At 40.5% G+C, this 72,089-nt stretch overlaps 1 protein-coding gene and 1 long non-coding RNA gene across 2 annotated transcripts in view; both read right to left on the bottom strand.

The window, feature by feature from the left end:
• Window positions 1-6,635: 6,635 nt before the first annotated feature.
• Window positions 6,636-30,341, bottom strand: LOC308074622. Its single transcript, XR_013932130.1, has 3 exons — window positions 30,256-30,341; window positions 30,044-30,087; window positions 6,636-6,712 (listed from the first exon to the last, which is right to left on the bottom strand). It is a non-coding gene; the product is annotated as an uncharacterized lncRNA (long non-coding RNA).
• Window positions 30,342-65,034: 34,693 nt separating this feature from the next.
• Window positions 65,035-72,089, bottom strand: part of LOC308074820 (uncharacterized protein) — a gene marked incomplete at its 3' end in the record, with an annotated part of 383,670 nt that continues 376,615 nt past the window's right edge. Inside the window, exon 5 of the mRNA XM_080414319.1 lies at window positions 65,035-65,097. Within this exon, the coding sequence (XP_080270445.1) occupies window positions 65,035-65,097 (63 nt within the window). The remainder of the gene's footprint in view (window positions 65,098-72,089) is intronic.

Raw genomic sequence — 72,089 nt, forward strand, 5'->3', positions numbered from 1 at the left:
TTTAGCTGAGAGAGAGATGAAGCAGGGACCCCTTTAGCTGAGAGAGAAATGAAGCAGGGACCCCTTAGCTGAGAGAGAGATGAAGCAGGGACCCCTTTAGCTGAGAGAGATGAAGCAGGGACCCCTTTAGCTGAGAGAGAGATGAAGCAGGGACCCCTTTAGCTGAGAGAGAGATGAAGCAGGGACCCCTTTAGCTGAGAGAGAGATGAAGCAGGGACCCCTTTAGCTGAGAGAGAGATGAAGCAGGGACCCCTTAGCTGAGAGAGAGATGAAGCAGGGACCCCTTAGCTGAGAGAGATGAAGCAGGGACCCCTTTAGCTGAGAGAGAGATGAAGCAGGGACCCCCACTACATATTGTATAAAATTGTGTTGCAGATTCAACTTTTTCATAGATTTCCTATAGTTTAGGCTGTCATCAGTGTTGCGTAAATTAATGTTTTTTATTTATTTCAGACATTTAACCACTTAAACCTTCAATAGGCTACTTAGTACTTGATTTGCTCCTTTTCCCCCCCAACCGCTTTGCCGAAAATAGCCGATCTACAAGCTCACAACGCCTTGCAGCGTGAGGCGTTGTAGATCGGCTATTTTCGGCTAATGTTCCCCTGATAATAGGGATGCTATAGGGTTCAAGTGGTTAATGTAAAAAAAAACATCCTATCACACAAAGATTTGCCGGACCCCCTATAGTAGCTCTGAGGATCCCCTAGGGGTCCCGGACCCCCTGTTGAAGACCACTGGTCTAAAGTAAAGTCTATATGATTAGAACATGCATAAACATTCGACAATTAAGGTTGCTACAAAACCTGTAGGCTATATCCAGTCATTTTGGGACATAAACTAGAAGTTGAAGGATAAATTAAGTCTGATAATGATGTACCGTGCATGTTCACATCATGTATACTTTACTTTAATTTTCAAATATAATTTTTTTAAACATTTTGGACAAAATAGCCAATTTTACATCGAGGTGCCCAGATGTCCCTGACCTATCTGTATCCTGTAGTATAGCTGAGTATTGTATTGAATATTGTACTGTATTTTAACATCAGTCATAATGGTGGCAGCCTACTTGGAGAAGCAAATATTTTCTGAGGTGGTACTCAGTGTAAAAAGGTTGAGAACCACTTATTGATTTCAAGAGTTGGGTCGACTACTTGCATGATTCCTCACATCACAGTTTGGAAACTTATCCTGGGCTTTTAAGACGTGTGTTTAGTGGGGATCTTTTAAGTTTAATAGCCGTGGGGTACAATTGGCTTTGCACAGAAACATCCGGTAAAAATACTTTTACTTTTACTCATAAAGTACATTTTAGAGTCTGTACTTTTTTACTTTTACTCAAGTAATTATTTGAATGAGTACTTCTACTTTTACCAAAGTAGTTTTTTACACAAGTAATTGTACTTCTACTAGAAAGAGAAAGTCAGTACTTTTCCCATCTCTGGTGGTTTGTGACAACCACACAAACAGAGACAGATGAAAACAGGCATAGGTCACTCACCAGAAAGCAAACAATAAATGTAGATATTTCTCATGATGACAATGAGCTGCAGATGACTTGTCAAGTTCTGGCCAGAGAGGATGTGTGACTTCCTCATGCTTTGACTAGAGGTTTTGTTGTTTTTTATGATAATCACCCACACAATTACTCCACCCTCTTCCTCTGATCTCTACCCCACACACACACTAAGCTTCACTTATATTTTGTATCATAACGCTAAGATTCACAGACTCTTTACACTCTAAAACACATTTTGAAGCCTTACAAAGTTTCACTTAGATTGGAATAGGACGAGGCCTACTTTTAAAAAGTGACAATGATGTTCTTCCTCACAGACTGATACTTGTGCATCGTTAGTTACATATATTAATTACTGGATATCTTTCAATGTGTTATGTTTCAATGTGTTATCTTTAGAACAGGTTGAATGATGAACTTCAGATAACTTCAAAGTGCTACTTAATAGGCTGTATGTAAACTGTCTGAGTTAGTGCTACAAAATGGAACTTGCACCAACTGTCTATTTGTCACTTCAAAACCACAATGACCGGTTATGGTTGTGTGTGGCTCTGACGGAAATGACATTTCATCAGACTGTTAAGATGCAACAACTGTATCAAACATATCGTTGGTGTATAAGAGAATTGTTCCCAAAACGTTGCTACATACTGATATTGACAACCATATGACTCTTGAAGGTATACCACTGCGCTCGTACCCTGGTGCATTATCCTAGATGTGTATACATTTTGGTAAAGAAAGAAAATGTCATAGTCAGAAAAACATCTGTTTGCTTTGTTTAATTATTCATGCCACAAAACATTTTCAGCCATCCGGCCTTCATCAGTATGAACAAGTGGTTGGTGTTCCCTATGTCATTAAGGCCTGTTACACCTATACGTTGTTATACCTTTCAGGCCGGGAACACATCTGTGTCATTTTAGCTGTTGCTACTATATATATATGGCAACATACATTTTTATTTTCAGAAAACTTAGCTTAGGATTTAGGAGGCGTGTTCAGAATCTGCCTCTAAATTGGCTATTTAATAGACACTATGCAACTATGCAATACTTTTTGAGTCATTATTTAGACTATATCAGACATACCTATAGTGATATTTATCCTTTATTCAAAATCCAAAGTTGTTATGCCCTTACAGTATGTCTTTGTTGTCTGTTGTTTCCTCTTGTAGGCTGATACATAGTGAGACATACATTTGAACACAGTGCTACAGTAACTATGACAACCTCACTCACAGGAACAGGAAACTGCTTGGTTAGTGCTGCTGAGTCACTTCTCTTTTTTTGCTTTTTATGTGAAACTGTTATTTACAATGACCCACCATCATGTGAACAGAATAGTGACGCCATAGAGGAAATATATCATACAGGTTCTGTACTGTACACAATAAGATACCAAAATGATTAAAACATTTAAAATACAATACGAAGATAGAATAATAATACAAAAGTAACAAAGCAGTTAATAGTAGGCCTACTTTATTGCCAAACGCTGCATTACATTTAGGGATATAAATGAGTGAAGTACTTAACAATATTAACAATTATATTAATTTTCTAATTTAATAATGTATATACAGCTGTATATACTTATTTATAATCGAATGCATTAGGTGTACTGTGTGTGTGTGTGTGTGTGTGTGTGTGTGTGTGTGTGTGTGTGTGTGTGTGCGTGTGCGTGTGCGTGTGTGCGCAATTAGGTGGATTGCAAAAGATAAATGCAAAAAAGTTTGCTAAATACTGTTCTGTCTCAGCTATAATGGGCAGTCTGTCTATCTGGAGAAGGCGATGTTTCATTTACCATTGAGTGGAATTTCTGTATATAGTATGTCATCAATTCGTTATCTTTTTTTCCTCTGTGTGTTAAAGGAGCATTTCACCCCTGGAAGAACTTACAGTCACTCAATGTTAATAATATGTGTAGTAGATAACAGTAGCAAAAGTTAAAATTTGCACCCTATGGCCAGAAGAATTATGAAGTCTGTGTGTTTGACTAGGGTTTGACTGGACTGCTGCATTACTACAATGACCATAATGCTTTGGTGCACTGCCCCTCCTTGAGGGGAGGAGAGTCTGCTTGGGGGTGTGATCTATAACAACAACAACAGTGTTCCAGTGTTCTACAGTGTTGCCATGTCTGCTTATTATAAGCGGCTGGTTTCTAAAATGTAGTTGATATTTGGACTTGTTTCCAAATGTTTTGATTGTTGTTTAAACCAGTGGTTCTCAAACATGTTCATGTACTTTTCCACAGACCCTCATCTGTGCACTGCGCGCCAACATATTTGCCAGGGAGACCCTACCAAAAATGTGTTGTTAAACTGTTTAAAACATATTCCACATTTTGCACTTTTTTCCCCTCAAGATATTTTTGAAAATAGCAGATCTACAAGCTCACAATGCGTCACATCGTTACGCGTTGTGAGCTTGTAGATCGGCAATTTTCAAATAGCCCATGTCTAGGTTTAAAGTGCTCTTGGCCTATGTATTTTCTTTTGGGCTTGTTTTCATAGACCTGGTTGCTTATTTCTCTCACAAGATCTGGCAACACTGAATGTTGAATACTTAATGAATGTTATGTTCCGACTTTTTTGTCTACCTTTGGATCACAAAACATGACATCGAATACATGTTCTTTCTTGGACCACGTGAAATCTGCCTCTTGTTGAACCAGTACAGATCTACCAGGATGTAAACAGTCCCATCATCACCGTGTCTCTGTTGCGCCAGCAAGGTGAAACTATCAGTCTTTGCTGCTGTTGTATTGTTCTGTATTGATTTGATTGTATCTTTTAGCAAACTAAATATATCATGTATAAATTAGCATAGTAACACTAAACGTGTGTGTCTATGTGCGCGCGCATCATATTTTTTCAACATTCCATCCCACCATGTAGAAAGTCCGGTGCTGGTGACGTGACGTCCATCTTCTACTTGGGAGTCGGGTCGACATCCATGGAGATGCGGCATAGTCAACAATATAATAATAAAACAAAACGTCTCATACTCATGTCATGTGTGTGTGACTCCTTATTTCTGAGAGCATAATGTTTCACTGTAATTTCCAGTTATATTCTTTGGACTAAACTTAGAGAAAACATGAAAACATGGAAAACATGACGTGCATTACTTTAGAATAGATGACATTCTAATGTTCAAATACTCTTGTCATATAGCCTAAGTCATGTAATTATGTACCATTCTGCCAAATGAAAGACCATCTCCTATCATGAAACAGTTCAAAAGAACCCTTATAGAATTGGGGTTCACATTTTGTCATTATGAATGCTTATACAATGTAGAATGTACCGTGATCAATGAGTAGAGCAAGCAGGGTGTAAATGTAATCGTTTTATTTAGAAAAAGAATGTGGTTGTATCTCATAAGGCGAGTCCCAGGGGTCTTCATCAGCCGAACGTTACTCCATTTCCGCAGGCAGGCGAAACAACATTCTGTCCTGTTGAAAAGAACACATTAGATTACACTTGTAGATTAAATAGATATCATCCGACGTGAAGCCTAATTTATACTAATATTGCATGCAAGCCGCAAATAGCAGACCTACAAGCTCACAAAGTGTCGAGTCTGACGCGTTGTGAGCTTGTAGATCTGCTATTTTCGGGACCCGGCGACGTAGCCCTGAAACATGACTGTCATGGGGGAACTTCAACCTGGTGTTTGCACTTTCTACATGTACAATCCGTACATCTACATAAACGTTCGGATTTCAAATATAAAGTGCTTATCCCATGACCACGGATGTTACAATTTGAATCGGGTGGGTCTAAGTACCAGTATCTTCCGTATTGTTTAATAAAAAAGCATTTTAATCCGATCAGTGGCCATTTATTATGCAACCCTTATGCGATCGGTTGGGAGGTTTATGAGAAAATGGCCACCGATCCGATTAAAATGCTTTTATTTAAACAATACGGAAGATACGGGTACTTGCACCCACCCGATTCAAATTGTAACATCCGTGGCCATGGCATAAGCACTTTATATTTGAAATCTGACAAGAGACAAAGCATAAATTTGGCTTGTCACACAAGTGGTTTAGCTTTGCATTTGGCTAGCTATGGAACGACAATGTAAACAACAATGCTCTGCGTGCATGCGTCTATCAGAAGTCAACTACACATCGTATACTAGTACTACCCGAACTTTATTAATCTCTAACATTAAAGCAATCAAGTACAATTACACGTTGGATTATTATGTCAAGTTGGCATAACGTTTACAGCAATCATTACTTACTCTATAAAGTAATTAATCCAAGCTGTGTCCAGCATGATTTCAGCATACAGCCTGTGGAATTCCTCTGCGGTGGAGCTGCTCTTCTGTGTTTTATGGTTCAAATAAATATCTGTTGTGTTAGTATTCCTCCCACGGAGTGTTTACCGATGCCATTGTACAACTGAGCAGGGAGAAAGAAGGCTGATCCCACTCTTTGGGAGACACCCCTTGGGGTGTGTGTGGGGTTGGTCTCACTGAGACACCATGTAGTGCGGACATAAGGTGAGAACCTGCGGAAAACGTCATTTGACGCTATGGGGAGCGGTTTTCTCAAAATCGGCGAAGTGTCCCTTTAAGCATGTGCAGCAGTTGTATATGGTTTGCCCGTATAATGTAACCTTCTTCTGATCAATGTTTGGATCTATCATGTATTGCGCTTTTTGTGCAGATCCAAATAAAATAATTCAAATGTGTGTTCATTGATATTTAAAAAATAGTTTGTTGCTATATTGTCTGTATTATTTGTTTGAGTGATGAATGTTTAATATACCATAGTGGAAAGGGGAAACACGCCTTTGGCTTTTTTGTGTCTCATCCATTTGGCGTGTTTAACCTGTTGTGCTGCTGTACATCTGAAAATGTCAATAAAATATTTAATCAATCAATCAATGACCTTGACCGCATAGCTTAGGGATGTGATGTAAATAAGGGGATTAAATATATTTTTTCTATATAGTCTACTGTTAATTGAAAATCTATGAGACATTTTAGTATATCTTGGTTTAGAAGGGATGCTAATATACATTGAAGGTAACTCTTTCTTCAGAGGGGTCTACTGTACAGTAGCATAGATGTCAGAGGTTGGGTTGATGGTCTCGTAGACAGACATGGTGAGACAGGGGGTCCCTGTTGATTGGTCTTCACCTCGTGTTGCTTCATTTGTATGACTCTAGATTAGAAAATAGAAGGAAGATGGAGTATGTCATATAGACAAATACAACTCTCACAACAGTTTTGTGAACATCTGCTGAGATTTTATGTATCTTTTCACCGTTTTGTTGTTGCTCATTATTTGATTACATGCATTATGGTAGTTGGTAATGAAACTTGCACTGTGAATGACACACTATTCTCAGGAAGAGCGAGATCCCAAACCGACCCCGACGCACTCACCACTAGAGCTCTACAGTAGAGTATGATCTTCAACAGAATGGAGAATTCCCTCCCCTACATATTCGGACGGACGGACATATTTGGGGATTTAACCAGAATTATACAACAGGTAGTTCCGACCAAGCAATCTGATTGGTTGAAATAGCTCTCTAGCCGTGCTTCAAACCAGCATCATAGCTTCAAACCAGCATCATAGCACGGGCCTAATCACATTAATAAATCACTCCGCACTGCAGTCCGCACCTGATTAGACCATATATGGCACAGCTGTGCTGTGACGTCACACTGTCCCACGGTAGGAAAACAAACAGCACGGCGAAAATAGCCGATCTACAAGTTCACAACGCGTCGCCAGGTATCGCACGGCGAAAATAGACGATCTACAAGTTCACAACGTGTCGCCATCGCGACGCGTTGTCAGCTTGTAGATCAGTTATTTTGGCCACGTGACACGGTCGTACGACGGAGCATATAGCCTACTGGAATTCATTCCACTGCGCAAGCATTGATAGCTCAGCTGTGTTGATGAGACGGCGCCTCAGGCTCATAGCGCTGCTACAGGGACTATTTAATGTCTCAGTGAAAAACTCTTCTCTTCACAGGGAAACGGATAATAGCGAATTTTTTTTATTATGAATTGCTCCACAATATGAATACATTTGGATGTGTTTTGTTGGTAACTGTTGTATAATCGCAATATTACACTCGAGGGTGTGCTTTACCTTACATTATTGGCACTTCTGTGATGCTCGCGGAACTCGGCTTCGCCTCGTTCCTGACCGCATCACAGGCGTGCCAATAATGACGGTAAAGCACACCCTCTCGTGTAATATTGCTTAATTAACCACTTAGGCCCTATTTTATACAGAGGCTATTTGAAAATAGCGATGCGACACGTTGTGAGCTTGTAGATCTGCTATTTTTAGTACTTTACTTTTTTAAAGTAGTACTTTTTTTATTTTAGTAGGCCTACTTTTACTTTTGGTTCTTTAAGTACCAGCAAATTTTGAATTCCCGTCTTGTAACAGAGTATTTCTACAATGCAGTATTGATACTTTTACTTAAGTAAGAAATGTGACTACTTTCCATCACTGCATAGTACTCACCTCTCTATCATCTTCAGTGGGGTTCCTGGCACTGAGGACGGCCACTGGAAAATATGGAAAACATTTGTTCATCTAACTGATAATGTAATTTTGAAGACGATTTTAGGCCTCTGGGCTACTGTGTGTGTGTGTGTGTGTGTGTGTGTGTGTGTGTGTGTGTGTGTGTGTGTGTGTGTGTGTGTGTGTGTGTGTGTGTGTGTGTCACCTTGTGGTTTTCTGGTTCTCTTTATGCAGAATATCAGCAGGCCCACCACCATCACTGCGAACAAGACAGCTAAACCCACAAGCAAACCTAGAAGTGCGTATAAGCGAGATACATTAGCATTTTCTGGTGGACAAAATAGCAAACATACATGACATAAAAAAGCATGACATACTAAATAATAAAACAGACAAATCAACATACATCCCTCTTCTGTAAGCTTTGAATCACTTTATGACTCAAGTAATAACAGTGGTGGAAAAAGTAAAAAAAAAAATTACCCAAGTAAAAGTATCAACACTGCAATATAGAAATACTCTGTTAGAAGTAAAAGTCCGGAATTCAAAATGTACTTGAGTAAAAGTACAAAAGTATTGGCATCAAAATGTACTTAAAGTACCAAAAGTAAAAGTAGTCATTATGCACAATGTCCCATTTCAAGTTTTCAAATGTATACAAATATTTTTGAAAATAGCGATGCGACACATTGTGAGCCCTGTTGTGTGCGCCCATTGTGTGCCCTGCTGCACATCTGTACTTATTCACCCATATATCTACCTCCTACTTTATTTATGTATAGCAGCTCTGACAGCAAAGCAACAAGGTTTTTCGCAAACATGAAATGAATCAAACAGAAAAAGACCATAATAAAGAAACTTTCTTTTACTATATCTATATATTTCTATTGAAGGACACACTGCACTCATAGGATTTAAGTAAACAGACATACCAGTTCCTGAAGATGAGGAGGAAGAGGATTCATGAAGCATGGTTGTTGTGGTAATGGTCATCTTAGTAGTTGTAATGGGAGCTGGAAGCATGTTTAAGAACAACAGAGGAATATATTTGATCAGGTTATGTGCTTATGTTTATGCATTTCTAATTTTAGTGTCAGCCAATAAAGTAGAAAAGTACATTTTATTTTCAATAATGTAGTCCTTTCAACGTATAACAATAAAATACAGAGCACAGGCAGTTAACTTACAATGTGTACAGTTCATCATTGAAGCACATTAGTTACAGACTCACCATCTTTAACATTAAGGTGCACTTGTATGAATTTATCCGTAAAAAATCTTATTTTCAGTCCACATATGTATGTTCCAGAATCTGACTTCTTGAGTTTAGTGATGGATACAAATGCATTTTTTCCAGAGTTTCTCAAAGTTATTCTTCTGCTTGTTTTAGTTTCTCCAGATTTAGCCTTTACAATGATGTCTTCATCTGTCTTGCATTGATAGTAACAGAGGTACTTTGCATTATTCTCATTGGGGGGATGGATGACCTTCCAGTTTGAGCAGTTGAAAGACACTGTACCCCCAACATGGCCAGTTATGCTGAGAGGTGTTGTCTCCACAATACTCAACACTACAGTACAAGAGATAAACAAGAAAACAGCTCATCAGTATGACTCACAAATTGTTAATTCAGAACATGATGTTAGGACTATATTTTTCCATAAGTTTTGTACAGAGGACACAACAGTCATACAACAGACACAGGATGAGCCAGAGGCATTGAGAGCATCATATAGACTCAGAGACAGAGACAACCACACACAGAGACAGATGAAAACAGGCAGAGGTCACTCACCAGAAAGCAAACAATAAATGTAGATATTTCTCATGATGACAATGAGCTGCAGATGACTGGTCAAGTTCTGGCCGGAGAGGATGTGTGACTTCCTCATGCTTTGAACAGAGGTTTTGTTGTTTTTTATGTTAATCAACCAGACATTTACTCCAACCTCTTCCTCTGATCTCTACCCACACACACACACACACACACACACACACACACACACACACACACACACACACACACACACACACACACACACACACACACACACACACACACACACACTAACCCTAACCAATATAAAAGGTGAAATGACTGTATATTCATATTTCTAAGGAACAATAGTAGCCTACCATCCAAAATGATCTAATACGGCTTACATACTGTATGAGTCGACTTGAATGTGACTTGAATATAGGTTATAAACCTTTATTTTATGTTTAATTAAGTGTGCCTGCCATGTAATGGCAGTGGCACACTTGTTGCATTCCGCCATATTTATTAATCCAAGTTTATTTCACGCATGAGGTTTTCGTCCGTCCGTACAGGCCGCACGGTTTGCACTAGCGCAACAATATATACATCAAAACGTGCGGCCAGTTCGGGAATGATGTGCTCGGAAGTGAATTTCCGATACGCGTTACCATTGCGACGTTATTAGCGAAAAACTGCTAAACCCCGCCCCTTTTGGCCGCACGTACCGCGCAAAACGCTACTCCTCCCACACGGTTTACTCGTTAGTGTCAATGTATACATCAAAACGTGCGGGACGACCGGGCCACTTACCGCATTACTTTTTTCACCGTTTCGCGTTACCACGGCGACGTTATAGGCGAAACAACGTAGCCACGCCCCCTTTTCAGTCCAAAATTCAGACTTTTTCTACAAACCTACCCTTCATCATCATCATCCTCATCTAGGATGATGATGTAATGAACCTTTTACATTGAAATGGACCAGGATCTCTTCTCCTCTCATCGGCCACATGGCCAACTGCTTATCAATGAGTTTGGGTGTTGGGGGTCCGGGGACCCCAAACCACGTAGCCACGCCCCCAACCACGTAGCCACGCCCCCTTACAGTCCCCCATTCAAACCCATGTTAACCGTTACACATCCGGTTAACCCCTTACAGTCCCCCATTCAAACCCATGTTAACCGTTACACATCCGGTTAAGAGTGCAGGTTGATGGGTGGACATATTTTTGGGTGGACCATATTTTTTTTTTTTCAACATTTTTTTTTCCGAACTTTTTTTTTCCGAACTTTTTTTTTTCCGATTTTTTTTTTTTCACTTTTTTTTTCCCAAACTTTTTTTTTTCAATTTTTTTTTTTTAACACCAAAACACTCTCTGAGGGGTATGCAGCTCAATGGTCCAACCGGGACTTGGACCTCTTCACTTCCAGTTTGAAAAGTGCCCAAAATGCTCCGAAACTTCGCCTACCCCCCCTAAATGGGGGTCTGCGAACACATGCGTCACAACAGGAAGTGGATTTATCACTTCCGGTTTTGAAAAGTGCCCGAAATGCTCCAAAACTTCGCCTACCCCCCCTAAATAGGCGTCTGCAAACAAATGTATAATGGTTATTTTTGGCGTCAGACCTTCAGAAGTGGGTGAAACAAGCACTTGAAACCATTTGAGTAATTGTTTATATATTAAAATAAATTATTAGATTTTTTTCAAACATTGTTTTAGATGCCCATTTTTACCTTAAATTTTTCGTTTTTTTAATTTTCCTTTATTGAGTTTCGGTTTATTTTTTATTGATTTTATAATCATTATTTTGCTGGTTTTTTCTTGACTTTTTTGGCCGCCCGGGGGGATCAAAATGCTACTCCTCCCACACGGTTGACACGCCCCTGCCAATGTATACATCAAAACGTGCGCAACGACCGGGCCAACCGGGCTATTACTTTTTTCACCGTTTCGTGGTACCACGGCAAAGTTATAGGCCAAACCCTCAGCCAACGCAGGCACACTTAAATTTTCGTAGGAAATTTGTTTCTAGTGTTTAAATGTCTTCTGTCAATCATTGGTTCAAACTGATTTCTGAATGGTGAAGAGCCTGAGTTAGCTTCACTCATCTTTTGTAGCATAACTTTAAGATTCACTCAGACTAGGAAAAACACATTTTGAAGCCGTTCAAAGTTTCACTTTGGTTTGAATAGAGTGAGGCCTACTTTTACAAAGTAACAATGATGGTCTTCCTCACTGACTGATAGTAGCATGTGCAATCGTTACTTCTATTAATTCATGGATAAGTTTCAATGTGTGTAGAACACATTGAATGATGAAATTCAGATAACTTCAAAGTGCTACACAATAGGATGTAACCTGTCTGAGTTTATGTTGCAAAATGGAGGCTTGTACCAACTGTGTATTTGTCACTTCAAAACCACAACCACTGGTTATGGTTGTGTGTGTGTGGCTCTGAAGGAAATGACAATTCATCAGACTGTTTAGATGCAACAAATGTATAGTGAGTATAGAACGGAGGCCCATGGGTTCCAAAGTCTAACCCCAGCCATCACTAACACAAATGAATAAGTCAGAAAAATGCCATAATATGCTATTTTTTTTGGGCCAATCAACCGAATAAACAGTACACCAAACGTGACACTGATATGTAGTATAACTTGGCTCCTTCCATGTATGGTTCACGTTTTTAATAGCATGATTACAATTTTAACATTGGCTGTGATAATTCTATGTTGAACATTGTGTGCTAATATTTCACAGACGTAAATCTATTTCCATTGGTGCCAAAACGTGCTTGCTGGGGCTTATGTGTAGTTCTTGAAAGAAACATATGGACCCATATTTTTGTTCTAGTTTTGGGCACTTGTTTTTGTTTAGGGCAAACACTTTGGCTGTGGTGTAAAGTAACTAAGTACAATCACCCAAGTACTGTACTTAAAATGTTGAGGTACTTTTACTGGAGTATTTCCAATTGTCAATACTTTACTTCTACTCCACTATCTCATTGGTAAATATTGTACTTTTACTCCACATTATGTATGTTTTATTACATTATAAAACATACATTAACCACTTTAGCCTTATTTTATACCTAAGCTATTATCAAACATTTTAGTACTTTTACTTTTGGTACTTTAAGTACATTTTGATACCAATTGTGAAAAGGCTCGAACGGCCAAGGCTCCAAAGACAGTCAGAGATGCATTTGGGGGGGGGGTTAATTTTGCCCAACTCCTCCATCGAACTCCAGTGCAAGAATATATACATTTAGCAACAATAATACTGGCCTAAAAGTCAAAAATAGAGCAATGAGAACAATAAATAAGCACTTAAGGCAAACACGTATAAACAAGACCCAACTGGATAAAAGCTCTCTTCAGGCTAAACCTTGATCACACAAGGCCCTGTAGCTCTCCCTCAGGGATGTTACCTGTGTTTCTGCCCATATCTAACTAACTACCTGTCTAACAGTCCCTGCAGCCTCCCTTAAATAGGGAGTGGATCCTACCACAGGACACAGAACCAATTAGCAACAATTCCAAATACTTCCATAGATAATGCCACAGTATAAAAGTAACCTAAACATTCCTAATGATGCGTTACAATCAGACAAATATAACTTGGGATAAAGACTCAATGATAGTTTAAATAAACACAATACTCCTAAAGCATATGAAACACCCCTCCTCCACAGCACTTGGCACCTTCCCAATCAAGGGGATTGCCACCAGCAGTGTAGGAGAGACAACCAGCAAACAATCAGTGAACATTTCATTATCAATACACAAGTTTAAAACCAATAGTCCTTGCATAACTTTCAATGCAGTCAGATGTGTGTATGTGTATAGGAGAGAACGGGGTAAGATGAACCACTTTTTACTTATGTTGACCTCTAGGCAAGGAAAAATGAGATGGAAGTAAAATCTAAACATCTACTAAAACTTGAAGATGTCTTCTATCAATTGAAATAATGAGTGTGCATCTATGACAAATGGTTGTAAAAATATGGGTTCTAAAAAAAGTGGTCATGTGGTGCAACTTGCCCCAGGTAAGGGGTAAGTTGATCTAGTCAAGGGGTAAATTTACCCATATGATATTTTGCATTTTCAAGTTTAAACTTGAACAAATAATGTATTTACGTATCAACAATAATTTAATAACACATTTCCCTTTTGCAAATAGTCTTATTTATTTTCTTAATGGTATTTAAACAATATAAAACCGATTAAATAAAGTTTGTTATTCAGAACCTTTTAATATTAGCAAATGTTAATACAATATTGAAAACTTCTCTTAAATGAGTGTATTCATCCAAATGAAAGGTTATACAGCATAATTTGAGAAGCAAAGACATAATAAAAAATATGAATAGTGATTAATATTAGGATAATTGGCTCAATTTACCCCAAGGCATTTGGTTCATCTTGCCCCATGGCCACCATTTTGACCTAACCTGGCTAGCTTAATGCTTCAGGCTAATCTTTAGCTAAATGATTCACATGGTTTCATACATTGGAATATCACCAACATGCATGATATATAAGTTTAGACCTGGGTACATTTGCTTTAAAATAAAAATCATTATACCAGAAAAGTAAAAAATTAACTTTGACCAGCAAAAAACACTTTTTTGTGTATAAATATGCTTATCACTTTGCCCATGTGTCTCTCAACTTCACAGCCAGGTAGAAATCATGGGTGTGTCCTGATTTTAAGGTCACATGACAACTCATGTGTATAGTTTTAAAGATACAGGGGGTGGTTCAACTTACCCAGAGGTTCATCTTACCCCGTTCTCCCCGGGAGAACGGGGTAAGATGAACCACTTTTTACTTATGTTGACCTCTAGGCAAGGAAAAATTAGATGGAAGTAAAATCTAAACATCTACTAAAACTTGAAGATGTCTTCTATCAATTGAAATAATGAGTGTGCATCTATGACAAGTGGTTGTAAAAATATGGGTTCTAAAAAAAAAGTGGTCATGTGGTGCAACTTGCCCCAGGTAAGGGGTAAGTTGATCTAGTCAAGGGGTAAATTTACCCATATGATATTTTGCATTTTCAAGTTTAAACTTGAACAAATAATGTATTTACGTATCAACAATAATTTAATAACACATTTCCCTTTTGCAAATAGTCTTATTTATTTTCTTAATGGTATTTAAACAATATAAAACCGATTAAATAAAGTTTGTTATTCAGAACCTTTTAATATTAGCAAATGTTAATACAATATTGAAAACTTCTCTTAAATGAGTGTATTCATCCAAATGAAAGGTCATACAGCATAATTTGAGAAGCAAAGACATAATAAAAAATATGAATAGTGATTAATATTAGGATAATTGGCTCAATTTACCCCAAGGCATTTGGTTCATCTTGCCCCATGGCCACCATTTTGACCTAACCTGGCTAGCTTAATGCTTCAGGCTAATCTTTAGCTAAATGATTCACATGGTTTCATACATTGGAATATCACCAACATGCATGATATATAAGTTTAGACCTGGGTACATTTGCTTTAAAATAAAAATCATTATACCAGAAAAGTAAAAAATTAACGTTGACCAGCAAAAAACACTTTTTTGTGTATAAATATGCTTATCACTTTGCCCATGTGTCTCTCAACTTCACAGCCAGGTAGAAATCATGGGTGTGTCCTGATTTTAAGGTCACATGACAACTCATGTGTATAGTTTTAAAGATACAGGGGGTGGTTCAACTTACCCAGAGGTTCATCTTACCCCGTTCTCCCCGGGAGAACGGGGTAAGATGAACCACTTTTTACTTATGTTGACCTCTAGGCAAGGAAAAATGAGATGGAAGTAAAATCTAAACATCTACTAAAACTTGAAGATGTCTTCTATCAATTGAAATAATGAGTGTGCATCTATGACAAATGGTTGTAAAAATATGGGTTCTAAAACAAAAGTGGTCATGTGGTGCAACTTGCCCCAGGTAAGGGGTAAGTTGATCTAGTCAAGGGGTAAATTTACCCATATGATATTTTGCATTTTCAAGTTTAAACTTGAACAAATAATGTATTTACGTATCAACAATAATTTAATAACACATTTCCCTTTTGCAAATAGTCTTATTTATTTTCTTAATGTTATTTAAACAATATAAAACCGATTAAATAAAGTTTGTTATTCAGAACCTTTTAATATTAGCAAATGTTAATACAATATTGAAAACTTCTCTTAAATGAGTGTATTCATCCAAATGAAAGGTCATACAGCATAATTTGAGAAGCAAAGACATAATAAAAAATATGAATAGTGATTAATATTAGGATAATTGGCTCAATTTACCCCAAGGCATTTGGTTCATCTTGCCCCATGGCCACCATTTTGACCTAACCTGGCTAGCTTAATGCTTCAGGCTAATCTTTAGCTAAATGATTCACATGGTTTCATACATTGGAATATCACCAACATGCATGATATAAGTTTAGACCTGGGTACATTTGCTTTAAAATAAAAATCATTATACCAGAAAAGTAAAAAAAATACTTTGACCAGCAAAAAACACTTTTTTGTGTATAAATATGCTTATCACTTTGCCCATGTGTCTCTCAACTTCACAGCCAGGTAGAAATCATGGGTGTGTCCTGATTTTAAGGTCACATGACAACTCATGTGTATAGTTTTAAAGATACAGGGGGTGGTTCAACTTACCCAGAGGTTCATCTTACTCCGTTCTCCCCTACTGTAAGGGCAAAACTAATTTGGATTTTGAATAAAGGATAATATCACTGTATGTCTGATAGTCTATATAATGACTCAAAAAGTATTGTATAGTTGTATTGAGGTATGATTTTCATAATATGTTATTAATTCACAAAAGGGATATGCTAATTGTCACCAACAAATAAACATGCACAGAGTAGTAGTAGTAATAATAAAAATAATAATATGAAAAGTGTGTTTGTGTGTGCGAGAAAGTGAGTGTGTTCTCTTTAACTTACTTAGCATTGTACTGTACTTTTAGGGTGGTTAAATTATTAGATAGCCAATGTAGACCTGAGGCCAATTCTAAAAACGCCTCCTAAATCCTAACCTAAGTTTTCTGAAAATAAAAATGTATGTTGCTATATACAATATATACAGTAGCAACAGCTAAAATGACAGAGGGTTCCCGGAATGAAAGGTATAACAACATATAGGTGTAACAGGCCTAAATATAGGGAACACCAACCACTCGTAGACACTGATGAAGGCCGGATGGCTGAAATGTTTTGTGGCATGAATAATTAAGCAAATAAACTGTTTTTTTCTGACCATGACATTTTCTTTCTTTACCAGAATGTATACACATCTAGGATAATGCACCAGGTTACGAGCAGGCAGGTTACCTAGCAACGTTTTGGGAACAATTCTCTTATACACCAGTGATATGTTTGTTAGAGTTGTTGCATCTTAACAGTCTGATGAAATGTCATTTCCGTCAGAACCACACACACAACCATAACCGGTCATTGTGGTTTTGAAGTGTCAAATAGACAGTTGGTACAAGTTCCATTTTGCAGCACAAACTCAGACAGGTTACAGCCTATTAACACATTGATTGCCAAGATATTAAACATAGTTTTCTATCCCCGTGCCGGCGTATAATTACCTCAATCCGATGATATTTGAAACGCCGTGGAACCGACATTGTGTAAAAAAAACACACGGAAAAGGTTTCCTGTGAGTAGACGGAAGGATCTGTGTATCCATGGGAACGACAAGTTTCCAACCGCAATCCGCCATTTTGGAGCTTTGGTCCGCTGAAAACGGGTGGTTTTCAATGGAAAAAAAAGAAACTGAGTTACAGCCGTTTTTCTGAAAATCCCATCATTGGGGCGGATGGAAGTGACGTTTTTTGGAATGATGTCACATCCACATTTTTCTTCTCTGAGAGACGATCGATCATTCCAAAGCTGTGTTAGGTCGCCCCTTGTGGAATTTTCCCCCAAAAATGTAAAAACGAGTTATGTCAAGGACCCCCAAATTGACACCTTTTAGCCCGCAGACCCCCATTTGAAAAGATATGCCAGGGACCCCCATAAGAGAAGACTTTTACGGCTCTAGCAGTGATTCTCAACCATTTTAATTTCAAGGACCCCCAGTTTGACATGCATTAGAGGCTACGGAACCCCATGTAATGGCATTTCTATCTCTGGGACCCCAATTTATATTGTAAAATCAAGGATAATGTAACTCTGAGAATGTACAAATTGTATTACATTGTATTACATTTGTACACTCTCAAGTGTTACAGACACATAAGGGTCCATTTGGTTCCTGTTAAGTTAAAATGACTGAACCTTACATAAAACTAAAGTCTAGTAAAATCATGAATAAGCCAGATGCATCGTTCAGTGGTTCTGTGAAGTGAGGAGTTAATACCCTTTGAATAAAAGTCGCTACACAGGTTATTTACAATTGTTTGAATCCAAATATTGTATTACCCTTTAATCTAAGTTTGACAATTATTTTGAACCTATAGAACAATCAGAATGAATTATCATAAACAAGAATGATACTATACCAGATATAGTACATCAGAGCTCTGAGATACACACTTCTCTACCTATGCACATGTAATGTACAGCCACAGGTCGAAAAGTCTGTAATGCCGTATCATTTCCCTCACAAAGCTTTTATATCTCACATATAGATTATAATAAAACATTAATAAACATTATCAACAGGAGTCGCTGTTGGTCCATCCATCGAAGCAAGGCAATTGTTTCCTCCCCCTTTGTTGATTATCTCACGGGCTGCCACGGGCTGCGAGGTGACCTTGGCTCCTCAGGGCACCTGTGGAATGTACCCTCCCTAAAACTCCTATCTTCAGTGCATAATAGATAACACTGTCTACTGTAGGGAGCCTTTTTTCTGAAACTTGGAAATGTTACAATAAGTTTTGCTCCAGCAGACATTTGATGGCAATAGACATCATCCTAAAACCCTCGCTATTTATCAGTTGGTACTATAATAAAAGTATACAATCGTTTAGACCAAAAAAAGACTAACTTTATGAAATCATTGAAGGCACTATATTAACATTACAGCAAGGTTTGCCTGCAGTTCAGTGAAATACTCCGCTCGAGGGGAGTGAGAGAGAGAGAGAGAGAAAAAGGGCCTCTTAAACTATGATCTCATCTCATGCTTGATAAACACAGTTTTGGAATATAAGGTCTAATGACACATTTATACTAAACTCATAACACTTCTAGATCTACAAATGATTCAAATATACGCACAGTATAACAATCTAAGTATTAGTTTACTACTCAAATAATCAGAATAGCTGACTTTAATTCTAAAAGCGCTCTAATTTCCTTCCATTCCGAACTATCCATCATTTAGCTGGGGACCCCCTGGAACTCCCTCAAGGACCCCTGGGGGTCCCCGGACCCCACTTTGATAACCAATGCCCTAAGAATTGTACTTTCACTTGAGCAGAACCAATATAACAAATTGTTTTGTATCCTACAATTTGTTTTGTATGCTACTCAATAGACAATGCATGGTAGCCTACTCTTTCTTGACTGTTTCAGTGACTTTATTGATATTCTAGGGCTACAGCTGTATACATTTTCTTAATTAAACTTAAATGGGACATTTTGCTTGTTTTCTTTCCCCTTCAAGATTCAATACTTAATTAAAATGATTACTTGGCTCTTTGAACACAGCAAAGGGAATGGTGTTTTTATAACAAAAGGGCAGCAAAACAATGTCACAATCACTATTCATCATGACACTGGGAAACATTCATATCAATGCCATTGCAATCAGCACAAGGAGCTGCAGCAAGGTTACACATCGCTATTTCGACGCACCGGTACTTCGATCATTGACTTCCATTGTTCGGAGTGGGGGGGTTAATCTTTTTATTTAAAAACCCTGCCACTCCGACAGCCAGACACCACTATTTAGAAACACCTCTATTTCGATTATAAAGAAGACCCACCATTTCGAATATTCATAATATATTATAATAATAATAATAATAATAATTATTATTATTATTATTACCCTTATTATTATTATTATTATTATTATTATTATTATTATATATTACTATTATGATGATGATGATGATTATTTTGTATTATCATTTATCATTATTATTATTTTTATGATATATTATTATTATTTGGTCCCTGAGTCCCGATGAGACAGACAAATCCACAGGCCTATATTTATTTTATTATAATGTCAATAAAAATATGTATTCTCTAAATATTAATATACTAATATTTCATGAATGAATGAACTTGGTAAAGTGTCTCGTAGGGTCGGGATGACATGTTGCTATAGTCATTAATTACCCCAACCAACATCGAAGCACCTGTGTGCATTAATCCTTCATTAATCCTCCTTTTATTAAAATAGTGTCCGTCGAGCCATTAGCCCCCCGCCTCCTCGTCCATTCACGCGGGCAGGCAGCCAATCATTACCGTAGTCAGTAGAGCGACCCTCGTCTATGATGCAAATGTATGCCTTTGTTTTCATGGGGTGCCAGGAATGCCATGTGTGGGGGGTCTGGGCCATCACCTGTACTCACCTGGCATAAAAGGGGCTCTGAGAGCAGCTTTAGCCATTCATTACCAAATATAATAATTTGTGCAGGTCATCATGTTCGCCTTTTCTGTAATGCTGCCCTTTTTTTAGAATAAAAATACATACATTGAATATACTTGCATATTGTTTTTATTAACGTTTTTCCGTTTTCCCCCGGGGGGGGGGGGGAATCTCGCCTGCCTTAAATGTAATTCCTGGGAACGCCACTGGTCCCGAAGCAATCCGCGACCCCCCCCCCTTCCCCCCTCCACCCCGCCCCATAAAAGTAATACAATGTTTGAAAATAGCGCATCTAAGCTCCCATTGTGAGCTTGTAGATCTGCTATTTTTCTTATATCCTATGTATAAAATATGGCTGAAGTGGTTATAATATAATAATCTGCAAAGTGTAGGATTATTATTATATTATTATTCGTTGCATAGTCCAATACAAACCAATGCTTGAGTGCGCTCCAGCAGTGCGCCCACAGCCTGCCTGCCTGCCTGCCTGCCTGCCTGTCTGTCTGTCTGTCTGTCTGTCTGTCTGTCTGTCTGTCTGTCATGCCTGCCTGCCTATCAAAAGTCTGCGGCTGTAACACACACGCACGCACGCACGCACGCAGTTAACCCAGGCTTTATTGCCACAGGCCCCCCCCCCCCCCCCCCAGGTGAATAAATAATAATTCAAGAAATAATACATTTTCTTAAAACACCTATATCTATATGGTATATAATGAACGTCAATTAATGTATCCCTATCCCCTAGCTGCCAGATTCATATTTACGCACATGCCAAATGCACTGCCTAATAATCAGATACTATATATGGCTGTCAGCTATATAGCTGACATCATATCTCCAAAGCATCATGGCTATACAGACAGAGCAGTCAGCGGTCTTTAGATGATAGATGCCAGATGAATAGAAAGATATTTAGATAAATGTAGATAGATTTATAGATTTATAGATTTATAGATAGATTTATAGATTTATAGATTTATAGATAGATAGATAGATAGATAGATAGATAGATTTATTGAGGGGTTGTAATATCATTTTTTATTTCTTAAATTATTATTTATTCACCTTGGGGGGAACATAGTCTCGGGGTTAACTGTGCTTGCGTGTGTGTGTGTGTGTGTGTGTGTGTGTGTGTGTGTGTGTGTGTGTGTGTGTGTGTGTGTGTGTGTGTGTGTGTGTGTGTGTGTGTGTGTGTGTGTGTGTGTGTGTGTGTGTGTGTGTGTGTGTGTGTGTTACGGCCGCTGCGCGGACTTTTGACAGACAGACAGACAGACATTAATGAAGGATTAATGCACGCAGGTGCTTCGATGTTGGTTGGGGTAATTAATAGCAACTATAGCAACATGTCACCCCGACCCTATACAAGACACTTCACCAAGTTCATTCATTCAGGAAATGTTAGTATATTAATATTTATAGAATACATATTTTTATTGACATTATAATAAAATAAATATAGGCGTGTGGATTCGTCTATATTCTCATCAGGACTCAGGGACCAAATAATAATAAATAATACATACATAATACATAATAAATAATACATAATAAATATTACATATTGAATAATAATAATAATAATAATAATAATAATAATAATAATAATAATAATAATATATTAATATTCGATGAGCTTGTAGATCTGCTGTAATAATAATAATAATAATAATAATAATAATAATAAAATATTAATATTCGATGAGCTTGTAGATCTGCTGTAATAATAATAATAATAATAATAATAATAATAATAATAATAATAATATATTAATATTCGATGAGCTTGTAGATCTGCTGTAATAATAATAATAATAATAATAATAAAATATTAATATTCGATGAGCTTGTAGATCTGCTGTAGAGCAGCTGTAGAGCTTGTCAATCTGAGCATCACAGCTGCATATTACGCACGATTTTACGCATGAGTTTATATGCAGAGACTTGAAAAATCACTTTCGGAGTGGGGGGGTGAAATATCCATTTCGGGTCGGACTAGCGATGTGTCGGACCCCCGGTGGGTCGGACCCCAGGTGCGTCGAAGTGGGGGTGCGTCGATGTGGGGGTGCGTCGATGTGGAGGTGTTTCGAAATGGAAGGGTGTTCCCCTGCAGCAACACCTGCGTGAGAATGCTGTTGATGACCTACTACAGTTTGTTATTCCACACCATTGCAGCTTCCAAGCTCGTCATCAAGCTCAGGGGCCAAGAGTAAGTGGTGATCCAGATATAAGGATGGTGCCAGTGTCGGCCCAAAGTGCAGTTGTGGAAAAAGTACTCAAATATTGTACTTAAGTAAAAGTATCAATACTGCAATGTAGAAGTGCTCTGTTAGAAATACAAGTCCGGAATTAAACATGTACTTGAGTAAAAGTACACAAGTATTGGTGTCACGGGGCAACTCGTGCCCTATAGGCCTATGTCTTTGTTGTCTGTTGTTTCCTCCTGTAGGTTAATACATAGTCAGACATACATTTCAACACAGTGCTACAGTAACTATGACAACCTCCCTCACAGGAACAGGAAACTGCTTGGTTAGTGCTGCTTATGCACTTCTCTTTTTTTGCCTCTCATGTGAAGCTGTTATTTACAATGACCCACCAACCTTATCTATAGGCTTATCACATCATCGTGAACAGAATAGTGATACCATAGAGGAAATATATCATACAGGTTCTGTACTGTACACAATAAGATACCAAGAATGATATAAATGGGATATAAATGAGTGAAGTACTTACAGTAACAATATTAACAATTATATTAATTATCTAATCAAGTAATAATGTATGTACAACTGTATGTATGTATGTATGTATTTATGTATAATGAAGTGTGTGTGTGTGTGTGTGTGTGTGTGTGTGTGTGTGTGTGTGTGTGTGTGTGTGTGTGTGTGTGTGTGTGTGTGTGTGTGTGTGTGTGTGTGTGTGTGTGTGTGTGTGTGTGTGTGTGTGTGTGTGTGTGTGTGTGTGTATTAAAGAAAAAACATTGTATTGTTGTTCGTTGCACTATTGTCTATCCAATTTGTTTGAGTGATGAATGTTTAATATACCATAGTGGAAAGGGGCTTTTTTGTGTCTCATCCATTTGGTGTTTTTAACCCGTTGTGCTGCTGTACTAAATTTCAATAGAATATTGAATCAATCAATCAATCAAAGAACTTGACCACATAGCTGAGACCACACTACATCTCTTGGTGCTGTCATCCACTCCCATGGCTTTTCCTACCACTGCTATGCCGATGACACCCAGCTGATCCTCTCATTCCCCCCCTCTGACACACAAGTGGAGGCACGCATTGCTGCTTGTCTGGCTGACATCTCGGAGTGGATGTCGACAAACCACCTGAAGCTCAACCTGGACAAGACCGAGCTGATGTTCCTCCCGGGGAAGGGCTGTCCGCACCGAGACATGGCCATCACCATTGATAATGCTGTGGTGACCTCAACTCGGACTGCGAAGAATCTGGGTGTGACCCTGGACGATCAACTGACGGTCTCTGCAAACATCGCATCAGTGACAAGGTCCTGCAGATTCCTCCTCTACAACATCAGGAGGATTCGCCCCTTCCTCACGGAGAAGGCAGCCCAGGTGCTCATCCAGGCTCTTGTCATCTCCCGCCTGGACTACTGCAACTCCCTCCTTGCTGGTGCTCCGGCATCTGCCATCAGACCTCTGGAGCTTGTTCAGAAAGCTGCGGCTCGTCTGGTGTTCAACCGCCCCAAGTTCTCCCACACAACCATCCTTCTCCGTTCTCTACACTGGCTCCCCGTAGCGGCTCGCATCCAGTTCAAAACCCTGGTGCTAGCCTATAGGGCAGTGAAAGAAACAGCTCCTTCTTACCTCCGGGCTATGGTCGATGCCTACACCCCTGCCCGACCACTCCGGTCTGCCACCTCGGGGCGACTGATTGCCTCGTCACTCAAGGGTCCTTCTGGCCGATCCACACGGTCACGACTCTTTTCTGTTCTGGCCCCACAGTGGTGGAATGAACTTCCCACTGATGTTAGGACAGCAGAGTCACTGCCCATATTTCGCCGCAGGCTGAAAACCCACCTCTTCAGGAAACACTACCCTTCCTCTCTGCCTGACCTACTTGTTGTTAACTAGTTGTACGAACGCTTGTTTTCTATTGTTGTATTGTTTTATTGGATCTTGTTTAGTCGATACACTTATTTGTTTTAGCTCATGCTCATTTGATTTAGCTATTTTGTCTCATCTGTTTAGGAAATAGGTAGCTGATATATTGCACTTTTACCTTAGCGCTAGGTATACTCTTGGTTGCTTGTTTTTGCAGAAAATGAACTAAAGACTTCTGGTGATTAGTAGTTTTCGTTCCCTACCTATGTTGAATACACTTATTGTAAGTCGCTTTGGATAAAAGCGTCTGCTAAATGACTGTAATGTAATAATGTAATGTAATGGATGTGATGTAAATAAGGGGATTAAACCATTACAACAGGGAAAACATCTGTACATCGGCTGTTTTTGAACGTTTTTGAAAAAATCATGAAAGTGTTTTGAAGATTTTGAATAATTCTGCATTTTTAACACACTTCTTCTCTTCTGGGGGGGTCCCTGGCACAAAACATGTTCAGATGGGGGTTCCGCAGCCAAATACATAACACACAAAAACATATAAGAACTACTGATTTAGAAGGCATGTGTATCGAATCAGCGTCAGGTCTTAATGGGTTGAATAATTTGTTTCTATATATTCTACAGTAGCCTATGACATGTTGCGTTCATTCTTTGGCTCAACTATTTTGTGCCATTGATGGTTGAAGGAGTTAACTGAAAATCTATGAGACATTTTAGTATATATCTTGGTTTGGAATGGATGCTAATCAACATTGAGAGTAACACTTTGTTCAGAGGGGACTACTGTAGAGTAGCATAGATGTCAGAGGTTGGGTTGATGGTGTCGTAGACAGGAGACATGGTGAGACAGGGGGTCCCTGTTGATTGGTCTTCACCTCTTTTTGCTTCATTAGTATGAGCCTAGATTAAAAAATAAAAGGAAGGAGTACCAGTATGTCATAGACAAATACAACTCTCACAACAGTTTTGAGAACATCTGCTGAGATATTATGTTTTGTGCAAAGATACATATTAATATATGTATCTTTGCTCTGTGAGTGACACGCTATTCTGTCACCACTAGAGCTCTGCTGCTGTTAACAGTATGGTCTTCAACAGAATGGAGGATTCCCTCCCCTACATATTCTGACAGATGGATGGACAAACAGTTCTTTGTCGTTCTTCCGTGAGACACTCACTATGGGAAACAGCGCCATCTGGCGATGCAACAGAGCTACACAATACGCTCCCGGGGCCCATTTATTGGGCAAGAGGGTATGTCACGTCACCGGCTGTCCCTTCCCCTTTCCGGAAGGACATATAAGGCCCCGTCGTGACGTAGTACTTCCTCTTCAGTTCCTTTGTTCGAAGATGCACTTAGGCTACACGCTTATAAAAACTGAAAACAACTTAAAAACTACTTGAATCTTCGATTTCCAGTCTTCACGAGAGAAACCAGCTCTAACCCTAAAAGCGGAGATTAGGATCAATCACCCACAGGTTTTCTCTCGCCTTGGAAACATCTTTACAGCTTATTTCTACCTCGTGGCGAACTAGCCACCGTTAGCTGCTAACTAGCTACCTTAGCCGCTAACTTAGCTGCTAACTAGCCACTTTAGCTGCTAGACTACAGCCACAGCTGCCGCTAGCACCTCGTTTCTTTAGGCTAACTCCCCGTATAGAGCTGTTAGCCTAGCTTACGACCGCCTCTCACGATGGCCAACGCTAGCAGCGTCTCCTCCTACGATGGCCCCCTACCATCACGGCGATGTGGACTCCCAGACTGCTCAGCTGTGGATCACAGCATTAGCCTCCCACGGAGCCGCAGAAACCAGCACCCGACCACCGCCGCTGTGAGTACTGATATTCACTACTCCCAGCTCCGCCACGGCCAGGCACCATCCGCCGTTATTGTTCCTGATGGTTCTCTTCTGGAACAACACACCAGCGGCCCTTTGGTTCTTTGTTACAAAGAACCAAACCTTGCATTATTCAAACCCTGTCGAATTAAGTCCACAATGCTAGGAAAAGGGGCCGGTGCTCGGCTTTTCTAACACTGCTGGATACAACACTGTGTCAATATATTGTTATATAATGCTGGTCATTGTGCCAATATGGTTGTTACACTTGCCACACCTTGCATTATTCAAGCCCTGTTAAAGTAAGCCCAAAGGCACTTGGAGAAGGGCCGGTACTCGGTTTTCCAAATACTGTTGGAATACAACACATAATGCCTATCACCGTGTCAATATATTGTTATATAATGCTTGTCATTGTGCCAACATGTTTGTTACACCTGCCACACCTTGCATTATTCAAAAGGTCACAACATCGCGACGCCACCCGACCCCCTCGTGGGCGGGGTACGCGACACTGACCACCCTGTTCCTCCCAGTGTCTGACAGACCTAGAAGGAGACACAGCATTGCCGACCGTCCCACCCAGGTCTGCTAGGTCAGAGTGGGTGGGAGCGGATCCCCCCGTTGACGTTGGGGAAAAGACAGGGACCTTCACTGGACTCAGAGGACAGGGTCAGGGACCACTCCTCTGCAACCAAGAAAAAATAGGGTATTTTTGCACATTCTGTGAGGTCGGTACAACATATAATGCCAGTTTTTTGTGCCAATAAATTTGTTACAAAGAACCAAACCTTAAATTTTTCAAACCCTGTCGAAATAAGTCCACATGCTAGGAAAAGGGCCGGTGCTAGGCCTTCCAAACACTGCTGGATACAACTTATGCCATCACTGTGTCAATATATTGTTATATAATGCTTGTCATTGTGCCAATATGTCTGTTACACGTAAATAAGCCCAAAAGTATTTGGAAAAGGGCCGGTTCTCGGCTTTCCATATACTGTTGGTATACAACATATAATGCCTATCACTGTGTCAATATATTGTTATATTGCTTGTCATTGTGCCATTATGTCGTTACTTTTACCACACTTTGCATTTTTCAAACCCTGTCTAAATAAGCCCACAGTGCTTGGGGAAGAGCCGGTTTCTCGGCTTCCCAAACGCTGCTGGGATACCAAATATAATGCCTATCATTGTATCAATATATTGTTATATAATGCTCGCCATTATGCCAATGTGGTTGCTACACTGAATTTAATAACACCAATGCAGGTAATAAAATCAGTATCACCCCTGTCCGCCAGAGGGCGCCTTTGCACCTTGGCACAGGGGTCACGCGGGTTTTGTCTCCCAATTCTCCCATCCGAGAGAGGGCGCCAAAACGACGACCGTGGCGCTCCTGCGCACGGTTTGGCAGGGGGACAGGTGGACCAACATAGACCTGAGGGACGCTTAATGTTGGGGTTTCACTGTCAATTTCCAAAGGAGCGTTTTGGTTCCGTCTCGGCAGACCTCCCTTATAGGGATCTCACTGGACTCGACCACGCTCGCAGCACGTCTGTCCCAGGAGAGGATAGACGGCTTCCTGTCCTGTGTGAGGTCTTTCCGCGTAGGAAAGAAAGTCACTTACAGGCTGTGTATGTATATGTATATAGTGTATGTATGTATGGCTTCGGCCATACACCTGATCCGCCTAAGTAGCCTATTTTGAGACCTTTTCAAAGGTGGATGCGGGCTCTCAGGATCCCGCCTACCATGGAACCTCGACAAGGTCTGGTGTCTCCACTTTGCATGGATTCACTCAGGCTGTGGTCACGCGCACTTTCTCTGTCAGAGGGTGTCAGTATAAGTACTGTGATCTCACGGAGGGTCATCGCGATGGACGCCAGCCTCATAGGCTGGGGCGCCGTCCACGAGGGCCGCGCGGCCAGGGGGGTATGGGGCCTCAGTCTACAGTCGGCCCACACCAACTACCTGGAGCTGATGGCAGTGTTTCTCGCACTCAGACACCTTGAGGCTCGTATGGGTTAGTGACCTACTCCCGGTGAGTTAGTGACCTACTCCCGGTGAGTTCGGAGTGCTGGAGATTTTCTAATAACGACAGGAGGTTTCTTTGAAACCGAACCTGGCGTTCGTTACCAAGACCGGGGTGGTGGCACCGGCTCCGGTTGAGTTGGTGGCTTTCCATCTACCTCTTTTCGCATCGGCGGAGGATAATCGGTTGCGCTGTCTCTGCCCAGTGAGGGTTTTAAAGCTCTATTGTCAGAAGACGACGGCCAGCAGGTCGTCTACGCAGGTCTTTGTCTCCTGTGGCCGCGGTAACCAGAGGAAAGCGATCGCCAGAGCGATGCTCTCCAGGTGGATCGTTGAGGCTGTAAGGCTCGCCTATACTGGTGGTGGAGCCCCAGTACCTAAATGGACTGAAGGCTCACTCTACTGGAGGGGTGGCTGCATCCTGGGCCCTCTCTAGGGGGCTTCGGGTCAGGAGATTTGCACGGCCGCTGATTGGTCGTCACCTTCGACCTTTGCGGCCTTTTTATGGCCTGGACGTGGCGGCGTCCTCGGTGGCGCACGCAGTCCTAGGTGTAGCGGCCTCATCTACTTGAGGTTTTCTCCTCCTGAAATGATCCTTGGGACCAACGATCAGTTTGTCTCAGGAGCAGGGGGCCCTGTTCCCTTGGTTACAGGGTTGGTAGACTGCAGACTTTGTATGTCTATTAGCTGAATAGGACAGACTGCGGTCTGTCAGGGCCTTCTTTTCTTATCCCTTATGCCGCGTCCGGGGCGCCCCAGAGGTCGGGGCCCCGCCGTGTGTGGGCCCCAGGGCCGGAGGGGGCATGTGCGGTTTTGTCAGCGATTGAAAGTTTTTAACGCTTCCGGGGTGTTTATAGATCCCATAGTGAGTGTCTCACGGAAGAACGACAAAGAACTAGAGGGTACGTTTGTAACCCCGGTTCTTTTAGTTCTTGAGTGAGACACTCACCAAACACCCCTTTGTTTCGCCACTGCGAACAGAGGAACTGTGTTAGAGGAAGTACTACGTCACGACCGGGCCTTACATGTCCTTCCGGAAAGGGGAAGGGACAGCCGGTGACGTGACATACCCTCTTGCCCAATAAATGGGCCCCGGGAGCGTATTGTGTAGCTCTGTTGCATCGCCAGATGGCGCTGTTTCCCATAGTGAGTGTCTCACTCCAGAACTAAAAGAACCGGGGTTACATACGTAACCTCTAGATTTATCATATCTATACAACAGACCCATAAGAGACCCAGAGAGGGGCGGACAGACAGACAGACAGACAGACAGACAGACAGACAGACAGACAGAGCATATGCCTGTATGAAATGTGCTAAATAAATTATATTTTATTAGACTATGTGCTCCACCAGAAGGCCAGTTAGAGGGCACAACCTGTGTGATGTCAATATCACACTTAAAACTGTGCAATTCTTAACTCAAGGACATTTAGGACACCCACCAGAAAATGACTGGTTTAGGACAGTCTGAGTTGGATTTAACCTTCATTTAATCTGGAAGTCACCTTGAGATGAACCATGTCAACCATTTTAAAGATACATTTTACCAAGAAAGAGCAGCATCAAGCACACACATGTTTCAGACAACACAGCATAAACAAAATGTAGTGAAAACAACACAATAGCACACAAGTTACAAACTAGAGCAAAGAACAATGAAGAATCATTGGAAAACTGTCATAATATTCACCTCTCCATCATCTTCAGTGGGGTTCCTGGTACTGAGGACGGACACTGGAAAATATGGAAAACATGTGTTCATCTAACTGGTAATTTTGAAGAAGATATTAGGCTTCTTTGTGTGTGTGTGTGTGTGTGTGTGTGTGTGTGTGTGTGTGTGTGTGTGTGTGTGTGTGTGTGTGTGTGAGTGTGAGTGTGAGTGTGTGTGTGTGTGTGTGTCACCTTGTGGTGTTCTGGTTCTCTTTATGCAGAACATCAGCAGGCCCACCACTGTCACTGCTAACATGACAGCTAAACCAACATGCAAACCTAGAAGTACGTATAAGCGAGATTAATTAGCATTCTCTGGTGGACAAAATAGCAAACATACATGACATAAAAAAAAGCATGACATACTAAATTATAAAACAGACAAGCCAACATACATCCTTCTTCCGTAAGCTTTGAATCACTTTATGACTCAAGTAATAACAGTGGTGGAAAAAGTACTAAAATGTTTTACTGAAGTAAAAGTATTCACTACTGCAATATAGAAATACTCTGTTAAAAGTAAAAGTCCGGAATTCAAAATGTAGGCCTACTTGAGTAAAAGTACAAAAGTATTGGCATCAAAATGTACTTAAAGTACCAAAAGTAAACTACTCATTATGCACAATGTCCCATTTCAAGTTTTCAAATGTATATAATTATTTACAAAATAGCAGATCTACAAGCTCACAATGTGTCACATCGCGACGCATTGTGAGCTTGTAGATCGGCTATTGTCAAATAGCCAACATGTATATAGGGCTGAAGTGGTTAATGTATGTTTGTGTAATATTAATCAAAATCTACAAAGTAACTCAAGTTTTCAAATAAATGTAGTGGAGTAAAAGTACAATATTTGGATCCGAGATGTAGTGGAGTAGAAGTAAAAGTATTGGAAATTGGAAATCATCAAGTAAAGAACAAATACCTCAAAATTGTACTTAAGTACAATACTTAAGTAAATGTACTTAGTTACTTTCCACCACTGAGTAATAATAAGAATAAGAACAATCGTTAGGTGATACTACAGTATCAAATGCCGTCTTAAACAGACAGTATCCACAGCCAGGCCATCAGGCTGTTGAACAGGTGCTGAATCCTGCTGCACATCTGTACATATTCACCCATATATCTACCTCCTACTTTATTTATGTATAGCAGCTCTGAAAGCAAAGCAACAAGGTGCTTCGCAAACATAAAATTAATCAAACAGAAAAATACCATAAAACAAACTTTATTTGACTATATCTATAAATTTTATTGCAGGACACACTGCACTCATAGGATTTAAGTAAACAGACTGCATACCACTTCCTAAAGACGAGGAGGAAGGGGATTCATGAAACATGGTTGTTGTGGTAATGGTCTTCTTAGTAGTTGTAATGGAAGCTTGAAGCATGTTTAATTAAGAACAACAGATGAATATATTTGATCATGTGCTTATGTTTATGCATTTCTAATTTTAGTTTCAGACAATAAAGTAGAAAAGTTAAGTACATTTTAGTTTCAATAATGTAGTCCTTTCAAGGTACAGTATAAAAATAAAATACAGAGTACAGGCAGTTGTTTAACTTACAATGTGTACAGTTCATCATTGAAGCACATTAGTTAAAGACTCACCATCTTTAATATTAAGGTGCACTTGTATGAATTTATCCGTAAAAAATATTATTTCCAGTCCACATACGTATGTTCCAGAATCTGACTTCTTGAGTTTACCCAGCAAGCACAATGACGTCATAATGACGTTATGATGACGTCCCCCGGTGACGTTCAGGACTAGGCCAGATCACAGCTCATATGGGGATGATCTTTACGTCATTTCCAGGACGTCATCACCAGGACATCATATGGCCTTTTTTTGTTTGACAGTCATTTTGGGTGATGAGAAAGCCGTTTAGATGACGTTCCGCTCAACACGCCATCATGACGTCTTTCACTGACGACTTTCATCTTTTGCGGCCAGTGTGGGTGATGAAAAAGCCGTTTAGATGTCGTCCCGCTCAACACGTCAAAATCATCCCCATATGGGCTGTGATCTGGCCTAGTCCAGAACGTCACCAAAGGACTTCATCATGACGTCTTTCAGTGACGTTCACGACTAGGTCAGATCACGGCCCATGCAGGGATGATTTGGACGTCATCACCAGGACATCTTATGGACGGCTTTGTTGTGACCTCAAACAGCCGCTTATTAGCCTACGGCTAGTGTGGGTGATGAAAAAGCCGTTTAGATGACGTCCCGCTCAACACGTAATCATGACGTCTTTCAGTGACGTTCACAACTAGGCCAGATCACGGCCCATGTGGGGAGGATTTGGACGTCATCACCAGGACATCTTATGGACGGCTTTGTTGTGACCTCAAACAGCCGCTTATTAGCCTACGGCCAGTGTGGGTGATGAAAAAGCCGTTTAGATGACGTCCCGCTCAACACGTAATCATGACGTCTTTCAGTGACGTTCACAACTAGGCCAGATCACGTCCCATGTAGGGATGATTTGGACGTCATCACCAGGACATCTTATGGACGGCTTTGTTGTGACCTCAAACAGCCGCTATTACGGCCCGTGTGGGTGATGAAAAAGCCACTTAGATGACGTCCTAGAAATTACGTCAAAATCATCCGATATCGGCTGTGATCTGGCCTTGTCCTGAACGTCATGATGACGTTGTTCGGTGACGTTCAGGACAAGGCCAGATCATGACCGATATGGGAATGATTTGAATGTTATCATCAGGACATAGTATGGACAGCTTTTTAGTGACCTAAAACAGACATCCAGTTTGGGTGATTAAAAAGGCTTAAATTACTTCCTGTAAATTACGTCATTTAAGCAACACCATTTCGGTTGTGACTGGCCTATTTCTGAACGTCACCACAACGTTACTTGACTTTGTGTCAAGTCGTCATGTTCATTTATACAAGACACTGGCTGGTATTGATTTGATTGCATGCAGCATAGTGTCGAAGAGCAATGTATTGTTTAGGCCTGAAGTAGGGTTCCCTATAAGAGCCATGTCAACTCTCTATTGGATCAACCAACTTCAACATTCCCATATCAACACATGCTATACATAAATTCGAAAAGGGGAGAGGCACCGACTAAACGAACAGACATTAAAACTCATGGTTTTACTAACAAATTTACATATAAAAACATAAATCACCAAATAACACCACAACAAAACACTAAACACAATGACCCATAACATAACCCAAATACTCATTCCCATATTCAAATAATTACACAAATAAGAACAATACAGTCCTTGGTGCCCCAGTGCATGCTGGGAAATGGACTTCCTCTAGCCACCATTATAGGTCACTGACAAGCCGTCCATATGATGTCCTGGTGATGACTTCAAGATCATCCCCATATCGGCTGTGATCTGGCCTAGTACTGAACGTCACCGGAGTCATCATTGAGTCATCATGGCGTCATCATGACGTCTTGATTTTTACGTCATTTCCAAAGACGTCATCTAAACAACTTTATAATCACCCAAACAGGCCGTATATCAGGCTGTTTTAGGTCACTAAAAAGCCGTCCATACTATGTCCTAGTGATGACGTCAAGATCATCCCCATATCGGCCATGATTTGGCCTAGTTCTGAACATCACTGAAAGACATTGTAAACAACATTTTGATCGCCCAAACTGCCGTAAAAACGCGTCATACATTGATTGTCATGGTGACGACGTCCTGTAAATGATGTAAATGTAGATCAAAGATCATCCCCATATCCATATCTGCTGTGATATCTTAGTCCTGAATGTCCACAAAATCTTCCAATGAAATCAGCTTGTTGCCTACATCTGTGCAAATTATTCTATTGTGTCACACATGTCACACATAATCCGATTTTGAATAAAAACAGGCCAGGATTTTAAAATACGTGATTTGACCATTACAACGATTTAGTTCTCTGTCTAGGAGATTTCAGTGGAAACATATATTTTCTCTATAGGATTTACGTATGTTAGTTGAAATAAGGTGATATTCTGGACCAGATCTAACTAGACATGATAGGACTTGATCAAACCCCATTCATTGGCTCACTGGTCCAGGTTCGTCTATGTTTTGTTGGGAAAGACTCATTCCATTTTGCCCCCTTAACTTTGAAAATTCAATCTATGCAAGGACACATTGTTATGTCTGTCTGTAAACAGCTAATCTCCGGCACCGTTGGACTGATCGGCATGAAACTGTATGCACACTCTCAGTAGGCCAAGGAAGAAACTCTGCACCAGTTCTTTCAAATCTTGAGCTACATGGCATAAAAAGTCAAGAAAAAGGTAACAATGATCAAATTCAAAGAAATGCTAAGAGAAATGCCCTCCCCCAGGACACAACTAATAAGTTTTAAGTTTAAAAACACACAAAGGCATCAATAACTCTTGAACCGTAGGTCATACAATCAAAATCTCTGGATGCCTTGGATCATGATGCAACTCCAAATATATATTTGTGCCAGGCTAGATTTTCCCCATTTCATGTTGTCTTCCAAATACACTTTTTGCTAGTCCTCCTTTCAAATATTGTTCAAAAGTCACACAAATTGGTACATAGTATCTATGGATCGCAGTCATGTGAGGAAAATGTATCACTCAGTTAGCAGATTTCATTCCAACTGGCTATGACTGTCATCCAAATTTTGAGAACCCTAGGCTAGGCAACCCGGCCTGGCGGGGATCTGCGCTCCAAGGAGCACACTTTTTTAGGTTACTCTGTCGCTACCAGCAGTAGATTTCTTTCCCCTTCAAAGTAAAAGTGACTGAACTGCAGTGATTTAACGTAGCCTTGGTGGCCACGGCACTGACCAAGCTGTGGGAATAGAACAGAGGATCGCATTTTCCTCCCGGACTCAAGGTCCGCAAGTTGTAATTTTACTCCTGCTATCAACCCCGATTAAGAACATAATCCTGGCTTTAATGGTACACGTTCTTAATTAAAACAAATATTATTTGGTTTCGCTATTGTATTTATTATTATAGCAGCAACACACACGTGTGCAGTACACAAACACGTTGATCAGTGTGCATGCATGTATGTTGTTAGTAAGCCAGCAATATGTTAGGGTCAGGGGTCATCACCATGCAAGCTTGTGATGGACATTTTCATCGATATTCTATTTTTGCCACAGACATACTAAATTAGTGATCAATATTGTTTGTTTTTTACCAGAAATACATAATGAACTCCTAATGTGCCATGTTGTCTATGCCAATGTGCTAGACATTTTACAATGATAGTATATCTGCATTAACCACTGAATAATAACAAATAAATATAAGCCATTGTTTTAAAAGCCAATCGACAAGCTCACAACACAATACATCATGACATGTTGAGAGATTGTAGATCTGGTATTTTCACATGACATGCCCAAAATGTGGATGCCAGCGTTAAAGAGGTTACCTATTCTGAAGAAAACCTTAAGACTGCCAAGAGGCTAAGACAAGTATTAACTCATTGAGTGCCATTGACGTGTTTCACATGTTTTACCGCAATGGCGCAAAGTGCCAATGACGTGTTTGACGTGTTTTAATTTTAATTTTTTTTTTTACTATGAATTTTTGGCCCAGACATGCTATTTTCAACATCAGACAATTAATGTCAACAAGGTCGCAATGACCTCGTTGACATTTGTGAAACCACACAGTGCAACCCTCAGTGATTAGCACCCATCAGTGGATCGATTATACTGGAGATAAAAATTCTGTGACTACTTGAAAATCTAAGATAAATTGAAAAATCTCTGGCACTGGGATAACATAATTCTGGCACTCAATGAGTGTGGTCTATTCCGTATTTGGGATTTCAATAATTGGTTCTCATCAGTACAGTTAGTGCTTTCATCACACATTACATGAGCAAAGGGCCATTTGGGTGCGGGTCATTATGGTTATTATCGGAGGACAGTGTTACTTGAGGTCAGCTGCAGATCAAGTTCTACCAGTTCTACCATAACAATGGTAGCTTCGATAGTTGTGGTTTCTTTCCATTACGGTGATATCTTGATGAGAAATCTTCTATCATGATGAGGAAGTCTTAGACCGTGCATAGTTGTGATGTAAGATATGTGGAACAATGGAAAAAGAAAGGTCAGAGTCAAAACCATCATACTGTACGTACATGATGAGTGATTAGATAAGGATAAAGGGCATGACAGGATTTAAATAATGCAGTGTCACAACTAGGTTCATGCAAGGGCTCCTAACTTTGATCAGAGGTGAGCAAATGTATAAGCTGGAGGTCTGATGGTGATTGTGGACCGCAGGCTGTGGATCAAGGGTTTCCACTGCTTATGATTGTGGAGTGTTATTATAGTTAAATATTGGACACTTTGAAACACTTTCTCTCAATGGTGAAAATCTTTTTCAACAAGCTTTACTTGTCCAGTTCTGCCCTCCTTTGCTTTTGTGCAAATGGATCCTTCTGAACAGATCTTTTCATAGTTTAATTGTCTGACCACACCACATATGAATTAATCCATTGTCTTAAAAGGATTAAACACACATTTTGCTATTTTCAGGTTGCTATTATCTATTATCAAACATTACTGACAAGACAGTAAGGGCAGGTACAGACTGTAGGACTTTAAAGTGGTCGGGGGGTCATCTGATCGTTAAGCATTACACACTGCAGGAGTTTATTTCTTGAAATCGGCTGTCATATGTCGTTGTGGTTTTCACACTATAGATTGATCCCCGACCAGGGCTTACACACTGTAGGATAGTTCACTAGGATGCTATCTCCAGAGTCAGACCCAATACATACATTTGTGTTTATTGTCTCCGCCAGGCCGAAAGGCATGGCGAGAGAGTATGTTTTCGCCCCTGTCCGTCCGTCCGTGTGTCCGTCCGTCCGTCCGTGTGTCCTGTCTGTGTGTTAGCACCAAATCTCCGGCACCGTTGGCCCGGTCGCTGCGAAACTGTGCACACACTAGAGATGCGCGGATGGGTTTTTTTGTCACCCAAATCCGCGTTAACAAGTTCATTATCCATCCGCCATCCACCCGCGGTAATTATATCATCCTATTTATAGATCCGCACCAACCGCACCAAATAATTGTTATTTTCCTGACGTTAGTTTTCTTATAAACAATGTCACTCACCACTGTCGCGATGCAGTGACTGTATACAATCCACAACCATGGTAACTACAAGCGCACGTCTTCATTCAGTTCATTGAGTTACTTTCGCTTTCAACCACTTTGTTGCCATGTCGGCTTTTTATAAGCTTTTATAAGCGACTTTTGTTTGGCACTTGTTGTGGGCTTGTTTTCATAGACCTGGCTGCTTATTTCTCTCGCAAGTTGTCGCAACCTGGCAACACTGGCCGGCTGCAAAGCAACATGTAGTGAGCGGCTATTTTGTGCCTGGTGTAAAATGACGTAATATTAAAATACTACAAACGCACACAGTGAAATTTAGTGCTTTTTAAAAGCTATTGTAGGTCTATAGTTTGATATCATTAATTTAATTCCCGCATTATTTCACCCGCGGTTTATCCAATATTAATTAATCATTATATTTGATTGACCCAAATCCACCCAAACTGCGGTTAACTGCGGCAACCGCGGCTAAAACCGCGATCCGCGCATCTCTAGCACACACACTCCCTGGATGCCAATTCAGAACCTCTGCCTCAAATATTTCACATGGGCCTGTTATAGCGCCACCAGGAGGCCGATTTGTGCAAAACCCATTTTTTCCCATTACTCCTACAGTTTTTAACCAAACCTCATGCAAATCGGTACACAGTATCTCTATAGTCACGTGATCAACCCTGATCTGTCCGATTCCCCATATTCCATCCTCATTGGTTAAGGTTGGCTTCCAAAGTTTGCAGGATTGGTCCGTTTTGAACAAACTGCCTCAAATCATGAACGCAGCTTGCCATTTCCATAAAATTGCATACGCACATTCCCACTAGGCCGAGGAAGAAATGGCACTTAAAAGTTTTCACATCAGCCTCATGGTGGCGCTATAACAGGCCGATTTGCATTTTTAACTATAACTGCACCGATCTGCGTGAAACTTTGCACGCCTACTCCCTAGAGACCAAGGAAAAACATCTGCACTGCATTTTTTACATCTGCTTTTTACAGCGCCACCAGGAGGCCGACTTACGTCAAATACATTTTTGGATATTTATCCTTCAGATTTTATCCAAACATCACGCAAATCGGTACACAGTATCTCTATAGTCATGTGATCAAGACGCATCTGTCCGATATTTCATATTCCATCCTGATTGGCTAAGGTTGACTTCCAAAGTTTGCAGGATTGGTCCGTTTTCAACAAAATGTCTCAAATCATGAACGCGGCGTGCGATTTCCGTGAAAATTTGCACGCACATTCCCACTAGGCCGAGGACGAAATGCCACCCTTTTCACATTGGCCTATTATAGCGCCATCAGGAGGCCACAATAACTTACCTGACCTGGCGGAGACCTGTGCTCCGAGGAGCACTTTTTCTAGTTCCAATTCATTTTAATCGACGTAATCCGTGATATGCCTCTCCCCCTCTCTCTCTCTCTCCCTCTCTCGCACGGCAAGTGCGCTGATTCCGCTGAAGCAGTCAGTGACAGAGTTGCCATGTCCGCTTATTATAAGCGACTTTGGGGTTGTTTTTCTGTAAAGTTGCTTGAAAGTGTAGTTGCTTTTTTGGCCTTGTTTCCTAATGTTGTTTGAACCAGTTGTTCTCAAACATTTTCATGGCAAGGACCCCCAAATTAATAATTGTACGCAGAGGCGCTGCCCTTCTGAAAATATGTTGTGCCATAGACCCTCATACAAGATCTGTGTGGATTTGGAAAATATTCCATAACCCCCCCCCAAACGTCTTCTTTAAAAATATCTACAACGTGAGCTTGTAGATCGTCTATTTTCAAGCATCCAATGTATTTGTATATAGGCTTAAAGTGCTCATAGTCGCTTTTGGGCTCGTTTTCACAAACCTGGTTGCTTATTTCTCTCGCAAAATCTGGCAACGCTCACTCACAGACAACAACACACACACACACACACACACACACACACACACACACACACACACACACACACCACTCGCTCTCTGTGTCTTTCTCTCTCTCTCTCTCTATCTCTGTGCAATAGTCTCAAATAAACAGCCCCCCTTTGAGCACGCTCGCTCACTCTCATTCTGTTTTATAATAATGTTTAACTTAATACAGGACTGGACGGGTAACTATGCGGGGGATCTGTTTGTTGTGGTCAGATCCACTGACCTTCCATAGCCACGGTGGCTGTAATGTGCTCTCATTGGCTGTAGCGTGCATCTCCTCGCAGAGTGGTCTCAGCTCCTTTCACACTGTATGATATTGACTGCTGTCCTGTCTGCGACAGAGCTGAATATCTAACATGGTAGTTATCTGAAAACGGTCGGAAAGCCGTCGCAGAGCGGATAATCGCGGCCATATCGTCTCGCGGAGCCTTTCACACACAGCTAGCATTAGCTCGCCGATCAAAGGCCGATCTGTGTCAGATCTTGAGGTTTTGTCGGCGAGCGCCAAAAAAGGTCGGCGACAGCAATATCGGACCAAATCTCCTGCAGTCTGTACCTGCCTGAAGACAGCTAGACTGTCTTGTCCTCACCTGATGCAATCATGTACAGTACCTTGTACAATACCACAAATCTGCTGCAACATATTAATGAGCATGTCATCATTATTCAAACCAATTTGAATTCAAAGATTAGATTGTGAATATTTAGTATGTTTTCATGTCATGAAAAAATAATATATAGACTATAATTTATGTTGATGACCCCTGGTTAGGGTAGTTACACAATTCAGATACATTAAATATTTTAATAATAAACGGGCCCCTTTTGATACGAAAATAACCCACTGGAAAAGTGAAGGTAGGCTATGCCACTGCACCTATGCAGACACCAGATGCAGTGTTGTCCTCACGATTTCAGAATGTTGTTTTATGCCTATGACAACAACTTGTAAATCAACACAATTAGTTGATAGTAAGGCTAGTAAGACTGTCAAATGATCAGATTTTCAATAATAACAGACTGAAAAATATGTGATTTGACCAATTACAACTATTTCATTATGAGTAGTTTTCAGTGGCAAAGTATTCTGTCTGTGGGATTTATGTTAGTTGAAATAAGGCTATATTCTGGGCCAGATCTGACTAGTTATGATTTGACTTGATCTGGCCTCGATCGGACTCTCTCTGATTCATCCAGGACGTCCATTTTCGTGGTCAGGAATTATTTTGGTTGAAATCAGGTGATATTCTGGGCCAGATCTGACTAGTCTTGGTTTGACTGGATCTAGCCCCAATCGAGACGTCACTGATTCGTCCAGGTCCTGACTGTGCTTGCTGGGTAGTGAAGGATACAAATGCATTTTTTCCAGAGTTTCTCAAAGTTATTCCTCCGCGTCTTTTAGTTTCTCCAGATTCAGCCTTGACAATGATGTCTTCTTCTGTGTAGCATGGATAGTTACAGAAGTACTTTGCTTTGTACTCAGTGGAGGGTAAGACGACATCCCAGTTCAAGCATGTGAAAGAAACATTACCCCCAACATGGCCAGTTATGCTGAGAGGTGTTGTCTCCACAATACTCAACACTACAGTACAAGAGATAAACAAGGAAACAGCTCATCAGTATGACTTACAAATTGTTAATTCAGAACATGATGTGAGGACTATATTTTCCCCATTTTTTGTACAGAGGACAGACAACAGTGGACAGACAAAGGATGAGACAGAGATTGAGAGCATCATATCGACTCAGAGACAGAGACAACCACACAAACAGAGACAGATGAAAACAGACAGAGGTCACTCACCAGAAAGCAAACAATAAATATAGATATTTCTCATGATGACAATGAGCTGCAGATGACTTGTCAAGTTCTGGCCAGAGAGGATGTGTGACTTCCTCATGCTTCGACCAGAGGTTTTGTTGTTTTTTATGATAATCACCCATACATTTACTCCACCCTCTTCCTCTGTTATGGTTGTGTTTGTGGCTCTGACGGAAATGACATTTCATCAGACTGTTAGGATGCAACAACTGTATCAAACATATTACTAGCTGGTGTATTAGAGAATTGTTCCCAAAACGTTGCTAAGTATGTAAGCTGATATTGACAACCATATGACTCTTGTAGGTATACCACTGCGCTCGTACCCTGGTGTATTATCCTAGATGTGTATACATTATGGTAAAGAAAGAACACACAAAAAACATCACATGGATGCACCTGGGACGTATCATCAGTGTTGTAGCCTGGGGTCATAGGATGTTTCGGGTCTCGCAACATACACCCTCGCCCAGGTGACCCAGCCAGGGTTGATCAAGCCCCGACTTACGTCCCATGTAGCTACCCACGGTCAGTCCTAAATAGGGAAAGACAGGGCCACTCAATACGCTTGTCCGAAACTACTCTGCCAGGAATGGGGGAGAGGAGAGGCTCTGGTACCTGGAGGGGCGAGGCTCTGTGGATGGCCTCCTGGCTGGGCTCCTCCTCCATCTCAACAGGTCCAGGACCTGAGCGTTGCACCAGACTCCCCCGCTCCAAACATTTCATTCTGGTGTGATGGTGTCTTGGCCCGTGGTGGTACTGCAGGCTCCCTTTGCGGCTTGCTTGAATGGCCCTCCTACAGGCCTCACCGTGGATTTGTTGGGCTTCTTCCTCACGGAAGACACGGACTGGGGCGCCAACCCAAACTGCTCCCGGATGCCGTCTACATTCCGGCTGTCACCCGTCTCTCCGGTGGTCACCAATCTATTCCTTGTCACGTAGACCTTAATACAATTTAACCACTCTAAAAGTACACTACAATACCTAGTGAGTTAAAGAGAACACACTCAATGTCTCTCTCTCTCTCTCTCTCACACACACACACACACACACACACACACACACACACACACACACACACACACACACACACACACACACACACACACCCTTTTGTGAATTAATACAATATTTTCAAAATCATACCTCAATACAACTACAGTATACAATACTTTTTGAGTCATTATGTGTATGTGGCATTTGTTCGTCAACGTAGTGCAAATGTGCGTGCGAAGTTTCACTGCAATCGGACGCTGCGTTCATGAATTGCAACATTTTGTTCAAAACGGGCCACTCCTGCAAACTTTAGATGTCAATCTTAGCCAATCAGGATGTAATATGAAAAATCAAACAGATCCGTCTTGATCACATGACTATAGAGATCATGTCTACCGATTTGCGTGAAATTTGGATAAAATGTGAAGGAGTAATATGATAAAATGTGTTTTATATAAGTCGGCCTCCTGGTGGCGCTATACAATTGAAGATGTGAAAAATGCAGGGCAAAGGTTTTTCCCTGACCTCTACGGAGTGCACATACAAAGTTTTACACAGATCGGTGCAGTTATAGGTAAAAACAGTAATCGGCATGTTATGACACCACCATGAGGCTGATTTGAAAATGTTCAAGTGGCATTTCTTCCTCGGCATAGTGGGAATGTGCGTGCAAAATTTCACGGAAATTGCATGCTGTGTTCATGATTTGAGGCATTTTGTTCAACACGGAGCACTCCTGCAAACTTTGGAAGCAATTTTTAGCCAATCAGGATAGAATATGAAAAATCTGAAAGACCCGTTTTGTGTAAGAGATACTGTGTACCGATGCGCGTAACGTTTGGGCAAAATCTGTAGGAGTACTGTCAAAAAAATTGTTTTGCAAAAAGCGGCCTCCTGGTGGCGCTATAACAGGCCCATGTGAAAAAAAGGCAACGGTTCTGAATTGGCATCCAGGGAGTGTATGTGCACAGTTTCGCTGCGATTAAGCCAACGGTGCCGGAGATTACCTGTTCACAGACGGACACACACACGGACGGACACACACACGGACGGACACACACACACACGGACGGACGGACGGACGGACGGACAGACAGACAGGGTGCAAAACATACTCTCTCGCCATGCCTTTCGGCCTGGCGGAGACAATAATAATACAAAGTAACAAAGTAGTTAATAGTAAGCCTACTTCATTTCAAAACACTGCATTACATTTGGGGATATAAATGAGTGAGGTACTTAAAGGGGTAGTTCACCCCCGAAATAACTTTTTTTCTATGTATTCCTCACCACCTGGAGCCTTGAATTCATAGATATTTTTTTTGTTTTTGTCACATTCCTAAGCCAATAATTTGATTATAATAAATTTGTCCCCATTGATTCCGGTAGGAGACACAAATGCATTTGTGTCTCCTACCGGAATCAATGGGGCTAAATTTATTATAATCAAATAATAAAGGAAGGAATGCGACAAAAACAAAAAAAATATCCATGAATTCAAGGCTCCATGGGGTGAGTAATCCATAGAAAAAAAGTTATTTTGGGGGTGAACTACCCCTTTAACAATATTAACAATTATATAAATTATCTAATTGAATAATGTATATATACAGCTATGTATGTATTTATAGTCGAATGCATTAGGTGTGTGTGTGTGTGTGTGTGTGTGTGTGTGTGTGTGTGTGTGTGTGTGTGTGTGTGTGTGTGTGTGTGTGTGTGTGTGTGTGTGTGTGTGTGTGTGTGTGTGTGTGTGTGTGTGTTCATTACTATATTATATATATATTTTAATATTTTGTACATTTTGTATTGTTTGTTGCAATATTGTCTATCCAATTTGTTTGAGTGATGAATGTTTAAAGGTAGGGTAAGAGATTTGCGTTGGTTAAAATAATTGTTAAATAGCTCTATATTCTGATAGTACTCATTGCTATAGAGTGTTTGTTCAGTATTAGGTAACCTCGCATTACCAGTCTTTACACCTCGGAGGAAAGCCTGGTGTCTGTTACTAAAGACCCATATGATCCGGTCTAGGCCACGCCTACTGGAGAAAAAAAAGGAAAAAACAATCCTGTTTCCGGATTGTGCCCATCCGGTTTTGCGGTGCTGCTTTGTTTTGGTTCCCCAATCCCTATTTAAATGGAATAGAATTTCCCCGTGGGATAATACAGACGCTAAATAAATAGTCTCCGGACACACACACACACGGACGGACACACACACACACGGACGGACGGACGGACGGACGGACGGACGGACGGACGGACGGACGGACGGACGGACAGAAAGACAGGGTGCAAAACATACTCTCTCGCCATGCCTTTCGGCCTGGCGGAGACAATAATAATACAAAGTAACAAAGTAGTTAATAGTAAGCCTACTTCATTTCAAAACACTGCATTACATTTGGGGATATAAATGAGTGAGGTACTTAAAGGGGTAGTTCACCCCCAAAATAACTTTTTTTCTATGTATTCCTCACCACCTGGAGCCTTGAATTCATAGATATTTTTTTGTTTTTGTCACATTCCTAAGCCAATAATTTGATTATAATAAATTTGTCCCCATTGATTCCGGTAGGAGACACAAATGCATTTGTGTCTCCTACCGGAATCAATGGGGCTAAATTTATTATAATCAAATAATAAAGGAAGGAATGCGACAAAAACAAAAAAAATATCCATGAATTCAAGGCTCCATGGGGTGAGTAATCCATAGAAAAAAAGTTATTTTGGGGGTGAACTACCCCTTTAACAATATTAACAATTATATAAATTATCTAATTGAATAATGTATATATACAGCTATATGTATGTATTTATAATCGAATGCATTAGGTGTGTGTGTGTGTGTGTGTGTGTGTGTGTGTGTGTGTGTGTGTGTGTGTGTGTGTGTGTGTGTGTGTGTGTGTGGGGGGGGGGGTGTGTGTGTGTGTGTGTGTGTGTGTGTGTGTGTGTGTGTGTGTGTGTGTGTGTGTGTGTGTGTGTGTGTGTGTGTGTGTGTGTGTGTGTGTGTGTGTGTGTGTGTGTGTGTTCATTACTATATTATATATATATTTTAATATTTTGTACATTTTGTATTGTTTGTTGCAATATTGTCTATCCAATCTGTTTGAGTGATGAATGTTTAAAGGTAGGGTAAGAGATTTGCGTTGGTTAAAATAATTGTTAAATAGCTCTATATTCTGATAGTACTCATTGCTATAGAGTGTTTGTTCAGTATTAGGTAACCTCGCATTACCAGTCTTTACACCTCGGAGGAAAGCCTGGTGTCTGTTACTAAAGACCCATATGATCCGGTCTAGGCCACGCCTACTGGAGAAAAAAAAGGAAAAAACAATCCTGTTTCCGGATTGTGCCCATCCGGTTTTGCGGTGCTGCTTTGTTTTGGTTCCCCAATCCCTATTTAAATGGAATAGAATTTCCCCGTGGGATAATACAGACGCTAAATAGTCTCCGGATAGTGCACGCACATTTACATTTAAAAAATAAGCTAAACTATGCCGCATCAAGGATTTTATTAGGACGGACCTATTTTGAGGTGAGACGTGTTTCCGGTTCTGCCCATCCGGCCACTTTTTATTTTTTTAACTTCCGCTCCCGACCGGATCATATACCCGAAAAGGAATGATGCCCCAGGCTAAGTATTAGGAGTCTCCTTGTCTCTCCACCTCTTCATTAAACAGAAAATGCATTTTCGTTTCAGTTTCAGTTTCATTTCCAATTTTATCCAACCAGGACAGAGAACTCAATCAGGATACAGATTAAACAAGTGAAATTGGAAGTGATGACACTAAGAAATGAGCAGACAAAATTGGAACTGGAACACTATACAAATTAAGCTTAAAAATTGGTACTTTCTCCTGATTGGCTGAGATTTTGACACCTACCGAAAAATTTATTTTCTGTTAATTAAAGAGCTGGAGAGACAGGGAGCCATCTGTTACTGAAAAAACACTCTATAGCAATGATTACTATCAGAATATAGTATTTTAACCTTTTAACAAAATACTTTTTGTTTTAACCAAAAAATATCACTTACCCTACCTTTAATATACCATAGTGGAAAGGGGAAACACGCCTTTGGCTTTTTTGTGTCTCATCCATTTGAACTTGACCGCATAGCTGAGGGATGTGATGTAAATAAAGGGATTCAATATTTTGTTTCTATATAGTCTATTGTCAATTGAAAATCTCTGAGACATTTTATCTTGGTATATCTTGGTTTAGAATGGCTGCTAATCTACATTGAAGGTAACTCTTTCTTCAGAGTGGACTACTGCAGGCCCGGCGCCACGGGGGGGTTTCAAATTGTGCCCCCTCAGTTTATTTTGAAAAAAATAAAAATAAAAAAAATCTTTTTATAATTATTTTTTTCATAAAAAAACGGTAAAATCAGGCAAAAATAATAATTAAATAACATAAGCCTAACCTAACCCTAACCCTAACCCCGAAATAAAGTAACAAAAAAACGCCCAAAAACGGCCACAATCCGCACAATTAACCGCAAAGTTTTGCGCGCGCACACGGGTCTCGCAGCATGTATGCTGCGCGACTGGTGACCCCTCAGTCATTTCATCCTGGCATCGGGCCTGGACTACTGTACAGTAGCATAGATGTCAGAGGTTTGGTTGACGGTCTCGTAGACAGACATGGTGAGACAGGGGGTTCCTGTTGATTGGTCTTCACCTCTTGTTGCTACATTAGTATGACTCTAGATTAGAAAATGGAAGGATAATGTTGTATGCAAATCTGTAGTATGTCTGCCATGTTTTGGCTGCTGTTGTATTGAAGGATGTGAGTGGTGGCTGTATTAGTTCATATGATTGGCTTGGTGGCAACACCTTTGTAGGCCTATTGCGGGTGTGTTTGTGTGTGTCTGCGCACGTATGTGCGTGCATGATGAGGGGATCTATAATAGTGAGTATAGAACGGGGAGGCCCATGGGATCCAAAGTCTCACCCCTGCCATAACTTACACAACTGAAGTCAGAAAAAGCTCTTTTTTTGGCCAATCAATTAATGGAATAAACAGTACACAGAACGTGACACTGATATGTAGTATAACTTGGCTCCTCCCATGTATGATTAACTTTTTTAATAGCATGATTATAATTTTAACACTGTCTGTGATAATTGTTAATTTCCATTGGTGCCAAGACTTGCTTGCTGGGGCTTATGTGTAGTTCTTGAAAGAATTCGATGGACCCATATTTTTGTTCTTGTTTAGGGCACTTGTTTTTGTTTAGGGAAAACACTTTGGCAGTGGTGTAAAGTAACTAATTACATTTACTCAAGTACTGTACTTAAATACAAATTTGAGGTATTTATTTTACTTACTGGAGTATATCCAATTTTCAATACTTTTACTTCTACTCCACTACATCTCAGAGGCAAACATTTTACTTCACGTACAAAACATACATAAACCACTTCAGCCCTATACTTTGGCTATTTGAAAGTAGCCAAAGTTCTACAAGCTCACAATGCATCGCAATGTGACGTGTTGTGAGCTTGTAGATCTGCTATTATCAAAGGATTTTATACATGTGGAAATTTGCAAAATGGGACATTCTGCATAATGAGTACTTTTACTTTTGGTACTCTGAAGTACATTTTTATGCCAATACTTTTGTACCTTTACTCAAGTAAATTTTGAATTCCAGACTTTTGCAGTATTGATACTTTTACTTAAGTAAAACATTTGAGTACTTTTCCCACCACTGTGTGTAACTATCCCTGCCTGACTCTCTGCCTTTATTCTCTTTCATGTTTTGGAACACATCCCCTGTACATGTTGCACTTTGCACATTATTGTTCTTGCACTTGCATTAATCATATATGATGTACTGCAGTGGTTCTCAGAGTGGGGTCTGGGGACCCCCGGGGGTCCTTGGGGGGGTTCCAGGGTGTGCCCAGCAAAATTACTTAATATAGAATTAAGATCAGTTTAACTTTAAGATAAGGTAAATGAAAATGTTTGAGATCCCCTGAAGTACTGTATAACTTATTCTTTATTATAACCCCGGTTGCTAAATTATTCTCCCATCACTCTCTTATTGCTGCTATAGCTTAGTTATTAAATGTCTTACTTTTATTTGTCTACTTTTTAATACCATTGTGCCTGGTGTCTCTGTTTTGGAAAATTTGTATAACTATTAAAACAATTATAAATTATAATTAAATAACTAAAATAGCCGATCTACAGTACATGCTCACAACCTGCCTCATCGCCACGTGTTGTGAGCTTTTAGAGTGGCTATTTTCGGTGCATGACACATGTCATTTGGTTCAGGAACTATTAAAAATACTAAGTACTAATTTATGTATTTCTCTCTGTCTCTCTCTCTCTCTCTCTCTCATGGTGTCCCTCCCAACCTACTCTGGGCCATAGTAGCCATGTTCACGAGAGCCAAGGTGATGATGACCGCAGACAACAACAGTGTGGAGTTTGACGTCGCCCTCGCTGCGTCGCCCTCCTTCCTCTTCATTATGGTCCTGGACTATGCTCTTATAGGCAGGCCATCAGTGGATGGGAGCAAGAACCAATTCCTTCACTATGACACCCATAGGTCTAGACCAGTGTTTCTCGACCTGTGGGTCGGGACTCCCAGGGGGGTCCCCACATGATTTTGGGGGGGTCCCTAGATGACAGTGAAGTGACAATTTAAGGACTTTTTAATACCTCAAAAATTGTCAAATAACATAAGAGCCAAACCTTTTGAAAATAGCAGATCCGCAAGCTCACAACGCCTCGCAACGCGAGGCATTCTGAGCTTGTAGATCTGCTATTTTCACAATCTTTATCTGTGGAACAAACTAAATCAAACTAAATGTAATGCCTCAACTCTTATAATTCCAATTGTTTGTCAGGGTGGGGGTCCCCAGTTTAAATATGGTTATGTTGGGGTGTCCCCAGTTCAAATATGACAATTTTGGGGGTCGCGGCCTGAAAAGGTTCAGAACCACTGGTCCAGACAACTCCCTGCTGTACTCTTAATAGCAGATACTTCTGCTCCTGTCCTGACCAGAGGGGAGAGCAGACAGCGTGCCAAGGTTGGTCTCGGGCTAAATGCCAAGAAAAACATCTGACACCCTCCCAGACCATACACCTTTAATGACAACAGGAGGCAAAGCACTGGAAGGAGTAATTGACTTTAAATGTCAGGCCTCACGGGTCAACTTAACAGAGCAAGACCTTAAAGTGAGGAAAGCACTTGCACGGAGGGCTCTGAATGGCATTTCCAGTGTGTGTTGAAGTCCTAGCCTGGAAACCACAGGAAAAATTATTGCCCTCGGCAGATTTGGTCCGGCCCCAGACTGGATTGTGATTGGATTTAGCTGCCCCCCTAAAGGCCCATTTATGCTCGACTTAAGACCCTTAAGTAAGTATTAGGAATGGAGGAGGAGACAAAAGGGGGTGGGGAGGTTCGTCCGTCGAAATTGTCATCCGTCAGTTTGAGGTCTGAGCTCAACCTGACGTACGTTTACCGTACGTCAGGCTGTCTGGGGTAAAAACCTGGCTGCTTCCGTAGAGGATGAATAGGTATATAACCTCTTGGCCCTAATCACACATAAGAAACACGTCAAACTATATGAATGCCCTGACGTAAAGACTGTATGCCAGTTCCTCACCTCCGACGTACGTCAATCCCCATCTCTGTCCACTATGTTCTGCCCTTAACCCTGTAAGACCCGGATATATTTGTACTTGCTAAAAAAAATTAAAAACCTTTCAGATGGTCTTGTAAGAGTATTTAGAAGAGGAAAATATAATGTTTTTAAAAAAAAAATGTTTTGGTAAGTTTTTATGCAAATGTTGACATTTAGCAACGTTGGGTCCATCAGGTAGCGAAATTTCCTATAGGCCATTTTTATGGATAACATGGCAAATGTGTAATTACTTCACTAAAACAACTTAATGATTCATTGTATGGTTTATTATTTGGCCTCAGATCAATTATGAATAATATTTGGCCTCAGAACAGTATACATTATGAATAATAACACCAATAAGCCATATTTTTTAATCAATTTTATTAAAAGAACAACAAAATAAAAATCTGTACAATATATGTAGTAAAGAAACCTAATAACCTAAACCATTGTCAGTGATCACACAATACTGTCTGGCCAACTCACTGATTTGCATTGATAAAAAGATGCAAACTGATCTCCACCCAATATGACCCTGCACATTGGTCAGTGGGTTCACTGGGTGGTTCACTGGGTGGTTGGTTTTCTTTGGACCCCATGCCACAGTCCTCTTCATCTGACTCTTCATCAGTCTCATTGATGTCTATGTCAACATCACTCTCTCCGTTCATCACGATATCCAGAACATCCCTGGCTGAGAAGCGAGTCCCTTTCTGTTGTTGTGGCATTCTGAAATGAAATATTACCATTAGTACATTTAGTAGTGCTTACACAAACAACATTTCACAAGTCATACAATACTGTCTGGCAAACCTATTGTGTGATGATGATTGCCCCTAAGTGGGCATCATTCCATTGCCCCTAAGTACCCACCACACCTTGAATGAATAATGAATAATAATGAACAACCCCCAACAAGTACCACAGTGGTCCCACTGTCCTTGTAGTATTGAAAGCAAATTAAACATACTGAGAAATAACAAGGGAATATATTGGTTAAACTATGGTTGAATATGTATTGTTTAGGGGGAGAGAGAAAGTTTGGGTGGACATTTTCTGAGGCTTACTGCTCAAAGCAAACAATTCAGTTTTTGTGAACAAAGGAACCAGCTTGTATGGTTCTGACTGTTAAAACAATGGTTACAAATATCATTGGAAATTAGAAATTAAAGTAAAAATGCACATATAGCCTACTCTCTCTCACTGTTTCTCTCTCTCTCATATATATATATATATATATATATATATATATATATATATATATATATATATATATATATATATATATATATATATATATATATATATATATATATATATGCAAAGTGGGGGAAATACACATATAACTGTTTAAATCTATTGTGAAAACTATATATAAGGCTGAACAGTAGCAGGTGAACATTAGGCCTGCCCTTGTATTTTTTGCAACCAAGAGGGCCCAACGTTGACCAAAAGCAACAAGTATGAATCATGCTATAATTAAAATTTGGGACATATATTTCACAATAATAACATATGTACATGTTCTAGACATTGTAATGTTCACCAAAACAAATATTACAGGCATATTACTTACGTTTTTGTGAGGAATATCTTCCAGAGAAAAAAGAGATCTGTTCCAACAGAGATTTTTCAAGTTGTGATGATTCCTGGCTCTGTGGGGGGTATTTATATGCAAATATCCTGGCCAATGGCATTGTAAGACTAAACAATAGGACCCAATGAGGATTTAGAGGTGAAAAAATAACAGAAAAACAAATTATTTAAACTCCTTTCTTTATAAAATATAATTGTTGCTCTAAAGCATCGCTGGGTCTTAGAGGGTTAAAGTTGTGGGGCACCAATCAGGCTGTGAATGCTGGTCCCTGAAGCCTGCCCTGCAGAAGTCCCTGCATTGGTGCCACACCAGAATGCTATGTGCTGTACTAAACATCAGCAGGATGAACACGTTATCAACTAGCATCTGTATGGGGGGCTTCCAAGGGTGGGTGAAAAGATAGCGGCCAGGAGAATGAGGTTGGCCCGTCACTGGCATCGATACCGGGTGCTCCCGGTGGGAACCGACACGCGGGCATCGATCACGAGGGCATTGTGTAAAGAACAACCCGATCTCCAGAGATTACCGTAACATTGCACGGAACGAGTGCACTTCATTCCGTGGATAGCCGCCTCGGAACTCCCGAATTGCGTGCATATGGTACGGCGCTGCCTTTGTGACAAAACCATTTCGGAGGCGCGCAGTCACAGGCGAATTGTCCCCCCGTGAAGGACCACCGAGGGAGCTAAGGCGACCGAGTTGCCGTCCTGAACGGTGGGACATTCGCCTGTGCCTACTCAGCGCCGTTTGAGTTATGTACCGATAGGCACAGAATCGTAAATTTTATTGTGCGGACTGCTCTGCTTCCGGGTTTTTCCGTGTTGCGACTGGTTACGCCCACCGTGGGACTCGCCGTACATATGCACGCAATTTGGGAGTTCCGAGGCGACTATCCACGGAATGAAGTGCACTCGTTCCGTGCAATGTTATGGTATTCTCTGGAGATCAGGCTGGTAAAGAAAGATGCAGGGGTGGAAAGATGTATGGAGGATGGAGATGACTGGAGATGGCTCCGGAGAGCTCGTCTGAGGATGACCTAGATGGAGGGGGGCTCTACTGTACACAACTGATGAAGTAATGTAGAAGACTGCTAAAGGTAGGAACCTTGTTTTTATTTCTTTGCTGCTGGTGCTTGTGTTGTATGATGTGTACACTAATGTGATTGAGGCTGTTATTTACCTTTAAAGTTCAAAGTGTGTGGCTGCTGTTGGAGGTTGTGAGTGGTTGGGTGGTTGTATTGGTTTGTATGATTCACACACACACACACACACACACACACACACACACACACACACACACACACACACACACACACACACACACACACACACACACACTTCACTTATGTCTCTTTTGTACCATAACTCTAAGATTCACAGACTTTACACTCAGACTCTAGGTAAGACACATTTTGAAGCCGTACACAGTTTCACGTTCATTTTAATAGTGAGGCCTACACAGTTACAATGACTGACTGATAGTTGTGTATGTCTCTTTAGATATGTTAAATACTCTATCCTCATGTTCAGAACACATTGAATGATGAACTTCAGATAACTTCAAAGTGCTACCACAATAGGCTGGTAACCTGTCTGAGTTTGTTCTGTTTACCAACTGTCTATTTGTGAATTCAAAACCACAACAACCGGCTGTGGTTTTGAAGTCTGCCTCTGTTAGAATTTCCATTTCATCATTCTGTTGAGAATGCAAAACTTTATCAAACATATCACTGTGTAATAGAAGTGTTACCTCAAACTTTGCTACGTATGTAAGCTGATTTTGATCATATGACTTTTGTAGGTATACCACTGCTCTCTGATCTTGGTACATTATCCTAGATGTCTATTACCGTACATTCTGGTAAAGAAAGAAAGGGTCATAGTCAATGCTTTATTTAACTATTCATGTCACACAAATCTACACTTGTTTCTGGGCTGCAGATCATCAATCTGATCTTGTGTATGAAAAAACACAAACCGGAACCCTCCACAAAAAAATCTACCTCAAATACAGTTTAGTATTTAATTTGAAACCCACATTAAATACAAGGAGGTAAATTTAAAGCGGCACTATGTAACTTTCTTATGAATAAAATGTATTTTTTTCCAATCTGTATGGTAGAGTATGTTGATATAATATAACTTATTGTTGTAACTTGTCTCCCTGTTCTTCTATAGAGACATTTAGATCATGTCAAAGGTCATGTCTCACCTAGACGTAGGATCTGACACGAATTTTGACCTGAAATTCGAGATTCAATTTATCCCCTGAGCAAGCAGGCAGGCTCTATTAGCTCAACGGTAACAAAAAATCGGCACTTGCGCAGGAAACCGGATTAAAATCCGGGGTAGAAGAGGAATTACATAGTGCAGCTTTAAAAAGCTCTCACATAGAAAGGGGCCAAATGCCCAAAGGAATTATTTATTTATATATATATATATATATATATATAGCCCTATTAGAATAAATAAATGTGAAACCAGAGCTGTGTAACATTGCAACTAAGTAATAGGTACAAAACCTAAAAACTAACTTAAAATTAAAATATCCAAACTGACAATTTAGCTTTTTGTGTCGGAAAAAAAATATATAAACAAAACATCTAAACAAAAATGAAAATCTGCCCATCAGAGGGTGGTGCTGAGCTGAATATGATTAAATCTGCACTAAAGGGTGAGCCTGTTCATCAAAGCCATTCCTGGGCCAGGAATCTGGGTCTTCTTTTTCCCAGGCTGCCTCTATTCAGCCACTAGCCACTAGGCAGCTGTGTCATTGAATAAAAATCCTCATCAGGAATTGCATTGACTGGTCGCACAAGTGAAGAGCTTTCAGACATTTTTGTATCTTGGTTTGGATGCAAATCAACATCAAAAGTAACTTCAGAGGTTACTACAGTATCGTAGACAACTGAGTCTGAAGGATCCTGGTGGATGTCATCATTAGCATCAGCATAGATGTTGGAGGTTGGGTCAACAGCGGGCATGATGATGTTGATGGTCGCGTAGACAGGAGACATGGTGAGACCTGTTGATTGGTCTTCACCTCTCGTTTCTTAATTTGTATGAGTCTAGGTAATAGTAGGAAGAGGGAGTATGTCATAGACCAGGAGTTCACAAACATTTTCAGCATGAGTGCATAGTGTTCCCAAGTTGGTCAGGGTTCTGTTTACCGTTCAGTCCGGGTTTAGAACCGATCATTTCCACTCACACATACATGAACACAAACGAGGAACACCCACGGCCAAAAACGTCCCATAACCATTCTCTTCATTGAACACGGCCAGCATAGCATTATGACTAAACACACAAAAATGTCATGCATGTGTTTAGTAATGTACTTTTGCGTTGTATCGTTAAATCAACACATATTTGTCTGTGATCCTGTCCGCACTAAACACTAAACAAGATTGCTGCTTTTGCAAAACGGAGCTAGGCCTTTGATTTGCTGGCCGAGTGAGGAACAGCCCCACATATATATACAGTACAGTGGCCGAACAAAGTATCGCATCGACATGTTTAGATACCATGCTGTGTAGTTGTTTAGATGCCATATTCCGAGAGGACACTGAGCCCTTGTAGCTGGCCTTTTACCAAGGCGAGCCAATAGGAAAAAGAGACGACTAGTTGCAGGGTCTGTTCAATAGGCTCTATGCACAGCAGCCATATTGGAAATAAATTGGGCCTCTTCCTTACTTCCAGGTGTTACCAATGATACTAATGAAGGCTCTGTTCCATTCTGGTCAAACAGAGTCAGGGTGCTGATATTTTGCATGTTGGCTCACTGGGAACACTCTGCTACACCAGTGGGTTTCAAAGTGGATTGATTGATTAATTGAATACTTTTTTAGACAGAAAATGAAAAACAGCGCGGGTAGTCAGACAAATTTAGTCTAAAACAATAACACAAAAAAGTCCAGAGGACTTGTTTCCATTGTGGTCCTTGGTATTGAATTCATCAACATGGCAAAAATAACACAATAAACAGTAGCAGAAACACTCTGCTACAACAGTGGGTCTCAAAGTGTGGTCCAGGGACCCTCATGGTTCCTTGAGGGGGTTCCAAATGGACCCTTTACGGGTGTGTAACTCTGAGAGTCAACAAATGGATCTCAGATTTATGGGGGTTCATAACTCTCTTAATATAACTTAATATTTGTGCTCGTAGATGTTAGACATGTACAGTGGATTAAGCTCAGTAACAATGTTTTGTGTGTGTGTGTGTGTGTGTGTGTGTGTGTGTGTGTGTGTGTGTGTGTGTGTGTGTGTGTGTGTGTGTGTGTGTGTGTGTGTGTGTGTGTGTGTGTGTGTAAATATTTCACATTAAAGTCATAATATACGTTTTTTTAGGGAAGGGGTTTTAGAATCGGGGATAAAAAACCTGAAATTACGCAAATTTGGAGTCATCCTGTTAACAAGCTTAACACGCTTAACGAGGAGGAGAGACAGGCTTCATCTGCAGAGAGTCGTAGGTATCCTTGGTAACCAAGGACGGGTCCTACAAGAGACAAAAATGATCAAATATAAGTATGAAGCCATCAAGGCATCATGACATCATCAAGGCATTATGACACCATCAAGGCATTGTGACATCATCAAGGCCAAAATACATTTTAGTCTTCCTGGGACGGCCACTTCGCTGTCTGTCATTGACTTCACCAGTCTCATGGAACTTGGCCCTAAATTTGGAAATGGTACCAGGGCTGACAGACACCAAATAATGCTACCACTCAAGAACACAAGCTTCCACTTGCCCTATTGCACAGGCCTTATCCTGAAGGGACAAACGTGACATCTTTCCATGGGGACAGTGTTGCTGCTTGGAGCATAAACTCAACAAAGTTGCAGGACCCATGCTCAGGTGCCAGTCACACACCTGTGAGGCAGTCACACACCTGTGACTGGCACACACCTCTCAGCAGGTGTGTGCTGGCAGGTCTCTCAAAACGAGAGCGATTACCAACAGAAGCATGTTGGGGTATTTTGGCAAATTGTTTAGGGGTGCTACCTCGTTTAGCTGAGTTGCTCATTCCACGAATGCACGATCCGTACACGTTATACCTCGTTGTAAAGGTTACCAATCAATGATAAAAAGGATATAAAATACAAAACCATTTGGTATTATTAAAGGGGAGAAATAATCGACCAAAGTTTTGTGGGCAGTTTTATATGAATATTGTTGATAACATATTAATCAAAACTCACCTGGTCTAATATATAGATATAATGTTGATAACATATTAATATCATAACTCACCTGGTAAACCTGCTCGGTCTTCCCGCCGCACTGTGGATAAAAATTAATATTAATATTTAGGTTTAATGTTTAATTAATGTGTAATACCTAACTGTGTAATAATACAGTGTATATCAACCCTGGCAAACGTCCCAATTTTGGGCCAGGGCTACTGCTGAGGTGTGCCGCACCGTTTGAAGAAGGTTTGAAAAAATATAATTTGGAAAAAAAAAAAAACTTTTTTTTTAAACAATAATAATAATCAGGCATGCAAACAGCCCCGAGGTGAAAAGGGTGACAACATGCTGTTTTTTTCGGGTCAGGTGTCACACTATTGCCCTATTTGGATTAAAAACGGCTAGTGGAAGCTTAAAAGCTACAAGTTTGCATGTCTGAATAATGCAAAAACAGAAATATTTGTTTGCATTTGCTTTTTTTTCTCCCCCATATATTTTCATGATAAAAAAGTGCGTATCGTATCGAAATCGTATCGAAGTTGTGTGCCCAATATCGTATCGTATCGTTTCGTGAAATTAGTGTATCGGCACACCCCTAGTGTATAGATATACCGTATATATATATATATAATTATATATATATATATATATATATATATATACCGTATATCTAGGTGTGCCCTGGGATTTTTTGGCTATGCCAGGTGTGCCTTGGCACAAAAAAGGTTGATAAACACTGTAATAATACATTAAAAACTCACCTCCTTCTTGAGAGGCAGCTCTCTGTATTCACCTTCACGAGGCTGCAGGGCCTGACAACACATTAATATATATACATTTGTTCCTTCCTTTTCTCTATGTAAAGTGACTTTGGGTACTTAGAAAGCACTATATAAATCTGAGCTATTATTATTATTATTATTATGTCTCATTGGTAGGCTGTGGACAGTTCAGAAACCTACCAGTACAATGTGATTATCACATTACATCACTGTGTACTATGCAGCTGTGTTGCTATTCTCCAGCTGCCAGTCAACCTGAGCACGGGTCCTGCAACTTTACATCTGTCTTTGGTACTGTGACAGGTTCAGTTCTAGGACAGACGACAGCCGTTGTTTCAAGATCACAAAACACACTTTATTTCCAAGCGGCTACATGCTGCTTGCCATGCCTTTGGTGCATACTGTCGTACATAGTCACAACAAGGATATAAAACAACTTTTACACAGGAGAGCAGATGGTTCTCTTCTGTCCGGACAGTGGCTCTCCCTGAATACTTGTAGAGGATGACTGATTTATCCTGTTGTGCCTTGATTTCTTCGATGCACAACAGGTGCACAGCCACACCCAGCTCTGAGTCCACTTATAATTTGACTCAGGCCAGGTGTGACTGCTTCAATCAGTCATGCTCCATCTCACAGGTACCGTTGTGCAAATCTTGCCTGAAAATCCGTGGAAGAAAGCCTATGGTTCCTCAGTGAAGCAAGGGTGAGGAACCTTCTTGTGGTGTTGTCTTCCTGGGACGGACACTTCGCTGTCAGTCTTAGACAAATATTGGAAATGGTACCAGGGCTGACACCAAATAATGCTGTCACTCAAGAACACAAGCTTCCACTTGCCCTATTTTTTTTATTGCACTTATCCCGAAGGGACAAACGTGACATCTTTCCATGGGGACAGTGTTGCTGCTTGGAGCATACACAAACTCAACAAAGTTGCAGGACCCATGCTCAGCTGCCAGTCACACACCTGTGACTGGCACACACCTCTCAGCAGGTCGCTCAAAACAAGAGCGATTACCAACAGAAGCATATTGGGGGATTTTGGCAAATTGTTTAGGGGCGCTATACCTCGTTTAGCTGAGTTGCTCATTCCACGATTGCACGATCCTTACACGTTATACCTCGTTGTAAAGGTGACTAATCAATGATAAAAAGGATATAAAATACAAAACCATTTGGTATTATTAAAGGGGAGAAATAATCGACCGAAGTTATGTTTCAGAACTGTTTTTGGGCAGTGTTATATGAATATATTGTTGATAACATATTAATATCATAATTCACCTGGTTTAATTATGAATATATTGTTGATAACATATTAATATCATAATTCACCTGGTAAACTTGCTCGGTCTTCCGGCCGCGCTGTGGATAAAAAAAAACATGTTTTATTAAAATGTAGGTTTAATGTTTAATTAATGTGTAATAAATTAATGTGTAATAATTAAAACATTGTAACATTAAAACCCCACCTCCTTCTTGACAGGCAGCTCTCTGTATTCACCTTCACGAGGCTTCAGGGCCTGAGAACACATTATTGTATATTATATAAGTTGGTTCCTTCCTTTGCTCTATGTAAGCAACTTTGGGTACTTAGAAAGCACTATCTGAGCTATTATTATTAAGGTTTCGAGGCCTATCAGGCTCTCGAAGCCTTATTGCATCTCTTGCCTTTCTTCTTCCGCCGTTTTTGGCAGTTCTGGCCTAACCGCGTGGTCACTTTTTACGAAACTCTGCAATATGGTAGAGGGCTATGCCAAACGGCGAAGAAACGAAACTCACAACTATCGGCCAAAGGGTGGCGCTATTTTACTCAATTGACTTTGAACAGGTACAACTCATGCCCTGTTTGACCCACATCCATGACACTTCGATACACACATGCGTCTCCTCATGCCTAACAACTTTCACACTCTGACTTTTGACCTCTGACCTTTAGATCTCCCACCATTTCGAATTATATGAAAAGCAGTTCAAATCAAACTCCTCCTGGGATTTTTTAACAATCTGCACAAAACATTTTACACATGAACTTTGGACCTATACCGACAGACGTGAGCAAGCGGATTTTCCATACGTGAAAACGTTAAGCTTTTATGAGCCAATGAATATTGCAGTTTTATGAAAATTATTCGTCTGCCCCTAACACATACATGAAGACTCACATTTGTTTGAAACTTTGCAATATTGTAGAGGGTCATTCCAAGTATCACTGAAACCAATCTTACTCCAATTGGTCAAAGGGGGGCGCTATAGCAATTTTTTGAAAATGCAAACTTTAAACAGGCAAAAGTCATGCCTCGTTTGGCCGACAGCCGTGAAACTTGCTTACACATGTGCCTTGACTCATGAGGAACATATCTATCACTTTGACCAGTAAGCTCCGCCCTTAGATTGTCTGCAATTTTGAGCAGTTTGAAAAACATTTAAACCCAGGATTTCTGAGCAATTTGCGTGAAAGTGTGTCGTGTGTGAAGTCCCTTTTCACCAGTTCAGGTCTGTTGGTCCAATAGCTTGATCGCTTAATCATTTGTCTTGAAACCACTGGGTTGCTGGTTCAAATCCCACCTCATGCAGACTTCACCTCAATTGCATTGCACACAACATGACTGTATCAATGAATAAACGTGCAATTGTTAAATGAAACGCTTATTGAGAGTAGTTATTTTCAATGTATGATGTACTTCATTCTCTCTTTTGTTTTGTTGGATTCTCCTTTTTCACTGATTAAGACTGTGGATTGAATAGCTTGATCAGTACAGTGTTAGCCTCATGTGCCGAAGGTCCACGGTTCAAACCCCACTCATCAGAGTTTACATTTGAATTGCATTGTACAAAACATGACCCTGATAATTCAGACATGTGCAATTTTTAAACAATAACATGAAATGTATTGGTAAATGTTATGTGAACCAGTGATCTAGAGTAGTTAGCGTCCTGTCTATCCAATAGCTCAGTCAGTACTGCGGCCATAGCTGAGTGGTTAGTGAGCCCGCCTACGGAGCCAGAGGCCCTGGTTGCCCCAGGTACGATTCCAGGCCAGGCCAGCAAATGTGTCGATGAAATGAAATGTGTCCCTGAGCAAGACTCTTAACCCCTAATTGCTCACAGGCCCTCATTGGAAACAAGGCCGCAAGGACTTTCATGAACGGACCTGTTAAAGGAATTATCCTTATCCTTTACACTGTCTAACCGCAAGTCTGTAGGTCCCTGGTTCAAACCCCAATTTAACCAGTCCAAATATAATTTACTGAACAAAAATCATGACTTTGTTAATTAATGCAAGTTCACTTCTTCTCACTCTGTCACTGCCTCTCTCTCACTCTGTCACTGCCTCTATCTCACTCTGTCACTGTCTGTCTGTCTGCCTCTCTCTCACTCTGTCACTTTCTGTCTGTCTGTCTGTCTGTCTGTCTGTCTGTCTGTCTGTCTGTCTGCCTCTCTCTCACTCTGTCACTGTCTGTCTGTCTGTCTGTCTGTCTGTCTGTCTGTCTGTCTGTCTGTCTGTCTGTCTGCCTCTCTCTCACTCTGTCACTGTCTGTCTGTCTGTCTGTCTGTCTGTCTGTCTGTCTGCCTGTCTGCCTGTCTGCCTCTCTCTCACTCTGTCACTGTCTGCCTCTCTCTCACTCTGTCACTGTCTGCCTGTCTGCCTGTCTGCCTCTCTCTCAATCTGTCACTGTCTGCCTGTCTGCCTCTCTCTCTCACTCTGTCACTGTCTGACTGTCTGTCTGTCTGCCTGTCTGCCTCTCTCTCACTCTGTCACTGTCTGCCTGTCTGTCTGCCTCTCTCTCACTCTGTCACTGTCTGCCTGCCTGTCTGCCTGTCTGTCTGCCTCTCTCTCACTCTGTCACTGTCTGCCTGTCTGCCTCTCTCTCACTCTGTCACTGTCTGCCTGTCTGCCTCTCTCTCAATCTCTCACTGTCTGCCTGTCTGCCTCTCTCTCACTCTGTCACTGTCTGTCTGCCTGTCTTCCTGTCTGCCTCTCTCTCACTCTGTCACTGTCTGCCTGTCTGTCTGCCTCTCTCTCACTCTGTCACTGTCTGTCTGCCTGTCTGCCTGTCTGCCTCTCTCTCACTCTGTCACTGTCTGCCTGTCTGCCTCTCTCTCACTCTGTCACTGTCTGCCTGTCTGCCTCTCTCTCACTCTGTCACTGTCTGCCTGTCTGCCTCTCTCTCAATCTCTCACTGTCTGCCTGTCTGCCTCTCTCTCACTCTGTCACTGTCTGTCTGCCTGTCTTCCTGTCTGCCTCTCTCTCACTCTGTCACTGTCTGCCTGTCTGTCTGCCTCTCTCTCACTCTGTCACTGTCTGTCTGCCTGTCTGCCTGTCTGCCTCTCTCTCACTCTGTCACTGTCTGCCTGTCTGCCTCTCTCTCACTCTGTCACTGTCTGCCTGTCTGCCTCTCTCTCACTCTGTCACTGTCTGCCTGTCTGCCTCTCTCTCACTCTGTCACTGTCTGCCTGTCTGCCTCTCTCTCACTCTGTCACTGTCTGTCACAACATCTGAAGTGAACTGAGCTCCTGACCTCTGGTAGTTGAGTATAGCAGCATTCTTTTGTTATTTAGCAAGCTGCTAGTAGTGGTACCCTAAGTGCTTTTCTATTAGTATTATATTATTAGCTTGTGTGGTAGTCTGTAGTTTATAGTTGTATTGTTTGTGTGCTTCAAGCAGTAGGCTATTGGCACTTTGTAGTAGTACAAGTAGTTTCACCCTGTATAGGCCACTTGATTGCCTTGTGAAGTGTGTGGTTTAGCCAGCACAGCTCAAGGGATAAGTAGGCAGGTTGAGAGTATTCTCTTCAGTGTGTAACCAACATCTGAAGTGAACTGAGCTCCTGACCTCTGGTAGTTGAGTATAGCAGCATTCTTTTGTTATTTAGCAAGCTGCTAGTAGTGGTACCCTAAGTGCTTTTCTATTAGTATTATATTATTAGCTTGTGTGGTAGTCTGTAGTTTATAGTTGTATTGTTTGTGTGCTTCAAGCAGTAGGCTATTGGCACTTTGTAGTAGTACAAGTAGTTTCACCCTGTATAGGCCACTTGATTGCCTTGTGAAGTGTGTGGTTTAGCCAGCACAGCTCAAGGGATAAGTAGGCAGGTTGAGAGTATTCTCTTCAGTGTGTAACCAACATCTGAAGTGAACTGAGCTCCTGACCTCTGGTAGTTGAGTATAGCAGCATTCTTTTGTTATTTAGCAAGCTGCTAGTAGTGGTACCCTAAGTGCTTTTCTATTAGTATTATATTATTAGCTTGTGTGGTAGTCTGTAGTTTATAGTTGTATTGTTTGTGTGCTTCAAGCAGTAGGCTATTGGCACTTTGTAGTAGTACAAGTAGTTTCACCCTGTATAGGCCACTTGATTGCCTTGTGAAGTGTGTGGTTTAGCCAGCACAGCTCAAGGGATAAGTAGGCAGGTTGAGAGTATTCTCTTCAGTGTGTAACCAACATCTGAAGTGAACTGAGCTCCTGACCTCTGGTAGTTGAGTATAGCAGCATTCTTTTGTTATTTAGCAAGCTGCTAGTAGTGGTACCCTAAGTGCTTTTCCCTGTCTGTCTGTGTGCCTCTCTCTCACTCTGTCACTCTCTTCCTGTCTGTCTGCCTGTCTGCCTCTCTCTCACTCTCTCACTGTCTGCCTGTCTGTCTGTCTGTCTGGGGAGAGGGAGAGAGGGAGAGAGGGAGAGAGGGAGAGAGGGAGAGAGGGAGAGAGGGGAGAGGGAGAGAGAGACAGAGGGGGAGAGGGAGAGAGGGGGAGAGAGAGAGGGGGGAGAGGGAGAGAGGGAGAGAGGGGGAGAGAAGGAGAGAGGGAGAGAGGGGGAGAGGGGGAGAGAGGGAGGGAGAGGAGAGAGTCTGCCTGCCTCTTCCTGTCTCTGCCTTATCCCTCGAAACCGCTTATTGCTGCTTGCAGCTATATTTATTATTATTATTATTACTAGTCCATACCCGGTCGACACATCCGTGGGGGGATATGCGCACATGATTTGGCAACCCGGGAGGCAGTTCGTCCCATAGCTCGCGGGGCCATCCCACAGCTGGGCAGCCCCGTAACCATGGCGACATTCTTTTACACAAAAACGCGAATAAATAGCTGACAGTTGGGGGGAAAAAAAAACGGGCTTCGTTGTTAGGTGCACATGGTAATGGTCAATGGCTGTGTGCAAATTGAGATCAATTGCTCCGAGAACTGGGCAGAACAATTTTGGCCTCACCACCCTACCTACCTACCTACCTACCCACAACTACAGAGCATTGGAAAATTATAGGAGGATATATATATATATACGTTAATAAATACGTGTTTTTGTTTTTGTTTACATAAACAAGTTAAACCATAGCATTCCTTTTCTGGGGGGGACATTTGCCACAAATAGCATATCTACAAGCTCACAATTGTCCAAAATAGCAGATCTGGACAGTTCAGAAACCTGCCTACCAGTGACATCATCATTTCTGTCTACTAACTCTGTCTCATTGGTAGGCTGTGGACAGTTCAGAAACCAGTACAATGTGTGTGATTATCACATTACATCACTGTGTACTATAAGGTCAGCCTTATGCAGCTGTGTTGCTATTCTCCAGCTGCCAGTCAACCTGAGCATGGGTCCCGCAACTTTACATCTGTCTTTGGTCCTGTGACAGGTTCAGTTGTAGGACAGACGACAGCCGTTGTTTCAAGATCACAAAACGCACTTTATTTCCAAGGGGCTACATGCTGCTTGCCATGCCTTTGGTGCACACTGTCGTACATAGTCACAACAAGGAAATAAAACAACTTTTACACAGGAAAGCAGATGCTTCTCTTCTGTCCGGACAGTGGTTCTCCCTGAATGCTTGTAGAGGATGACTGATTTATCCTGTTGTGCCTTTCTTCGATGCACAACAGGTGCACAGCCACACCCAGCTCTGAGTCCAGTTATAGTTTGACTCAGGCCAGGTGTGACTGCTTCAATCATCCTCCATCTCACAGGTACCGTTGTGCAAATCTTGCCTGACAATCTGTGGAAGAAAGCCTATGGTTCCTCAGTGAAGCAAGGGTGAGGAACAGGTCTTCTTGGGGTGTTGTCTTCCTGGGACGGCCACTTCGCTGTCTTGTCTTTAACTTCACCCGTCTCACAGAATTTGGCCCTAAGTTTGGAAATGGTACCAGGGCTGACACCAAATAATGCTGCTGCTCAAGAACACAAGCTTCCACTTGCTCTATTCCACTTATCCTGAAGGGACAAACGTGGCATCTTTCCATGGGGACAGTGCTGCTGCTTGGAGCTTACACAAACTTAACAAAGTTGCAGGGCCCATGCTCAGGTTGGCCAGTCACACACCTGTGACTGGCACACACCTCTCAGCAGGTGTGTGCTGGCAGGTCGCTCAAAACGAGAGCGATTACCAACAGAAGCATATTGGGGGATTTTGGCAAATAGTTTAGGGGCGCTACCTCGTTTAGCTGAGTTGTTCATTCCACGATTGCATGATCCTTACATGTTATACCTCGTTGTAAAGTTGACTAATCAATGATAAAAATGATATAAAATACAAAACCATTTGGTATTATTAAGGGGGAGAAATAATCGACCGAAGTTATGTTTCAGAACTTTTTTTGGGCAGTTTTATATATATTGTTAACTTACTAATATCATAATTCACCTGGCCTAATATAAGAATATATTGTTGATACGTATTAATATCATAATTCACCTGGTCTAATATATGAATATATTTTTGATAACATATTAATATCACAATTCATCCGGTCTAATATATGAATATATTGTTGATAACATATTAATATCATAGCTCGCCTGGTAAACCTGCTCGGTCTTCCGGCCGCACTGTGGATAAAAAAAAACATGTTTTATTAATATTTAGGTTTAATATTTAATTCATGTTCAATAAATGAATGTGTAATAATACATTAAAAACCCACCTCCTTCTTGACAGGCAGCTCTCTGTATTCACCTTCATGAGGCTTCAGGGCCTGAGAACACATTATTATATATTATATAAGTTGGTTCCTTCCTTTTCTCTTTGTAAGCAACTTTGGGTACTTAGAAAAGCGCAATATAAATCTGAGCTATTATTAGGGCCTGAGCACTGCACAGCAGTGCGAAGCCCTATTGAAACTGCAATGATTATTACTCAGGTTTCGAGGCCTATCAGGCTCGAAGCCTCTCAGGCTCGAAGCCTCTTTGAAACCCTTGGCTTTCTTCCGCCGTTTTTTCAGTTCTGGCCTAACCGTGTGGTCACTTTTTACGAAACTCGGCAATATGGTAGAGGGCTATGCTAAACGGCGAAGAACCAAAACTCAAAACCATTGGCCAAAGGGTGGCGCTGTAGCACTCAATTGAAAATGCCAACTTTGGACAGGTACAACTTATGCCCTGTTTGACCTACAGCCATGAAACTTCGATACACACATGCGTCTCCTCATGCCTAACAACTTTCATACGCTGAATTTTGACCTCTGACCTTTAGATTTCCCACCATTTTGAATTATATGAAAATAGTAAAAATCTATCTCCTCCTTGGATCTTTGAGCAATCTGCACGAAACTTTTTCTACATGAACTTTGGACCAATATCTAAAATCCCACTTCAAAAAAAGTTTCTAAGTTAAAAAATGTAGCTTTTAAGAGCCAATGAATATTGAATGTTTTATGACAATTATTCATCTGCCCCTAACACATACATGCAGACTCACATTTGTTTGAAACTTTGCAGTAATGTAGAGGGTCATTCCAAGTATCACTGAAACCAATCTTACTCCAATTGGTGAAAGGGGTGCGCTATAGCAATTTTTTGAAAATGCAAACTTTAAACAGGCAAAAGTCATGCCTCGTTTGGCCGACAGCCGTGAAACTTGCTTACACATGTGCCTTAACTCATGAGGAACACATCTATCACTTTGACCAGTAAGCTCCGCCCTTAGATTGTCTGCAATTTTGAGCAGTTTGAAAAACATTTAAACACAGGTTTTCTGAGCAATTTGCGTGAAACTGTGTCATCTATGACAACTCCTTTTTCACCAGTTCAGGTCTGTTGGTCCAATGGCTTGATCGCTTAATCGTCTGCCTTGAAACCACAGGGTTGCAGGTTCAAATCACACCTCATGCAGACTTCATCTCAATTGCATTGCACACAACATGACTGTATCAATGAATAAACGTGCAATTGTTAAATTAAATGCTTATTTGAGAGTAGTTATTTTCAATGTATGACGTACTTCATTCCCCCATTTGTTTTGTTTTGTTGGATTCGCCTTTTTCACTGACCAAGGCTGTGGATTGAATAGCTTGATCAGTAAATGCTAGCCTCATCTTCTGAAGGTCCCCGGTTCAAACCCCACTCATTACAGTTTACATTTAAATTGCATTGTACAAAACATGACCCTGTTAATTCAGACATGTGCAATTTTAAAAAAATAACATGAAATGCTTTTTTGAGAGTAGTTGTTTTTTATGTATGACATACTTTCTTGTGAAAATAGCCGATCTACAATCTCACAACTTTTCAGATAGCAACGCGTTGTGAGCTTGTAGATCGACTATTTTCATTGGTTTCCATTCTGAGGAGACAAAACAAAGCTTTATTGGTAAATGTTTTGTGAACCAGTGATCTAGAGTAGTTAGCGAAACAGAGGCTTGGTTCAGAATCAGTTTTATTGTCACATCACAGGTTTACAAGGTAAAAAAGTGGGTGAAATTCTTTTTTGTACATCGTTCCCATCGCAACGTTAGTTTCCATAGAAAGAAGAGGAGGGGGGGGGGGAGAAGAAGAGGGGTGGGGGGCAAGTGGGAAGGAGATCAAAACAAGAGAGCAACAGAAGGCCAGACAAGTTATCTACATATTTACGTTTCATAACGGACAGAAAAACCTATAGATATCAACAGACACCATCAGGGAGGCTATATCTCTAGCTCAATGAGAAGAGTGGCAGCCGGTGAATCCATAGGTCACTAGTTCGATCCCTGTCCCCAACAATGCGTTGAGGTGATCATCATTTGGAATTCTTAGTTTTACAAATAGTGTTTCTTGAGGTTAGGTCGTTGTTTTACTGAGGTTAAGGTTAGTGAGGGTGGGTGTAGAAAAGAGTCATCTAGTCAGCAACGTTCCCCCTATTCCCATGGATTGGATCCACCCCTCTCACCTGCTCTCACTCATCACCAATCACACCTGTCTTCACTCACAACTCATTAGTGGCCTGGTGGCTTTTTCTTTGAAATAATGTGTAGTTTTTATTTAACTTTAAGCGCCCAATGCCACGTTATTGGCCATGGCCATTTAAAGGGTAGCAACATTAACAAACACATGAGCCTATACCTGTAACAATGCTCTATACACCAGGGAACCAGATTACTCATATGCTGTGTTGCTTTTGCTAGAACTCGATTCCTTGACCTTGCGGTTGAGAGTCAAGAGCTTTTACAACTGAGCTACCCAGACACAAGAAACAACATACATTCACATTGTATGAACGTGCAACTTTTACACTACAGATTTATTTTACATCACTATCGGATTTAGTCAAAAAAAATCTAAGCTGTGTGATATATACATTTTGAGTTAAGACCATTAATATCAACCCATGTCCCTATGCACTCTAGCAATCAGTGCACCTGGTGAGACCTAGCCTGTCAGTCATTAGCTCCTCAATGGTGCTGAAAAGTAACTATTTACATTTACTCAAGTACCAATACAAGTGACTACAACGCACAGTACAATTTTGAGGTACTTTTACTTTTCATTTGTGTTACTTCTACTCTACTACAATTAAAGCATAATATGACAGCTTTAGTTACTTGTCACTTTGGTTCAAACTTTGTTGAAACCCCAATTTAACCAGTCCAAATATAATTTACTGAACAAAAATCATGACTTTGTTAATTAATGCATGTTCTCTTTTTAAAGACAAGATGAAATGGCATCTTGACAGTATTTGTGGTAACCCTTCCTTTTACAGTACGGTAACTACCAGGTAATAATAAGTATTTACCAGGTACTTACCAGGTAATTATTTGGTAACTACCAGGTAATTTACCCAGTAATTACCAGGTCATTTCTAGGTAACTAACAGGTAATAATAAGTAGTAAGTATAGTTCAGTAATTACCAGGTAACTACCAGGTAATAATAAGTATTTAACAGGTAATTACCAGGTAAGTACATGGTAACTACCAGGTAAATTACTCAGTAGTTACTAGATAATTACTAAGTATTTTCCTGACAACTACCAGGTAGTTACCAGGTAATAATACGTATTTATTGTGTGATTACCAGGTCATTACATGTAATTGCCAGGTACATTACTCAGTAGTTACTAGGTAATTGCCAAGTATTTACCAGGTAATAATAAGTATGTATTGTGTGATTACCAGGTAATGACATGGTAATTTCCAGGTAAATGACCCAATAGTTACTAGGTAATTACCAAGTATTTCCATGACAACTACCAGGTAATAAGTATTTGCTGTGTAATTACCATGTAATTACATGGGAACTACCAGGCAAATTACCCAGTAGTTAATAGGTAATTACCAAGTATTCTCCTGACAACTACCAGGTAATTATTAGGTAATAATAAGTATTTATTGTTTAATTACATAGTAATTACATGGTAACTATCAGGTAAATACCCAGTAGTTAGTAGGTAACTAGCAAGTATTTTCCTGACAACTACCAGGTATTTACTTGATAATTACCTGGTCTGTAGATTATAACCTCCACTATTACCCTGTCAATTTGTTTAAATGTGACTGTGTTAGGATAACAATAACTCAGATATTTACCAGGTAATTACTCAACAATGGCCATGTAATTACCTGGTACTTACCTAGTATTTACTATATATTTCACTGACGACTACCCGTTAATTACCTGCTATTTACCCAGTAATTAGTAAAACATTATCAGGTAAAACCTTGAGAGTTACCCTGTAAGTAAGGTGCAACTGTACTGTAAAAGGAAGTGTGGTTTGTTGCCATGATATTACCATGTACTTACCTGGTAATTGTAGATTATAATCCTCCACAATTACCCATCAGGCTGTGTAGGTTTGAACATGTTACCTGGCAATAACTCTGATAATTACCTGGTCCTTACCCAGTAATTAGAAAGTTGGACCACATACATTTCCAAAACGTTATCAAGTAAAACCTCACAAGTTACCGTGTAAGAAACGTCTAACTGTACTGTAAAAGGAAGCGATGTTTGTTTCCATGATATTACCCTGTACTTTCTCAGTAATTGGTGCTGTAGTTACAGGTACGGTAGTTTTGGACGAACAACTCAGATATTGAACCAATTATTAAAAAACCCAATAACCTGGTATTTACCCAGTAATTAGAAATTTGTAACACATACATTCCAATAAATGATCAAGTAAAACCTTGCAAGTTACCCAGTAAGTAAGGTAGACCTGTACTATTAAAATGAAGCCTTGTTTGTTTCCCTGCTATTGTTACAGGTCTCATGTCAAAAACCCATAGGCAGATTAAGTAGCTACTGGAAAGCCCTGGTAAGGCCTGTTAAAACAGGGATAAAATGAATGACACTGATGATGACATCTTTCTCCAGCAAGCCTCCACAGCAGAATATATTAATTCACAACCTATATAGTTTCTTCTTATCTTGTTTTCTTTTTCTCTTTTTTCCCCCTCAATATCAATCAAAAAATACATAGTTACAATATTCTCTTTTATTTTCAAATACATTACATTTCAGTAGCTTTCACATGTAGTTACAATAACCATATTTCAGTTACTTTTACATTTCAGTTAGACCAAAACACAAGAAAATGCTCTTTCCCCATCTGCCAAAACATAAATCTTCAAAAGATGTAAATGTACATTCACTTTCTGGTATGGAATAGGGGACCATAATATAAAATAAAAGCTCAGCTTCATCTTGTAAAATTATCACATTACTCACCATTCATCAAAAACAACAAAACAAATAATCAAATTAAAATAATCAGGACTAATAAAAATACATTATTTTAACACAAATAAATATCTCTTCACATAGAAATGGCATAACACAGTTACACCTAAAACATGTGCTATTTGGCCTGTATAGAGCAATGGCAGCCTCCAGTAGTGAATACAAGTCACATGCAGTAATAAAAATAGCTTTTACAGTTTATATTTTACACCAAAGTGCATCTCAGTGTGCACAAACACAGCATAAGTGTTTAACACTACTCCCAATAACATTCAGCATGTACCAGCTGTGTAAAAGAAACAATCAGCTCAGTTAATTCATTACACATGAACATTTAAAATCAAAATTAGCATGCTATTGTTTGTAGCATAAGTCAGTGACATTTTCCTGTTTGTTTACTAGCATTATCAGCTACCATTAGCATCAGCAATGAACAAGCCTCTATCACAAATAGCAGTAGGTTTAAAGTGCTCCTGTGGCCTAGTTGCTTCTTTTGGGCTTGTTTTCCTAGACCTGGTTGCTTATTTCTCTCACAATACCTGGCAGCACTGCTTCTGACCAGACAGGGTACAGCCACACATGTCCGTAAACGTCCGTATACGTTCATTACATTCACTTTCTAGCATCCATACCAGAAAGTGAATGTACATTTACATCTTTTGAAGATTTATGTTTTTGGCAGATGGGGAAAGAGCATTTTCTTGTGTTTTGGTCTAACTGAAATGTAAAAGTAACTGAAATATGGTTATTGTAACTAAATGTGAAAGCTACTGAAATGTAATGTATTTGAAAATAAAAGAGAATATTGTAACTATGTATGTTTTGATTGATATTGAGGGGGGGGAAGAGAAAAAGAAAACAAGATAAGAAGAAACTATATAGGTTGTGAATTAATATATTCTGCTGTGGAGGCTTGCTGGAGAAAGATGTCATCATCAGTGTCATTCATTTTATCCCTGTTTTAACAGGCCTTACCAGGGCTTTCCAGTAGCTACTTAATCTGCCTATGGGTCTTTGACCTGAGACCTGTAACAATAGCAGGGAAACAAACAAGGCTTCATTTTAATAGTACAGGTCCACCTTACTTACTGGGTAACTCGCAAGGTTTTACTTGATCATTTATTGGAATGTATGTGTTACAAATTTCTAATTACTGGGTAAATACCAGGTTATTGGGTTTTTTAATTGGTTCAATATCTGAGTTGTTCGTCCAAAACTACCGTACCTGTAACTACAGCACCAATTACTGAGAAAGTACAGGGTAATATCATGGAAACAAACATCGCTTCCTTTTACAGTACAGTTAGACGTTTCTTACACGGTAACTTGTGAGGTTTTACTTGATAACGTTTTGGAAATGTATGTGGTCCAACTTTCTAATTACTGGGTAAGGACCAGGTAATTATCAGAGTTATTGCCAGGTAACATGTTCAAACCTACACAGCCTGATGGGTAATTGTGGAGGATTATAATCTACAATTACCAGGTAAGTACATGGTAATATCATGGCAACAAACCACACTTCCTTTTACAGTACAGTTGCACCTTACTTACAGGGTAACTCTCAAGGTTTTACCTGATAATGTTTTACTAATTACTGGGTAAATAGCAGGTAATTAACGGGTAGTCGTCAGTGAAATATATAGTAAATACTAGGTAAGTACCAGGTAATTACATGGCCATTGTTGAGTAATTACCTGGTAAATATCTGAGTTATTGTTATCCTAACACAGTCACATTTAAACAAATTGACAGGGTAATAGTGGAGGTTATAATCTACAGACCAGGTCATTATCAAGTAAATACCTGGTAGTTGTCAGGAAAATACTTGCTAGTTACCTACTAACTACTGGGTATTTACCTGATAGTTACCATGTAATTACTATGTAATTAAACAATAAATACTTATTATTACCTAATAATTACCTGGTAGTTGTCAGGAGAATACTTGGTAATTACCTATTAACTACTGGGTAATTTGCCTGGTAGTTCCCATGTAATTACATGGTAATTACACAGCAAATACTTATTAC

This window comes from Gymnoscopelus braueri (assembly GCF_963280865.1).
Source record: "Gymnoscopelus braueri genome assembly, chromosome: 19".
Lineage (NCBI taxonomy): Eukaryota > Metazoa > Chordata > Actinopteri > Myctophiformes > Myctophidae > Gymnoscopelus > Gymnoscopelus braueri.